At 36.3% G+C, this 72,089-nt stretch overlaps 3 protein-coding genes across 6 annotated transcripts; 2 read left to right on the forward strand and 1 right to left on the reverse strand.

The window, feature by feature from the left end:
- The first annotated feature begins 14,879 nt into the window (after window positions 1-14,879).
- LOC131146638 (UBP1-associated protein 2C) lies at window positions 14,880-23,168 on the forward strand. 3 transcript variants are annotated; one of them, XM_058096364.1, is made up of 2 exons: window positions 14,880-16,354; window positions 20,320-20,641. In XM_058096364.1, the coding sequence occupies exon 1, from the start codon at window positions 14,998-15,000 to the stop codon at window positions 16,351-16,353; it is 1,356 nt and encodes a 451-aa protein (XP_057952347.1). In that variant the 5' UTR covers window positions 14,880-14,997; the 3' UTR covers window position 16,354; window positions 20,320-20,641. The 3 variants fall into 3 exon arrangements, with proteins under 3 accessions (XP_057952347.1, XP_057952356.1, XP_057952364.1); XM_058096373.1 differs by lacking the exon at window positions 20,320-20,641 and adding an exon at window positions 22,384-23,168 and having other exon boundaries at window positions 14,886-16,354; XM_058096381.1 differs by lacking the exon at window positions 20,320-20,641 and adding an exon at window positions 22,462-23,168 and having other exon boundaries at window positions 14,886-16,354.
- A 2,012-nt stretch (window positions 23,169-25,180) lies between these two features.
- Window positions 25,181-46,697, forward strand: LOC131146654 (uncharacterized). 2 transcript variants are annotated; one of them, XM_058096391.1, is made up of 6 exons: window positions 25,181-25,382; window positions 35,090-35,304; window positions 39,384-40,386; window positions 40,470-40,586; window positions 42,946-43,094; window positions 46,165-46,697. In XM_058096391.1, the coding sequence occupies exons 2-6, from the start codon at window positions 35,203-35,205 to the stop codon at window positions 46,363-46,365; spliced, it is 1,572 nt and encodes a 523-aa protein (XP_057952374.1). In that variant the 5' UTR covers window positions 25,181-25,382; window positions 35,090-35,202; the 3' UTR covers window positions 46,366-46,697. The 2 variants fall into 2 exon arrangements, with proteins under 2 accessions (XP_057952374.1, XP_057952380.1); XM_058096397.1 differs by lacking the exon at window positions 40,470-40,586 and having other exon boundaries at window positions 25,190-25,382.
- Window positions 46,698-53,923: 7,226 nt separating this feature from the next.
- On the reverse strand, window positions 53,924-55,934 carry LOC131146668 (protein trichome birefringence-like 31). Its single transcript, XM_058096409.1, has 5 exons — window positions 55,513-55,934; window positions 55,060-55,231; window positions 54,681-54,880; window positions 54,418-54,564; window positions 53,924-54,316 (listed from the first exon to the last, which is right to left on the reverse strand). The coding sequence occupies exons 1-5, from the start codon at window positions 55,884-55,886 to the stop codon at window positions 53,944-53,946; spliced, it is 1,266 nt and encodes a 421-aa protein (XP_057952392.1). The 5' UTR covers window positions 55,887-55,934; the 3' UTR covers window positions 53,924-53,943.
- Window positions 55,935-72,089: the final 16,155 nt, after the last annotated feature.

Consider the following 72,089-nt stretch of genomic DNA (forward strand, 5'->3'; position numbering starts at 1 on the left):
CAGTTTTGTATCAGAGCTAACCAGGTTACTAGATCTTATAGACTTGGTTAGGCTTAGTTGTGAGTACATACCAGAGTATAGGATGTGGATATGGGTAGAGTTGGTTGAGGGTTGTTCGATTGTTAGATCGGGATTTGTCGATGGTATTCCGTGTTTTTCCTGGGATGACGATTCCAATAAAAGCAGGGCAGATCTTTGATGACTTTCGTGTCGGTGTGATAGGACAAACCTAGACCTGGCAGGGAGTAGTTAACACGATTAATGTAGATCATTGTGTTAACTATATGTGTTATAGGGATACTGATAGATTCCTATTGTGTTGCAGAATGGAGCCCAAGGATAATAACCTAGGAAGTGGCTCCGAGGAGACTGTGAGTGATGAGTCTCCTTGTGTGCCTCGACGTTTGACGAGGCAGGTATTACGGGAGATCGGGTGGAGTGTAAGGAGACACGAGAGCTCTCCTACTGCTGCAGGGTGCACCGTTGAGAGGTTCACACGCATGCATCCTCCGACGTTCTTTGGAGAACCTAAACCAACGACAGCAAAGGATTGGATGGAGAAGACTGAGAGGATTCTGGAAGTCCTGCATTGCACGGATAGGTAGCGAGTCCTCTATGCTACTTTCCAGCTGTCTGGGGAGGCGGGTCGATGGTGGACTGCGGTGAGTCTGCTGGAGAAGTAGAGAGATGGTTCTGAGGAGATGATGTGGAGCCGTTTCAAGGAGGTATTCTTCGATAGATACTTCCAGGCTTCCGTACATGATGCAAAGGCAGATGAGTTTTCTACGCTGACTCAGGAGAGTTTGACGGGGCAAGGGTATGCGGCTCGATACATAGAGCTATCCCGCTTTGCACCATGTATGATCTCGAGCGAGTATGAGAAGACTCGGAGGTTCGAGAAGGGTTTGAGAAAGGATATCCGCAGATTGGTGGGTATGCTTCAGATCCGCGAGTTCTCAGTGTTGGTTGATAAGGCCACGGTGATTGAGACCGGTATCTGAGAGGACGAGGTGGATCAGAAATCGAGGAAGAGGATAGTACCTTCTGGTTCTGAGATAGGATCTCGTCAGGGATCATGGAAGAAGAGGAGCAAGGGCTCGGGTTATCGTCAGAATACCGAGCGCGAGGATTCTTAGATAAGCTAGACTGGTGGTCGTTGTACCAGGTGCTTCAAACGGCACGAGGGTGTGTATTGGTCTTTTGATGGTAACTGCTATAACTGTGGTCAACCTAGTCACATGGCTCGTAATTGTCTGCACCGAGGCGAGACATGCCTACATTTAGTGGGGACCGAGGGAGCAATCAGATACCTTGGGGAACCGCTCAGATAAATACAGCTCCGGCCAGAGTATACTCTCTTACTCTAGTGAATGCTGAGCATGCAAGTAACGTGGTGACAAGTACCTTATTATTGCTTTCAAATAAAACTTCTGTTTTGTTTGATTCAGGTGCAACTCATTCCTTTGTATCTATAAATTTTGTGGGACGGTGTGGGATTGAGACCCAAGACATGAATGAGGTGTTATCTGTTACTACACCATCTGGAAGTGTATCTTTTTGTAGGAAGATGTTGGTAGACTGCCAAGTGGAAATTCAGGGAAAGCTGCTACCGGCGAATCTTGTGGTATACGACATGTCGGGGTTCGACATCATTCTGGGGATGGATTGGTTGTTCTCCAGTTATGCTATGATTGACTATCGTTGGAAGGTAGTAGTGTTTAGACCTCCGGGGGAGCTGGAGTATGAATTCGTGGGATCGTGTGTGCGTCCAGCGCCACAAATTCTGTCGGCACTACAGGGAGGCTACTCTTGGACGGATGTCAGGGGTACCTAACTTGTATAAAGGAACCGCCACGCGATAAGTTGAGACTCGAAGACATTTGGGTAGTCATCGAATTCCCAGATGTGTTTCTAGATGAATTGGCCAGTTTACCTTCGAATCGTAAGGTGGAGTTTGCGATAGAGTTGCTGCCCGGTAAGACACCGATCTCTAAAGCTCCGTACCAGATGGCTCTAGAAGAACTTCGAGAGTTGAAGGAGCAGTTACAGGAATTTCTGGACAGAGGATTCATTCGACCTAGTGTATCACCCTGGGGAGCTCCAGTATTGTTTATAAAGAAGAAAGACAAGTCGATGCGGATGTGTATTGATTACTGTGAGATTAATAAGATAACTGTGAAGAATCCCTATCCTTTACCACGTATAGATGATCTTTTTGACCAGCTACAGGGAACGCGGGTATTTTCGAAGATCGACTTGCGGTCAGGATATCATCAGGTGAGGGTTAGAGTGGAGGATGTAGTGAAGACAGCTTTCTGAACTAGATATGGCCACTATGAGTTTTTGGTCATGCCTTTTGGGTTGATGAATGCTCTGGCGGTGTTCATGGATCTGATGAATAGGATTTTTCATGAGTACCTGGATCGGTTCGTGGTGGTGTTCATTAATGACATTCTGGTATACTCGAAGAGTACGGAAAAGCACGTGGAACATTTGAGGTTGGTGTTACAAATTCTGCGTGAGAAGAAGTTGTATGCTAAACTGAAGAAATGTGAATTCTAGTTGAGTCAGATTGCGTTTTTAGGCCATGTGGTTACTGGAGATGGTATATTCGTTGATCATAGCAAGATTAAAGTTGTGGTCGACTAGGTAAGGCTGAAGAATGTGCAGGAGGTTTGGAGTTTTCTAGGACTGGCGGGTTACTATCGTCGATTCGTTGAGGGTTTCTCTAAACTTTCTGGACCTCTAACTCGATTGACCAGGAAAGGAATACAGTTTGACTGAACTAGTGATTGTGAGCAGTGCTTTCAGGAGTTAAAGCACCGATTAGTTACTGCTCCAGTGTCGACCATTCCTTCGGGGGATGGTGGGTTTGTGATTTATATCGACGTTTCTCTGAAAGGCCTAGGATGTGTGCTCATGCAGCAGGGTAAAGTAGTGGCGTATACTTCTCGAAAATTGAAATATTACGAGAAAAATTACCCTACACATGATCTGGAATTGGCTGCTGTCGTATATGCATTAAAGATCTAGCGACACTATCTGTACGAGGTACAGTGGGAGATCTTCACTGACCATAAGGGCCTGAGGTATTTCTTCACGCAAAAGGAGTTGAATATGAGGCAGAGATGGTGGCTAGAGTTGATTAAGGACTACGATTGTACAATCAGTTATCACTCGAGGAAGGCTAATATGGTAACTGATGCGTCGAGTCAGAAGTCAGGGCCTACGGCTGTATCTGAGATTGTAACTCAGTGTCACATTAGACGGGATTTGGAAAGCTAGAGTATAGAGTTGGTGGTTGGTGATCATCAGGCTTATCTTGCTGGTTTGGTGGTCCAACCGATTTTATTTGAGCGTATAAAAGCCGCGCAGGCTAGTGATGCAGAGTTGGCAGAGATTAGGGAAAAGGAACAGCAGGGACTAATTATGGAGTTTAACATCTCCGAAGGAGGTGTGTTGAGGTTTGGGACCAGACTATGTGTTACAAACGATGATGAGATCAGAAGGACGATTCTAGAGGAGACGCATCGTTCGATGTATACGATACATCATGGTAATACAAAGATGTATCGGGACTTGCGCGAGACCTTCTGGTGGTCTAGTATGAAGAGGCAGTTTGCTCAGTTCGTGGAGCAGTGTCTGATGTGTCAGCAAGTGAAAGCTGAACATCAGAGGCCGGCAGGGCTGTTATAGCTTTTGCCTATTTCGGTGTGGAAAATGGAGCATATTTCCATGGATTTTGTGACCGGATTGTTGCCAGTACTTCATGTGCAAAATGCTATATGGGTGATCGTGGATAGATTGACAAAATCTGCTCATTTCACACCGATGAAAGTTAGCTATCATTTAAGTAGGCTGGCAGAGTTGTATGTGCGTGAGATTGTGAGAATGCACGGGGTACCAGTGTTCATTGTGTCAAATCGAGATCCGAGGTTTACTTCTCGATTCTAGACGAGCTTACAGGAGGCACTGGGGACGAAGCTTACTTTTAGTACAGCTTTCCCCCCCAAACTGATGGACAATCGGAGAGGACGATACAAATATTGGAAGATATGTTGTGAGCTTATGTGTTAGACTTCGGTGGTAGCTGGACACAGTTTATGCCACTTGTAGAGTTCGCTTATAATAACAGCTTCCAATCAAGTATCGGGATGGCACCGTTCGAGGCTTTGTATGGTCGGAGGTGTCGATCTCCTTTGTATTAGGATGAGGTTGGTGAACGTCAGGTGTTAGGACCTGAACTTGTGCAGCAGGAGTCTGAGAAGGTGGGTTTGATCCGGGAGAGGATTAGATCAGCTCAGAGTTGGCAGAAGAGTTACGCAGATGTTCGTTGCTGTGAGTTAGAGTTCGAAGTGGGAGGTAAGGTATTTCTGCATATTGCTCCGATGAAAGGGGTGATGAGATTTGGGAGGAAGGGCAAGCTGAGCCCAAGGTATATCGGACCATTCGAGGTACTTTCGAGTGGGTCCAATAGCCTACAGGATTGCATTACCTCCAGTACTTTCGAGAGTCCACGATGTGTTTCACGTATCCATGTTGAGGAGGTAGGTGTTGGATCCTTCGCATATTATCAGCTACGATGAGTTGGAAATTGGGGATAGCGTATGAGGAGATACCTATTCAGGTTCTGGACCGTAAAGTTCAGAAGTTTCGTACCAAAGAGATACCGTTAGTGAAGGTATTATGGCAGAACCATGAGGTTGAGGAAGTTTCTTAGGAACTAGAAGCGAAAATACGCTGGAAGTATCCACAGTTGTTTTGAGCACTTTTACATGATTCTATTGTGGATTGGGATGGGTGGTTAGTTGTCGGGAGTGTGTGTGTATTATGAACTCCTGAGACTATTGTATATGTAACCACGGTATTCCTCCACCATAAGTAAGGGTATGTAGGTGTATGTGTATGATGGGGCAATGCTGTAGTGGTCGCCAGTTTTCTCTAGAGTTGTGTCTACGTATCCGATTGTATGAATGAGTTTGTGAATGAGAGATGGTGTAACGACCTGCTCCTTTTTCACATATATTTTTTTTTTATAAATAAATTATCATCACATCATACATTCCAACTCAGCAGGTCACAATCCACCTGGGCACGTGGGCACCAAGGATATAACAAAACATACAGCAGAAGCCTACGCAGCAGAAAGTATAAAATCATATACATCTCATCATAATGTGCATAACACATACCAGAGTCACTACAATTACTATCTCACAGTATATACATCTCAAAAATGAAATCTAGAGACAATCCCCACAAAACCTAACTGTCCCTACCAAAAACTTACCCTTCCAAAGAGGGCAAACAACTGATCTAGATCAGCGGGGCTTTTCCTGCTCTCCTATCAGGGGCTCCTGAAAAATGTATAAGATTTAGGGGTGAGACACCTCTCAGTAAGGGAAATAAACTAATACCAGTGTGTGGCAACATGAGTATTCTGTGTTTTACATATACCATACATAACATATTCAATACTGTTTATCAAATCTGAGAAAACATATGCATATCAAAACATGGCAGAACATACTACATTTTCATAAACATTTCTCATCTCATATCATAATAATAATAACATAAAAACAATCCTGGTAGGTTAGCTGGCTGTTGTCATGTATTACCCCCACTTGACAATGGTTGGCCGACCACTGCCAAGTCAAACAGTAGTCTGTAGGTCCAATGGGTCTACCCAGACTGGTCCGTACACCAGGAGCGATAACAGCACACTTCTTAAAAATAACCACATCGACCATCCAATCTCACACCACTCCATATAGCGGCGTTAACACAGATTTCATAATCAAAAGGACCATGGACACATAGCAACGGTACCGTGCAAGTGCTAGTTTAGACCAAGCCAACCAGGTTCTGATATCATATACATATACTCAAATCGTGATACATGGATATCTCATATTAATAATTATCAAATCAATCATATCATTTTTCACATATACATATTTCATGAAAATCATCGGCCCGTACGCCAAAATTACACATTTTATCATAGCTCGGCCTGTACACCGGCAAATCACATAGCACAGCCCGTACGCTGGCAAATCACATAGCTCGGCCCGTACGCCAGCAAATCACGTAGCACAGCCTACACTGGCAAATCTCATCCACATAACATGACCTGTACGCCAGCAAACATATCCATATAGCACGGCCCATACGCCGGCAAATCACACACACACACACACACACATATATATATATATATATAAATATCTCGGCCCGTACGCCGGTTTTTCATCATAGGAATCTATATCGTCCCCATTCCTAGAAAATAGTATTTCACAACATTTTTATACTCATGCCACACTAAACAAATTTTCCACGTATTCAACATATCATCATTTAAACAGTATTTTCCAAATATAAATCATATATATAAATATATTTATTTTTCCAGAAACCAGATGCTACATATATATACATGCATTTTCTCAAAACAAAACTAGCTTAGTTTATCCCCTTACCTGATTCCTGAAAAGCCCTTAAGAAAATCTTCCCCGTACCCACAAGGTTCTCAACTCAATACCCTGAAAATTAAAATTTGCAGAATTAAAGTTTAGTATTTTCGTACGTACAACATTTTTTATAACTACCACTAAGTCAAATTTGACTTAAAAGTCTTACCTCAACTTATGGATGATTCCCAACGTTCCCAATCAACACCATTGGAACTGAAAATTTCTAGTATTAAAGTTTAGTATTTTTACGCGTATATCACTTTCTTCAACTGTCAAAAATCCAAATATTGAATACAAAACCTTACCTTGGATTTGGGATGAAATTCAACTTCGTTTCCCTGACGATCCGCTCTGGCAGACTTGTAGAGAACTTCGCCAGGAGCATCGTGGTGGCTTCGTTTGTCGATCCGAAGTAAAACTAGCCCGAAATCGAAGAAAGAGAGAAAGAGAAGAGATAGAGAGCACTTCCAAAAAATCTAAGCAAGCTTCTTAAAGAAACTTGAGTTATATTTTATATATAGTAATCATTAATTAAAGTAAAGCTTCTGGAAGAAGCTTTCACACTTTCTTTATATATATATACACACACACACACACACACACACACACACACACACATATATATATATATATACATGCTTCAATATATATATATTTTCCTTATCATACTATTCATTTTACTTGTTAATTTAATTAATTTATTTTATTTTATTATTTTATTATTATTATTATTTTTTTAAATTTTATTTTTCCCGGTTACTACAGATGGCAAATTTCGAGGATGAAATTTTTGTAAGGAGGGGAGATTGTAAGAATCCAAACCGTGATAAATGGGTTAAATAAATAAAAGAGGGGCAAAATTGGGAATTTGGAAGATTTCATCGACGAAGCCATATTTCGTCGATGAAGCCTTTGTTCTTCTTACCAACAAAATTCAGAGACTCGTCGACGAGGAGAAACCAAGAAGTCTCAGAAAAACTGGAGATGCCAAATTCGTCGATGAGGCCACCGATTCGTCGACGAATTGGGCCGGGTCAAAGGGCTATAAATAGGAAATTTTATTTCTTCTTCATTAAGAAACTTCAAATATCTCTCTCTCTCTCTCTAAACCACTCCCTACTCTCTCTCTCTAGATTTTGTTGGCGATCGTTGATAGAATCGGAAATATGAAGTTACCACGAGGATCATGGAAGGATTCTCTACAACTTCTACAAATCGGAATCTTATTTCTGAGATTTTCGGGTTTTGGCATAAAATCGAGGTAAGGCTCGGTTTTCAATTATGATCTAGTAGTTTTGTAGTTAACAGTCTTGTGAGTATATTCTGTACCGTGATTTGTAGTTTTTGGAACTCGGTTCGCTATTTAGGGGCCTTGGAGTTCGGGATTTGTTATTCAGGGAAAAGGTAAGGGGAACTATGTTTATATTGGTTACTTTTGAAATCGGACTCAGTGAAACTGTTATTCACAGTCCTGTGTATGTTTTGGCTACTCATTTGGGGGGATCTAATGGGAAAAATTATGAGTTTTTTATTATTACAGTTTTGGGAAAGGGGGGCAACGGGCTGCATCCCTGGTTTTATTGAAAACCGTGAGTATACGTTGATTTATACTGTGATATTAGGATGACCATACCTTGACTTATTTAAACTGTATTTGTTTGGAACACCATAATTTAGATTACCAAATGGGTGTGGTTTGTTTGGTTATATGAGCATGCATGTGTGTGTGATATATTAAATGGCTAGTAGGAACGGGGTTCTGAATTGTCCAGGTACTGAGAGTGTCCGACTTTATATCCGAGGGCGTGTTTATCGCCTGCCATGTAGGCAAGAGTGTCCGGCTCTATATCCGAGGGCGTGAGCCTATACTGGCAGATCGGTCCGAAGGGTGTGGATCCACAAATTAGCACCGGTACGATGCCATGGGAGTCAAGGACCAGCCATGTGCCGGTGGCGCTGTGCTTCGTTGGTTGGCTGGGCCAACCCCGGATTGTCGCGGACCGGCTTCAGGCTGAAGGGTGTGATGACACCGAGATTGTTGATCATGTGTATGTATATGTGTGCATGTATGCACTGTGGAAATTAGTACTGGAATGCATTTAACTGCATGTATGTTGTATCATGATAACACTTAAATGCCACACACCGATATAACTTGTGTTCTTCCTTACTGAGAGGTGTCTCACCCCTACTGTACGTACATTTTTACAAGTCCTTCAAGTAACCGGAACTAGCATCTTAGTGTAGGGAGCGTAGTGGCCGGTGTACTGCGTTTAGCACTGGGTAAGTGTTAGGACTGTAATTTTGGTGGGTTTCCCTGCACCCGTTTGTACGTTTTGATAGAGCAGTGTGTCTGCTCTTGTATAGACTCTGGTATGGTACTGCATATGTATGTATGGTTGTTCCGCTACATGTATGATTGTATTTGGATGTGTTTAGGGTGCCTGGGAACCCTACGGGGTTGGACCCTCATCCTTTGTACTGTATTTGTGATGATTTGTATGATACAGGGACAAGTTAGGTTACATTCTCACCCCTGGGTCCCATTTTCGGGTTCGGGGCGTGACACTTTTGACGCATTTCCTCCCCTAACTCCCACAAGACTTCCTCAACTGCATGGTTTCTCCAAAGTACTTTCACTAGTGGGATTTTCTTGGTGCGTAATTCCTACTCTTTATGATCTAAGATCTGAACTGGTATTTCATCATAAGATAAGGTCTCACCAATCTCCAATGCCTTATAACTTATTATATGAGATGGATTTGGGGCGTATTTCTTCAACATTGACACATAAAAATACGTCGTGGATTCTGAATAGCGCTGAGGGTAATGCTAACCTGTAGGCAACTAGGCCAATTCCTTCCAATATCTCAAACGACCCAATATACCTAGGGTTAAACTTACCCTTCTTCTCAAATCTCATTACTCCTTTCATTGGTGTAATTTTCAAGAACACATTATCACCTATATCAAATTCTAACGCTCATCGATGGGTATGTGCATAACTTTTCTGTCGGCTCAGAGCTGTTTTAATTCTTTCCTGAATAAACTTGATTTTCTCATAAGCCCGCTATGCCATCTATGGCCCCAATATATGCTTTTCACCAATTTCATCCCAATGTAATGAAGATCAACATCTCCGACCATGCAATGCCTCATACTGGCCTTGTAGTGACCCGAAGAATAATAGTATTTTAAAAATAAGAGGGAGGAAAATGGAAACAAGAATAGAAAGAGGCAGTAGGCTTCATCAACGAATACAAGGATTCGTCGACGAATGTCTTCAGGATCTCGTCAACGAAGTCCTTTTTCATCAACGAGAAAATATTGAGCGAGGATTTTGGGCTACTCTGAATTTCGTCGATGAGGGTAAGGTTCGTCGATAAATTTCCTTAAGGACTCGTCGACGAGATGACGTGGCTCGTTGACGAATCCCGCAGTATAAATAGCCCTAAACTGATTTTTAATCACACGACGAGATGACGTGGCTCGTTGACGAATCCCGCAGTATAAATAGCCCTAAACTGATTTTTAATCGTAGAATTTCAGTCGAACACACACTCTCTCTCTCCTCTACGGCTCCTCCTCCTTCTTCCGTCGATTTCGGCCCCGTCAGTCGCTAGATCGACGATCTAAGGCCACCACGATGTTTTTGGCGAAATTCTCTTCAAGTTTGCTAGAACGGATCGTTGGCGAAACGAAGTTGGAATTCATCCCAAATTCAGGGTAAGGTCTTTTATTTAGTTTTTGGCTTCCTGGCAGTTGTAGGAAATGATGTAGGCCGAGAAATATTGATGTTTTGTTTCGGGAGTTATGGTTTTCAGGGTGTTGAGTGGAGAACCTTGTGGGTATTGGACCCGTTATAGTAGGGGATTTTTAACAGGAAACGGGTAAGGGAAATATGCTATGTTAGGTTATTTGAGAATGTTTTCAGTATAAAATTATAAATGTTTCACCAGAGTATTGTTTACAGTAGAGATTTATATAGTTTATCGAATATGATTAATATGTTTTAAAATTACTGTGTGGCTTGAGAATATGTACATAGTATAGAAACATGCTTTACAGTATTTTCAGAGATGTGTTTTACAGAATATATAGATAATGAATGTATTTTACAGCAATTACAGAAATACCATGATTATACAGTTTTACAGTACCATGACATACAGATTTACAGTTAATTACAAAGACACAGTTGATATAGATATAGTTTTCTACATCGTCATGGTTTATACAGTAATTACAGAATTATGGTAAAATAGATAGTAGTATATAGAGATGTATTATATAGTATCAGACCCTATTGGACCATACAGTTACAGAGGACGGTAGCGTAGCTACATACAGTTTATAGAGTGGAACCACCTATTCAGATAATACGTGGTATAAAGGTCGATCGCATAGAGCCCACGAGTGGACAGGCTCCCCATCAGATATGGGTTGAGGAGGGCTGATCAGACTATGGAGTATAGTGATTTATTCCTGGTTGGCCAGCCATGGTAAATCCTGCTTACGGGCCGCGCAACCCTATCATGAGGGGTTAAATCATGACACACAGTTATCTACAGGGAAGTTTACAGTTATTATTATGTTTATACAGTTTTACAGAAACAGAAAATATATACATATATTAGCAGTATTTTGAATAGAAGCCTGAGGTACGGAAATGTTAAGCAACAGGTAAAAGATGAAGATTATATTCTGGTTTTGTACTTTACAGATTCGATGATACATGACTGTATAGTGATAGATTTTCACAGTATTGTAACTCATTTGCCACACATTAGTAATAACATATTTCATTTTACTGAACTTTGGCTCATCCTAGTGTTGAATTATTTTTCAGGTGATCCAGGTAGGCGAGCAGACCAGACTCAAAGATAGAGGGGTTTTAGTACCGCCCTGTAGGAGAGAGAGTGAGTATATTTTTGTATAGCCCTCACCGGTTGAGGATATTGGGGGAACAGTTAAATATGTTTATTTTGGTAAACCTCTTAGCACTCTGGTGTTATATGTAATTATGTATGGATATGTTTATTTGATTTTCGCTTCTTGCTGCTTAGGTTAATGATTGGGTTCAATCTAGTATGGTATCAGAGCATGTTAAATACCCTCGTATAAAAAAAAAAAAAAAACCTAGTTAAATAGCAGGTCATTACAGGTTTGGTAACTGTTGTTGTAAGCAAACTTCACTCTAGCATACAGGCATGCAACATATCCTCTAATATTTTTATAGTCTTCTCTGTCTGTCCATCGATCGAGGATGAAAGGCCGTGCTAAAATTCAACTGGGATCCCAAAGTTCTCTGTAAGCTTTTCTAGAACTGAGACGTGAAATGGGGATCTCGGTCATAAACAATGGACACAAGCACTCCATGTAGTCTGACAATTTCCTATATATATAATTCTGTCAATCTACCCATGAAGTAGTTAATTCTGATGGGTAGAAAATGGGCAGTCCTTTTCAATTTATCAATGACTACCCAAATGGCGTCCTGCCCATGCAATGCTGGCGGTAACCCCGATACAAAATCCATAGAAATATTTTCCCACTTCCATTCAAGGATGTGAAGTGGTTGCAAGGGTCTCGTTGGTCTCTGATGCTGAGCCTTCACCTGCTGACATGTTAAACACTACTTTACGTATTCAGTAATTTCTCTTTTCATATACACTTTCCATTTTTCATTTATTGTGTATTTATTATAAAACAGATATTTAGGAATAATTTGGGATCTTTGACTTATGTATAAATATACCCTTGTATTATTGAATAATGAATATAGAAAAATCCCCTTATTCAATTTTAACAATCATGAAGAACGATGTTTCTTAAATAAAGTAATTGTAAATTTTTCGAACAATCAATTTGACGATCTACGAAAGATGGATTTATTTGGTCTTTGATTTAATTAATAAGATGGGCCAATTTGAGGACTTTAAGAGTATTTTCTCAAATGAGGTGGCAACGTATATTCCAGAAGATTAATTTGATTACGTGCGAAAATGAATTATTTGATCTTCAATCTTATTTGATAAGATCTGTCGATTCAAAGGCTCTAAGAGCATGTTCTTGAACAAAGAAGTGGTGGATCTTCTAGGCGATCAATTTGACAATCTATATAGAAGATATAATTGTCTTAATCTTCAATTTCTCTTAAAGAGATCTACTACTTTGAGCGCTTGAGAAGCATGTTCCTGAGCATGGTGGTGATGACTATCAATGAAGATGGATATGTGTTTGATCTTCATATATGTGAGTTTAATCATGAAGAACATATGTTTGAATGAAGAGTAGACCATCAAAGAACGATTGTAAACTTGTTGTTCTTCGATCATGTGTCGGTCTTTATTATATAGGCAACTTTGACTTTGAGAAAGTTGTCAAATAGTGGAGGATTAGATTTTCTCCGATGTGTGATTCGTTGTTGAGAGTCCCTTTTTATTACGAGTGAAAAAGCCTATTTATAGAAGAGATTAGGGTTATATAAGCGTATGAACTAACTAATCTTATTTAATTGGCTTAGACCCATATTTTAATATGCTGACAAGAGCTAATTTCTATTAATAAAACCAATATGTATTTGTATTAATTAAGCTCATTGAAATGATTATGTCAAAATTTAATTTAGCAATTTAATTTAAATGTTAACATTGATATTTTTTAATGCCTACAATTTATATCAAAGAAAGTTAACAATTAATCCTTTTAATGTGGAATGTATTAATGGGAGAATCCAAGGCCCAATAGAACTTCTAAAATAGACCACTAAATATATTTTTTTATTTGGTGGGCTTGCTGAAAGCTTTTCTCTTTTAGTGGCAAAACAAATTGTAGAGTGGGTATTAGCTTAAAGGTGATAAGTTCAAAAATTAATTTTAAAAATGAATTGTTAAACTAAATTTGAAAACCTTTATTTTTGGTTTCTTGTATAAAAAAAAGGACCAATTTTCTTTGATTTGACTTTTTGTATTGGTTAAAACTAAACTTGAACTGAGCGAATCCTTATCCTATGTTTGGAGAGAACTTGAATTTGAATTTGTATTGATTTAAGATCTGAAATTCATACTTACCAACACGATATTAATTTTTTTTTCCACAATAAAGTTTTAAGATGTTTTGTACCCAAAGATAATAAAATTTAAAAAGGACTAAAAACATAACTTTTATTTGCCAAAAAATAGTGAAAATTGGTTGTCTAAGATGTATTTTTTTTTATTGTTATGAATTGTTATATATATATATATTCTTTGGGATTTTTTGTTGCATAAATAACTTTTTCTATAACCCAAAATTCCACATCTCTCTCTAGATTAATAAAAGATCAACTTTTGTATGTAATCAAACTCAAAACCTCCTATTAGCACGAGTCTTACGGTCCACTTATGTCCACTTGAGCCAAAACTCTTAGGGGTTTGAAGAAGCTATTAAGAGAAAATGGACAATCCATCCGTCATTGGATAAAAAAAAGAAGAAATTAAATAGCGAATGGATGTTAGATCTTTGTGAATAAGTTTTATAACTTTTTTGAACTACAATTTTTGTCGTCATATTCTCATTGCACAAAAAATAGAATCAGTTTCGAAGTTTCAATTTTACTTATTTTAGAGATTAAATCACAAGTTAGAATCAGTGAATGTCATAGAAATCATCATTTTATTTTAATAAAATTAAAATATTTGATGTATATTTTTGTTCCAAAATTTGTGTGGGGTTAAATATTTTTAGGAAGTATTTTCGGGCCCTAAAAAAGAATTGACCAATATAAGTTTCTAATTGACCAAAAAAAGAATATAGAAAAATAAATATAAATGAACGTATTATTTTTCTAAAAAATAATTATTAGGGAGCAACTCTTTTTAAGTTAGAAAAATATTAAATCGTTTTATTAGTTAATTAGATAAAATAGTCAAATATCTAATTATTCAATTAAAAAATTGTCTATATTTAATAATTTAGCAAAGAGAAGTTATTTTTATATTAAAAGGGAATTAATTTTAAAAATAATATTAATTATTTTCAATTAGGTAGTATTTGGAAGCATAGATTATAAAGCGAATTAAGATTTGTGTGAATTTGAAAAAGTTCAATACAATCTTATATTGTCTTTTGTTAAGATACTCGAAATTTATGCTTCCCAAATAAAATATTATTTTATTTTTATATTAAAAATAATAATATGCAGTATATATCTTTTCTTGTACTCAAAAAATATACGAGAGGACTGCTGTTGCTGCCCCTCTTCGTCCAAGCCCACCAAAACTCGCCTGTCACTTCAGCCCGGCCCATCCCATCCCATCCCAGACCGGCCCAGGCCGGCCCCGCCTCGCCAAGCCCAGCCCAGCAATCCTGACGTGGCCCAAATTGCAACCCTATTTATATTCCTCACCCTCCGCTTCACCTCGTCCCATCATTTCCTCTTTGCTGCGGGTTTATCCCTTTCTCCGTATTGAGTTAGGGTTAGTGTTAGGGTTTTCCGCAGATATTTTTCTAGGGTTTTCTCTATTGTTATCAGCTATCTATGGACCCTGCCAAGAAGCGAAAGATCGACGAGAACGGTGTTGCAGCAACGGATGTAGACGCCGGATCCAGTCTCACCCTAGAAGATGCTCGCAAGATTATCGAGCCCTTCACTCACGAGCAGCTCATCGAGATCGTCCAAAACGCCGCCGTCCGACACCTAGACGTACTCGACGCCGTCCGATCCATCGCCGATCGGGATCCCACCCAGCGCAAGCTTTTCATTCGCGGCCTCGGATGGGACACCACCACCGAGAACCTCCGCAATCTCTTCTCCACCTACGGCGACCTCGAAGAAGCCGTCGTGATCCTTGACAAAGTCACCGGGAAAAGTAAAGGGTATGGGTTTGTTACGTTCAAGCACGTCGATGGCGCCTTGCTCGCGTTGAAGGAGCCAAGTAAGAAAATTGATGGGCGAATGACCGTGACCCAGCTTGCGGTATTGGGAAATTCCGGGTCTAATGCGAATCCGACTGCGATTGATGTTTCTATGCGCAAGATTTATGTAGCCAACGTGCCAACTGATATGCCAGCGGATAGGCTTTTGGCGCACTTCTCCTCTTATGGGGAGATAGAAGAAGGTCCCTTGGGTTTTGACAAACAGACAGGCAAGTCAAGAGGGTTCGCCTTGTTCGTGTACAAGACAGCTGAGGCAGCGAGGGCTTCACTGGTTGATCCAGCCAAGACAATTGATGGGCACCAGCTTATGTGCAAATTGGCTATTGAAGGAAAGAAGGGAAAGCCAGGGATGCCTGGGGGAGTTCAAGGCCCTGCTGGAGGAGAGGCGCACGGGGATGGGCTTGGATTGCCTCCAACGTCGATGCCAGGGTCGCTTGGTTCCCAGTATGGGGGACCTGGAGGTCCAGGTGGGATTTCTTCATATGGTGGGTTTTCTGGTGGGCCGCCCCCACTTGGTCATCATCATGGGTTGAATTCTTCATTGCCCTCTTCTCTTGGCGGCCCAGGGCTGTCATCAGTTGGGGGTCAAGTGCCTGCGTCTTATGGCAGTGGGATGGGTGGTCCATATGGTGCCTCCCAATATGGCGGTCCAACTGCAACAGGATATGGCGGATTAGGTGGTGCTGGCAGTGGGCTGGGTGGTGGATTGGGTGGCGCAGGTGGTGGATTGGGTGGTGCAGGTGGTGGGTTAGGTGGTGCTGGGGGTGGTTCTTCTATGTATGGTAGGTTGCCACCCAATACTGCTGGAATGCCATCTTCTGGAGGATATCCTGAAAGTGGGCACTATAGCTTATCATCGTCTGGCTATCCTAGCCAGCACCACCAGGCGACAGGGACATCACCAGTACCTAGGGTCGCTCCAGGGGGCATGTACCAGGGAATGCCTCCTTACTACTGAGGTATTGATTCTTAATCTCTCCCTTAAATTTTTAATTTATTTCCAATACAGTTCGATTATTTTTCCCTGAAATGATTTCCGGATGTAATTTTTTGTGCATCTTTATGTCTGTTGGCCGTTTGATGCATTGTTACTTGGTTAGTGTTTATTGGTGGTGCGTTTCTCTTTACTTGTTTGAGTTGTTTGCTGCTCATATTGTGGAAGTTTATTGTCACTTTCAATCTGCAATTGAGTTCGTCTCTCTTTCATTGACCGGATGTTTTGAAATCTGTATGATTTTTATAATTCATTTGTTTCATCTGGTTTCCTTTTTGTGGAGCTTCTGCTATTTGTTTTTCTTTCTTTTTTGATTATTTTTATGATATATTTACTGATACTAAATAACAAGCATGGAGTTAATGACATCTTTTTAAGAATTGCATAATTTGTTTCTTGAATTTTAACTTCCCCTTCCAATTTGGTGTCAATTTTTGTTGTATCATGTGTGTAGGTCTTTTACATATCTGATTCCCTTGTTAATGATATGCTAGATGCTTCCTTTTATAATGACAATCTATTTTTGGAGTATGTTTAAATTATTGCGTGCATTTTAAGCCTGATTAAATTCAAAAGAGCTTATTTTTTGACAATCTATTTTTGGGGTATGTTTAAATTAATGCTTGCATTGTAAGTTTGATTAGATTCTTGAATGAACTTGATTTTTCAGCATCCTCAGCTTGTTTGCGTACCTAGCTTGCTAGAGCTTTATCACTAGGTCTAAATTTGAACAGTATGGATCTCTGGTCTCTCTTTTTTTGAGAGAAGATTTTCTACCTCACTTGACTATGAAGAGCTTCGAGTCTATCACGAGAGAGTGTGGTGGTAACCCCCATAAAGACAAAGAAGTGCTTGGTTTCATTGGAAAAACCAACACAAATATCATATTGACTTTCTGTTGCCCTACTTGGGCTAAATTCTTTGTAGGCTTGCATTTAGTTTTGGATTGAGTCAATTGGACAGATTGGATAAATAATCTATCCTTAGAGTAGATATATTATTGATTTCCAAAATTATTTGTTTTCAAAAAAGTATTTTTTAGTTGATTTTTCATCCACCATTTATTTATTTATTTATTATTTTGTTATGTGGAGGGGGGATCAAAGGTGGTCAAGGGCTTATAGAGTGAGAATAAAGTAGATCAATGTTCAGTTGCTCGATCAAGGCTTGCTTTGAGGCAAGCCATGCCAAAAATGCCTTGAGGCTCAATCCAAAACGTCAAATCCCAAAAAGGCCAATGTATTACATGTTAAGGCTTAAGCATTAGTACAGAAGGAATGCCTTTTGCATCTTTTTAGTTGAGGCTTGCACAGTTAGGGTGTGTGATTCTCAAATTACATTTGGCTAGAAAATTTTTATTTCACATATGCATAAAAAGAATGTCATAATATGAGTTGATTTCTTGAACTCTTGAACCTCAACCTTTTCAAAAATAATTTAAACTTTGTAATGTTAGTCATCCCTTGTCATGATTTATGTGATGAAATCAAGTTAGCTATTTTTGAACGTCCAACATTTAGTTTGCAAATTATATTTGATATTTTTTTGCATTATATTTTTTTTACTTTCTTTATCTTTTCTTTATTTGTAAAATATATGTAATTCATTTACATATTTTTATCTAAAAATAAATTCTCAAAAAACTTACATCCCAATGCCTTGAGGCTTATGCTTTCACCTCTTAAGATTTAGAATGCCTCACCTTACACCTTCACCTTTTAAAACATTGAAATAAATAAAGGGTTGGTGCATAGACTCGATGGATAAATATTGTAGTGCTGTGATTTCATTAGTGAATAAGATTATCAGATGAATTGTAATTACAATTGAAATGAGAAGGAGATGCTTTACTGCTGAAAAATGAATCTTTTATTTTTTCTCATGTTTTTAAAAGCAAAACTGGTTATTTGCTATTTGATGTCATTGAAGCAGGGCTGGATGAGTTCCTCTTTCTCTTTTTTAAAAAATCAATGTTTTATGCCTTATTGCATAGGCAGGAACACAATTACATGTATTCGTATTATTTGTATAATTGCCTCAATGTTGGAGTTTTCCTTTTGCATATTATTTTTCGATTTGTATTTCTTGTCCATTACAAAATAGTGTAATCTTCCCAACTTGCAATACGTGTGTGGCCTGTGTTATACCTGTCTAAGCCTTGAACAAATGTTTGACAATCATGGTACCCTTTTTTTTAGGAAATACCCATTTGTTTCACATTAATACAAACATTGTACAGATTTTTGAACGGTGTCTATCTGATACAATTTCAATTTTATCCTTTTGTCTTCCTTTGTGGCAATTTGTTTGTGTTTGCAACTGTCATAGAATATGATTTTGCAGTGATCAAGTTTTGTATTGGTGTGGTAGCTACAATGCCAGTGGTGGTGCATGAATTGAGGGGCCGTTGTTGACTTGAATATTCTTGGTTGTTTTTTGAAACATTCTTTTTGTGAACTTTTGTTCCAGAACCGTATTCTGTTGTGGTATTAGCATTGCCTCATTTATTGTGTGGCCTTTCAGATTAGTACCCAGTCTGTTGTCAGTTGGTGATTTTTTGCTGTGAAGAGGTGGTTCTTAATTGTAACTATAGAATCTGATTTAATTTTTAATACTATTCTGGAGTGTAATGTAGTGGGTGTTAAGTCTACAGTCTTATGTGCTTTGGGAGACGTGGTAAAAAAGATCATTTGGGTAATCTCTTTTTTAGCTGATGTATGTTGCTTGAGTGAGATAAATCATCAGTGTTGGATTTGAAGTCTTTGTTGTGCTATGTTGATTTTTGTTGTGCTGGGCCTGAATCTTGCTGAGCTTGCACAGATAAACCTGCCTTCTGGAATGAAGTTGTGTGGTTGATTTCTATGATTGAAGGCTTTAGAAAGGAATTATGGCTCTTGCCTAACGGTGTGTACTTGCAGTTTTTTCTAGTGATGATGTTTGAATGGAGTCATTTTGTTTAGTTTTGAAGAGTGGTGCAATATGTTGTTCCTAGCACTTGCCTAAAAGTGTTTGTCTGCAGTTTTTCTAGTGATGTTGTTCGAGTGGAGTCATTTGGATTTGTTTTGAAAATGGCGCAATATGTTGTTCCTTGTCCTCTTGCACTTCTGGCAGAATTGATGGATGAGTATGGGATTTTGAGAATTAAGTTGGTATGGTGAGTTGAGGGTTTGGAAAATTCATTACTAAAAAGAAAAATGGCTTCTTCTGTTTGACTGGACTCACTTTCCTCGGATTTGAACGTGTTTGATCCCCACACAAGACACAGTAATGTGAAAGAAAGTGCAGAAAAGAAAAAAAAAATGCCCTCTTTTTCTCCAATATACCTCTTAGTAGAAAGCCATGACTGCAGTGCTGAACTTGGTTGATCCTTATTAATAAATAAATTCTCTGTTCATGGTATTGGATGAGTTGTATGTCCATTCTCCTTCGCTCTTAAGACTTAGATTCCATTGATTTATTTTGATGACCACAAACTAGGATCATGTTTTCTGTTCCAGCATCCATGTCATGCATTCTAATGTTGCTGAGGAACTAGGGTTTGATATTCATATTCCAACGAGTGATAATATTCTTCGTGTTTTTATGTGGTCACATTCATACTGACATCGGATTTTAGTGCTTTTTGTTTGGTCCTGTGGTCGTTTCTTTTATCTTTGTTTCCTTTGGATTTTCCCCGTAAAGTATTCATCTCAACTTAACACAAATTAGAAATTATAGTTACCCACATTGCATCATTGCTGTTAATTATTTTGGCAAGAAAGTCACATTGTTGCGTTGTCTTCTCTTTATGATACAGCAAGATTGTTTTTTGCTTCATGGATTTATCATGAATTTGCTTTAAATTAGTCTATATTTTGTTTTGCCAAATTATGTTTTGCCACGTTTGATGTTCGAATGATGGATTGTGTTGCACATGGGTGTTTGAATCAGGTGTATGACAGCTTGTTGGGCGCAGATGCTTGTTGTGCTTGTGGTGATTGCGTGAATGCAGACAATATAAACTCTGGTTTGATGAATATAGTAGCTGTGCTTTTACGGCCACTCTGCACTTCATCTGCACCTTTTTAAGATGTTCCTGTCTTGAGTGCTTATGGTTAAAAGTGACTGAGTTAGCCTAGTTTTGTACTTCTTATCAGGATCCCATGTTCAATTTGGTCTTTTTTTATTATTATCAAATATAATTCCATCCATACAAGTACTGATTTTAATTTTCCGTGTTGTGCTAATATATGTTAATTGTCTTGCTTGACCATTCTTATGTATGTAGTTTCTCTTGTGTGGTGGTTTTGTATTTTTGCCTTTATTTGCAATGAGTTCATGTTCTTGAGTGCCTTCATAAAATTTGCAAATGTAGAGCATATGATTTTGTTATGTGGATATAAATCCACATGTCATAAAGTTGTTGATTTACACCCTCAAATACTTCTACCGATGTTTGGCCCTGCTTGTCAAGTGAGGCAGATATATATTCAGAGGCTGCGAGCTGTCCAGGCCATATAATGCTCCAAACTAGGTTTATGTGCACATTTGTCACTCTAATAATGGATATTTTAAATGGAAACAAAATATTAATAACATGGGAGTATTAATTATGAACAATGCATAATATTTTTCTGGTACATTTTTTTTTATTTCTTAATTATAAGATATGTTTTCCATACAATGGTGGTCTTTAATGTCTAATGTCTAGACGATGTGTGAAACATCAAAGTTTCTTCTCAAATAAGATGTGTATATGTGACCAATACCTTCTCACATATTCCTCAGTTGAATCTAATGCTTATAGTTTTCAGGTGTTAAAAGACTTGTTCCAATCTTGTCCTTTTATAGTTTTTTCCTTTTAAATTCCTCAACCATGGGAGTAGGATTTGTAAGGGAATTTTATCCTTATTAGTAATAAATATCATATACAATGTCTGGAATGAGGTCTCAGTTTCACAAAAGTTACCAAATGTGAGAAATTATCAAATTTGAGAATATTTATCATCAATTTGACTAAAAGAAATATGAATATATATCATCAAAGGTGCTACAATTTAAATTTCTTTAACTTGATGACTTATCCAAATAGTGCAATATAACGAGCATCCATCAGAATGGAATGAAGAAAGATTGATTGGTTCTCTTAATTTATTCTGGTGGAAGATTGGTCCCTCTGTGAATGCTGCAAATGTCATGAAATCAACCATTCTTGCACCATGACGTGAACTCAACTATTCTTGCAACATTTGTTGTTCGATCCCTCCCTCCCTCACTTTCTCGCTCTCTCTCTCTCTCTCTCTCTCTCTCTCTCTCTCTCTCTCTCTCATGCTTCTGTGTGTATTTGCATGTATCACATGAAGTCAACTATTATTGCGACATTTGTAGTGTGATTCATCTCTCTATCTCTGGTATGCTATATATGCATGTCGTGTGGGATGGGTATGTTTGAGTACTTCTGCTTGTGCATTTGCATGTATGTGGATGTGAAGATCTGTTTTCTGGTGGAGGCGAGCTTGCTTTTCAACTGCTTTGGCCATTAGTATATTTATAGTAAGCATTGTTTTATATATATATATATATATATTGTATGTATATTATGCTTGTGTTTGGGATAGACTTGTACCATTTACTTGGTTGAAGAAGTACTGTTATAGTTTATTTGGCCCTTAACATGCTGGTGAAGGGAATTTTTTTTGGCTTGCTTGGCGTGTTGCACTTGCTCCATAACCTCACTTCTGATAATCTAACTCCTAATGCGAGCCAAGCTGGACTGCATGTGTCATAAATCTGCACGTGATGTGGTGTATTCCTTCCAGGTGTGGTTTGATGTTTTTCTTACTGCTAAACATTTTGTTTGGTGTTTGCCTTCTATGGTTGGTTGCAAAACTATTTCCCATATTCCCTTTGCCATGCCTTCTGGGGCATTTTCACACTTCTGTTTTCTCCTTCATGTGAATGTGTTGAGTTTGGTATGTTATGATGCGTGTGCTATTTTGATTTTGGTGGGTCTAGTGCATTGTGCAGTCTCGTGGTATATTGAAACCAGGTTTTGCCCTTGTTCGGTTGATGACTTGTGATATCAAAGGACAGGGAGCCAAAATCACGGTGATTAAATTCAGATGAGTCAGAGGTTACTCTTTACGTGACCATCTTTGGCCTCGGAGCGAGCGAGCATGCATGTGTCTGATGGAAATTGTAAATACAGCAATAGATGTGGCTGGAGGAGGACCTGTTTGGAAATTTGATGAATGGTAGGGATGATCTTTAGAGAAATGGAATGAGAGTGGATATGGCAGCGTGCAGGCCTGCACTGTTCGTGGCATGATATTTTCATTTTGCCCCATTGTTGGGAAGGTTCCCAATGAAGAATCCAAGGGCAGTGTTTGTTGCATTTAATGGGAATAATGTATGCATGTCATGTGCTCACAAGTTGAGCGGTTGAAGCTGCATGGGGCTCACCTCTTTCATCCACCTGCCGTAATCAATGACTCGCTGAGAACAGCATTGCTTGGACAATTGCTGCTGTTCCGGTAAAGCCATTCTTCTGATGGGACCAACTTACTGCAGATTTCTTAGTTTCCTCCAGCCCTTTTTAAGGATTGCAGATTGCTTAGTTTCCTGAAGCCCTTTTTAGCAATTGTACTTGCGAAACCAGGAGAATCGCATTTTACCAATCCCTGCTATCTGCCTGACCATAAAAATGAGCCAAGACAACGCCTTCCTCTGCATATGTTTTGCTGCAACAACAATAACCTTTTAGAAATTAAAATCAGAATTGGCTATTGGATGCCCTGCAAATACTGTTTACATGGTTATTTGTTTTTGATAGGAAAATAAGGGGGGTGTGGACTTCGGATGGGGAAAGGAAAGAAATAGAAAATTTAGGTGGAAATATATTTTATTTTTTATCTTCTATCTAAAATTTAAAAAATGAGTCTAAAAATCTACAAAGGCTCAGGTCTAGGGGGCGTAGCTTGCAGCAGGAACATTAAGCGTATAATCTTGAATCTTGAGTGAATCAGTGAGGACTGAACACTTGAGAAGTCTATTATATCACATACCCAAATTATGGCCATTTTATTTCTTATGGTTAATCGATCACTAGTGATTTTGGCTTCAGGCAAACTGAGGACGGGTTAAATCATTGATCATTACATAGATTAACCAAACTGAATTTTATGAATTTATGAGCCAAATTATAAAAAATCTACAAAGGCTCAGGACTGAACACTTGAGAAGTCTATTGTATCACATACCCAAATTATGGCCATTTTATTTCTTGTGGTTAATCGATTACTAGTGATTTTGGCTTCATTTGGGCATCATTGATCATTACATAGAATTCAATGAAGATGTTTTATGCAAGTGTAATTTTTTAATATTCTTTCAAAAATCAAAAGCACTAGTCTTCACACAGCTGTAAGATCATATATGGGGGTTGATGTTTGTCCCAAGTGAATTGAATAATATGAAGACAGATTTTTGTGCGTTGGTTTTGCATTTTTATATTTTTATTTTCATCTTAAAAATTAAACATTGAAAGTTAGATTGGATGTTTTTGCAATATTTTTTATAGTTTGAGATCTATTTAGGTGCAAGGTGGAGTAAGAGGGCCCCATTATTTTTTCCCCCATCACTGTAATTTTCTTTGATAAAAAAGATATAAATTTTTATAACAAATTTATGATTTGCTGTTCATAGTCAAAATAGTCATAAAAAATTTATGTTCATTAAAAAGTTTCGACCATCAAATTATAAACACACGTACCTGAGAGATTTGAGTTATAAAATAATTTGAGGGCATTCTTACTTGAATATTTGACTTTAATTGCTACCGGTGTATAATACACAACAACTTGTTTTTATAATGTGTTTTTCTTTGGGTTGTGTGAAAGTAGAAAATGGTAGTGAGCAAAACATTGTTAATCAAAATATTGAGGTTGTCGGGTGGTCTTTGGAGCTGGATCATGCAAGGAATTTGTTCAAAGGATCTCTTTTTTAAAAATAATAAAAAAAAAAAAAAATAGAAAACTGTAAAAAATAACTACATGAGCAATAAAGAAATTGTTAATTGCTTCATTTTTGGAGTTGAATGTGTATAATAGAATAAAGTTTAATACGGTTTTGTATTTGTGTTTTATTCAAATTTAAGATTTAAATTGAATATCTATTCTTAAGAAAACAATAGCTGTAATTGAAGAATTTGATAAGTTATATAAAAAAATAATAATATAATTATTTTCATTTATATTTTGAGTCATTAATATGAAATGGATAGAGTAACTATTTGCACATTTGTCCATAAAAATATTTATTTCTATGCTATTCTACGAAATTGTACAAACTCATCTCTATATAATTTTATATATTATTATTATTAGATATTGTATTCAGTGAGTTTTAAAGTCCACAAATCATAGTACTAAAATTTACGTATTCATATCATTACAATGATAGAAGATTCACATGACTTGGATTTGATAAAAATTTAAATAGTAAATTAATATCTTATAATGATAAACTCTAAATGGTAAGATGTTACTTTGAATTAGCCCGAGGTAAATGAAATAGACTTCCTATCAACTAAATAAAATTACCATAAAGAAAGCATAAGAATAAAATATTTTGGAGCCCTAATTGGGAATTTTGTTGAAAGGGCAAGAGATAAGGATAATGATTTTTTTGAAGATAAAGAAACGGAATGCTATGAAATCTCCGCCTTAATCCCCTCTGCCCAATAGTAAAATAATTAAATAAAATAATATATTTTAAAAGTAAAATAAAGATAAAGTTACCACAAAAAAAAAATAAAAACAATAAAAAAATCATCCTAGAATGGGTAAAACCCTATTCCTCCTCCCCACGCGGCAGAAGGGTTTATAAACCCCTCTCACCCTCCACTCCTTCCCTGCTTCCCACACCTACACCTTTCATTATGGAATCACTCCACTTACCAAAGCTGAGTTCTCCGCCCGCCGGCCTGCAACGCGTTTCGCCGATCAATTGCGTCGGTAGGTTTCCCGGTAGCTCGCTCCAGCTTCGCTGTTGTCGTCACTATTTTCTTTTCTTTTGCTGCTGCCTATATCTGCTTTTGCTTGGAAAGTTGGGGTTCGCTTTTCACTCGAGTTGTTGGGTTTATAATTCGAATTTTGCGAATTGTTACAATCTATGGAGGGCTTGTATATTTTTGGGTTATATATGGGTAAAAGTTTTCGTTTTTCAGTATTCAGACAGGCTTTACTTCTAAGAAAAAGTGTTGCGGCCCAGACGGGCGATAGAACAACTGTGATTATAATTGAGAGCGCATAAATAATTAGAATCGTAGCAGTGAAGTGGTATACTTCGATTGAAATCTCGAAGCTTCTTTCCTGTTAATTTGTCAGGAATTGGATCAGTCCATATGGGGGGACGCAGTTTATTGCAACTTTTTCACGTGGTGCATGGTTTTTTTGGGTGCTCATTTTGTGAAAAAATGGGTGGGTGCGAAAATTTTCGCTTTGATGGGTGGGATGGCATTCTGGCAGTTCCATAGTTGACAATTTAGATTGTAGCAGTATAAGAGCTTCAACATACTGTATATTCAAAAAAAGAAAGAGTGACATACTGCATATTCAAAACTTAAGCAGTAATATTATTCTCAGAAGATATTCTCTAGGATGGTGAAAATGATATTTGATTGTTTGGTTTTGGTGTTTATGTGCCATTGTTGTTGTATTCTTGAAAGTTGAAGCATAATAATACAACTGATTGACATGCAAGGGTAAATGTACGTTTTTTTATAACATAGATATGATAATTTTAATGAACTATGCTTTCTGTTCCTTTCATAATTTATAATATTTTTTTAGTATTTTATTTTATTTTCTTACACTTAATCTTTTTGTACATGTAATTTGATGATAAATCAACAAGGCTGGCCAACGTCAACGAATATTAAGAAATTTGTGATTGAGATATTTAAAACAATGATGCCTTATTGAACTACTTGAAGCATGAACAAACCACAAAAAGTTTTACCCACACAGTGGGTGCAAATTGCATCTGTTTTTTGTTGAACTGGGTATAAATTAGTTTCTTGTTAAAAGTTAAAAACTTTATGGAATTCAGGTACAATGTTCCTTGCTATTGAGCAAGTAGAAAGAGCGGGTGATGAATTTGGGAACTTTTACAAACCATAGTCTGTTTTCATTTATGGGATAGATGGTGCTGTATTATTGCATTTGCTTGCCTCACAACTATATGGACACTTGCATATGCTAAATGCATCTTGCTGGTGCATGGTTTTCAGTGTTACATGTGTGGGTCTGACACAGCATGGCTCAGCACTCTTATGGCGTTGTCCTGGTCCTTATGGTTTTGACTTTTGTCTTAAAAACATACTTTGACTAGTCTGTTCTGTGGCCCAAGATATAAACGTATATCTATAAAATTTTCCTTTCCCAATTGTTGTGGAATTCGAGCAAGAATCCTGTTCTTTGGTTCTAGAAGCATGCCACAACATCCGATATATAAGTGGAGTTAGATTTGGCAATTGGCAGATCACCTTACCACTTCTCCTTGTTGTTGCCTTCATTGATAGCGGGTGCTATATTTTCCATGCTTCCACACTTCCATCTCACTTTGCAAGGCTTGTCCCTTAGCCCAACTCACCTGAAAAAGGTATAGAATCTCTAGATAACATTCTTTTGTGACATGGCCTTGCACCCTTGAGCTATTGTACACTTTGGCCCTTGAGCCAGTGGTTTTGTTCCCAAAAGGCGCCTCATTAGACTGGTTCCATGGTCCTACATACATGCCCAGATATTCTTTGGCCCTAGAAGCCTGCCACAACGCTTTGTGCAAATGAAATCCTCTTTGGCAGAATATTTGGCTTTTCTTACCTCTCCTGTTTTGATGCCTTCATCTAAAGTGGGTGTTACAATGTGGCTATAAAATATACTAGAATACTGAAAGACTCTTCTCAGCATCTTTCCTCATACACTATCAGGCGTCCTCACTTATTTTTCTTGCACACGCACACATGCAGTGTTTGTGTGTCTTTAAGTGCACATGCTCAATTGTGGATGTCCAATAGATATTTATTTGGGGTTTTCATACTTTGACACTTTGATTTGTTCCTTAATTACTTAAACTTCAACAAAGATGCTATGAAATAATTTGGAAATTAATGTTTGATCAAATTTATGATTATAGTTGTAAAATTTAACCAAGGATGGAATACCTGCCTATCGATAATTTTAAGCGATCATGTTCTACTTGAAGAATTAGAAATTAGTTTAGGAATTTTATTTAATCTGGGAGTTATTATGGATATTTTAGTTACTTTGTTGTTATTTTGTAAATTTTGGTCATCTACTTATAGGGTTTCTTATTGCCTTCAAATATAGGCCTATGGATGTCTGGTATGTTCAATTAGTTAATTGATTATGCATTAACAGTTACTCTGACACTTCCTTGTTTTCCCTCTCAATTCTCCTCAGTATCTTTCTTTTCTCTTTCCCCTCCTGTCCCACATAACAAAGGTTGGTATATAATTTGTTTTTTAAGTTTAGAGTGGAGCTCCTGCCATGATCACAGTCCTAACAAGTGCATCAGATTGGAATTTATTTTGGAATTTGTTTCTGTTGTTACAAATTGAACTGTTTGCAGTCTTTTTTATGCTATATTTTTTATATGCTTTAAGGGTTTTGCTTGGAGTTTATAACAAGGTAAAACTCTTAGTAAGAGTATGATATTGGTACATGATTTTTAAATTTGTGTCTGCTGTTAGATACTGAATTACATGCATTTTTAATACATTATATACTGCAAAAGGTTTAACATGCCATAAATGGATAACTTTATTATATCAAGTACCACATGCAAACATACCAAAGCCCCTGTGCATGCGTACACTGGTATTTAAGGTATGTGGGATTCTACATGTTTATGTTGAATTTGGGGAATTTGATCACAAGCCTTCCAACTTCTAGATTAAGGGACTGGGATTAGTTGGTTTCGAATGGCTCTTCAGGCAATATTCTAGTAATTTGCGATACTAGGCTTGCAAGTAAGTAGACTAGCTTATTGGATCACATTCTGTGTCAGTCCTTTTGGATGCAAAGTGGAGAGTATGATGCTAGCTTAGCTTTGTATATGGGCCTAATTGTTGAGGTTTAGAAGTTTCTTCTGGGAGGAACTTTTTGTCTTTGCTCTCTTAAGTGGTGAAAAAGGATTTCAATGTAATCTTCTATTGAGAAGTTTGGAATTCTATAATTATGTTGAATCTGAGGCATTTTGATTGTTTTATTAAGAGTGTGCGATTTGCATGATATTCCTCTTTTCAATGCACAATTTCCTGGACTTGGTTTGTTAGTTGTTTCTTGTATTGATAGGATTTTGTTCATTACATAATAGAGGACCCATGCTTGACACACAAGGAGTTTCCTGGACTTCTGTTGTGGTATCGGGATCAATTTCTTTTAATCTTTCATTCTAATTCGATTTGGTGGGCCCTACTCCTTTTAGGCGTGAAAATGTGGATGGCTCCTTTCACTTTTCTTTGTTTGGTTAGGGTTGAGAGTATGCAGCCGATTGGGAAGGGTATTGTTCTATGAGGTTGGCGCCCTTGAATAGGCTGGAGGGGGGAGGGTTCTCCTCCAGAGGACTTAGCTTGCAGAAGAGTTTGAATGTTGAATGAGTTTAAGGAGCTTCTTGTGAGGAAGGGGGCTAGTTGGAGACAAAAGACAAGGATGGAGTGGGTTAAGGAGGGGGATTATAAAAATAGGGTCATCTGTAGTCTGTAGAGTAGGAAGTAATTTTATTAAAGAGTTGGAAAATGAAGTGGGCATGGTGATTCAAAATCCAGAGTCAATTGCTGAGGAGATTATGATGTGAGCGTGGTGACTAAAAATCAGGAGTCAATTGCAGCAGAGATTATAGAATTTTACGAAGTTCTTTGTTTGGAGGGGGATAATGTTAGTGCTATTATTGGGGGGCTGGATTGGTGCCTAATTCCTGAGGATATAGCTTCTTGGTCAGGGATGCCTTTTGAGGAGGAAGAAGGGAAAATGTTTTGTTTAAGATGGAGAAAGGTAAGATCCTTGGGCTTGGTGGTTTCATGATCACTTTCTTAGAGAATAGTTTGGAGATTTTAAAATATGACCGCTTGAAAGTGTTGAATGAATTTTTGGAGACTAGAGCCAGTGTGATGGGTAAGAGTATTAAATTATTAAAATTGCTTTTAGAATCCTCGTGCCTAAGAATGATTAGTCCATCAGAGTGGGTTATTTGAGGTCCATTGGTGATTAATGTTTGTAAAGTTTTAACCAAGCCCAGTGGACACAATCTCTCAAACTTAGAGAGCTTTTACTTGGGTTGTTTGATTTTAAATGCTTCCTTGGTGGTTAATGAGATTGGAAAAAATTCTGGTATTCTTGGACTACCAACTCAACATGCCCAGTGGTGGTCTTGTTCCACTCACACGCTGGCACATGGATCTTGGGTCACACATTTTAAACCTTGCGCCTCAGGTTTTCTGTACTTTCTTTCCACAGCTGGTCAAACATGTGGTACCCAAAATCCATGTTTCAATGTGTGAGTGGAACATGACCACGACTAGGCAGGATGAATTGGTAGTCTTGGACTGCCCCAAAATTTTCTCATGAGATTTCCAATGATGCTAAAAGAAGAGGGACCAAAGGTACTTATTTGAATTAGATTTTGAGAAGGTGTTGTGTCTTGTGTTTGTTGGGGTTTTCCCAATGTTTTAAAAGGTGAAGGCGTAAGGTGAGGTGTTTTAACCCTTAAGAGGTGACTAGGTGAGGCATAACCCTTAAGGCGTTGGAGCGTAAGCCTTTTGAGAATTTGTTTTTAAGATAAAAATATGTTAATAAATTATATGTATTATAAAAATTGAGAAAGCCACAAATATAATGTAAAAAAGAAAAATTAGATACACTTTGCAAACTACTTGTTGGCCATTCAAAAATTGCTAACTTGAGTACATGACTTAAATCATGACGAGTTCACTATACTATTATAAAATTCAAACTGTTTTCATGATCTAAGATACAACTCTTAGTTATTTTGGAAAGATTGAGGTTCAAGAGTTTTAGAAATCAACTCATATTATGACATTGCTTTTATATAAACATGTAGTTAAAATTTTCTAACCAATCCTAACTTGACAATCACACACTCAAAATGTATAAGCTTCAATTAAAAAGGCACAAAAGGCATGCCTTTTGTAAAAATGGCATAGCCTCAACAAGTAATGTGTTAGCCTTTTTGGAATTTGGTATTTTAGATTGAGCGTCAAGGTGTTTTAGGCATGCCTTGCCTTGAGGTGACCTTTGATTGAGCCTTTTAAAACACTGGGTTTTCCTGATAAGGTTTTAAAGAGGAAGGGCATTGGAATGAGATAGAGTTAATGGGTTAGAGGGTGTCTTTCTTTTGTAGCCATCTCTATTATTGGAACAGGAAGTATAGTCTTAGTTTAAAGCCTCCAGAGGTTGGTAGAGGAGTAGATATAGTCATATGGGCTTAGTGAAGTGGGATTACGGTGGGTATGAGAATTTATCTATTTTGCATTTACACTTTACAGGTGTACTATCCTTTTCTTGTATAATGTAGGTAGTTTTCATGTATTCACTGCCTTACAGATTTGTTAGAAAGTGTTGAGCTTGAAGATAAATTTGTCTAAGAGTGGGGGAATGGGTACTAAAACAAATTTTGTATGATGATATGGGTAGTTTTCCTTAATGCTGACACTACCTTGCATATTTTTTTTAAAAAGTGTTAGGATTGAAGATAAATTTGTCTACGAGTGGGGTCATAGGTATTAACGCAGAGTTGGGTGCTCTGTTTCATCATGCTCAGGTGGCAGAGTGCTAAGTTTTGAGCTGGCCTCTTACTTACCTATATGTCCTGTTTAAACCTGCAACTTTTTTCTTGGGTCTTGTGTATGAAAAGGAGTCTTGGAGATTGCATGGTTGGTCCAGGTCTTCTTCCTTCATAGTAGGGGTTTGAATTATGCTTATTCAGGCTTGTAAATTTTTGTCATATTATTCCCTACTTAGAATTCCTGTGATTGGCTTCTTAGTTAGAAAGGCTAACGAGAATTTTTGTGGTTGGGAGTGGGGATACAAGCAGAGCTCATATTGTGAGTGGATGTAACTTGAGATCTGCAAAAGGGAAGCAGGGAACCAGGTAAGCTGGTGTCCAAAAACCATGGTTTTAAATATTGGTAGCGGGTAGCGTAACATGATAGCAATGGGTGTAGTGAGAAGCAGGAGTAGCAGTTGTTACATAATAACGGGAAGCGGGTCTAACGGCTGTGAATTTTTTTATAATCTTATGTTTATTGCTATATTTGCATGTTTTTAGCTCTTCACTCTTATTAAAAAGAGTTTGTGTGTTTTGGATCCTTTAGTTCAGCTTACCAACATGGCTTAATAAGGGTAACACATTTTACATTTGTTCTAAACCACCGTTGACTGAAAAGTTAAATATACACTTTTTCATTAATTATATGTTTGATAGGTTAATTAACAAAACAAAATTTATTATACGCTCTATTAATCTTTTAGGCATATAAGACATACAAATAATACAATAAATTAAATAAGTTTTATTACTTTATTTGTCAAAGTATAAAAATCTACTAAATTTAGACTAACAAGTTATAAAAAACTATTATAAAATTTATAATTTAATTAATAAAGTACTAACAACTTGAACAAGAAAAAAAAAAGAAAAAAAAAAAGAAAGAGGGTTGAAGTTGAAAAATATGGAACAAAAAAATCAAATTACCAATATTATTAAAATAAATATTTTTTTTTTACCGAAATAATGTTCATATAAAATTGTTAATTAATGCATCTCTTGTGAACATTGAAAGGAAATAGTTTTTGTATCATTAAATCATTATCATCCTCATTATAATCTTTCCCCTCTCCTCATAGATTATTAAGAATAATTTATGGAAGCGGGAAAAAAAAGAAGAGAAAAAGTAAAAAAAGAAGAGAAAAAGTTAAAAAACAAAAAGTACTTTTCTCCTTGTAACAGTCTTGTAGCGGTTATGTAATGGTTGTAGTGGCTATTACGTAATGGGAGCGGTCCTTAATGGCCACTACTGCAGTGATTTTCCTATCCCACCAATTGTGCAGTTTGTAGCAGTATCAGAGACCCAAAAAACCATTATCACGGCCAATATTTAATACCATGCCTAAAACAAATTCGTGGGTGGGGAAATGGTTATGACAGTTTCTTCTAGAATCGGATTCCTCTGGGTGTAAATTATTTCATAATAAGTATGTGTCTCATAGAATGGTGAGATACTGAAGTGGGAAGAAACATTTCTTATGTTAGCCTTTGTTAGTTTATGTTGCAGGTCTCCCTCCTCTGTTCCCTCCTTGTACAATATATTGGAAGATGGTTGGATTGAGGATGCTCCTTTGGTTCAAGTTCTATGCCCCCTTTTTTTTTAATCATCTAACTTTAATAATGCACTGATCTCTGGGGAGTTTGGTATCATGGAGTTTTCATTATGATGAGGAATCTGAGTAAGAGGGAGATGGATGATCTAATCCTTTTGTTGAATATGTTGTGTTCTTTTCAAATTTTGCTTTTCTGTTTGGTTGGCTGATGCCTTGTCATTTTGTATCTTATTTTTTATTTTATTACCATATATATATATGTGTGTGTGTGTGTGTGTGTGTGTGTGTGTGTTATCAAAGGGAAAATGTTTGTAGGATATGTTGGATTTATGTTTATTTTAAATTTTTTGGCTTTCTGATTTTCTAATGAAGTCTTATCCAGTTATGGTTTTCTTCACTAATCTTCAACTTGTGTTATATCTTGATTTTGATCGTAGGAGTAGTAGTAGTAATATTTTACATATTGTACTGTATAATGCTATTTCTAGTTGATGCTCGTCTTGTCTCTTATGTCTTTTTCTATCTGTCAATGGTTAAGCGTTGTATATGCTTTGTATTTGTCTGTGCAAGTCTTGTATATATGTATGTGTGTATACTTTTTTTTTTTTAAATTCTTTGATAGAAAACATAGCTTTAACAAGCCAAGGAGAAGACTGTTCATGTATTTGATCCTAAATAGTTGGGCTGGAGTCTGTTATTGTTGTTGGTAGTTTTATGCCAATTAATGTGCAACGCTACACTTTGTTTTCAATTTTCCACAAAAAAGAAAAAAGAAAAAAGAAAAAAAGAATCTCTCTCTAGATTGGGCTGTATGCTGCAATGTTTTAAAAGGCGTAGGAGTAAGGCGAGGCGTTTTAACCCTCAAAAGGCGAGGCGTAAGCCTTTTGAGAATTTGTTTTTTAAGATAAAAATTTCTTAGATAAATTATATATATATTTAAAATAAAGTAAAAATTAAGAAAATCACAAATATAATGTAAAAAAGAAAACCTAGATGTACTTCGCAAAATGCTTGTTGGCCATTCAAAAATTTCTAACTTCAATACATGTCATAAATTATGACAAGAGATAGCTATACCATTACAAAGTTCAAACCATTTTCATGACTTAAGATACAAGTCCATTTATTTTGGAAAGGTTGAGGTTCAAGAGTTTTAGAAATAAACTCATATTATGACATTTCTTTTGTACAAACATGTAGTTAAACTTTTCTAACCAATTCTAACTTGAGAATCACACACCCAAAATGCGTAAGCCTCAACTAAAAAGGTGCAAAAGGCATGCTTTTTGCAAAAATGCATAAACCTCAGCATGTAATGCGTTACCCTTTTTGGAATTTGGTATTGTAGATTGAGCCTCGAGGCATTTTAAGCATGCCTTGCCTTGAGGCGAGCCTCGATTGAGCCTTTTAAAACACTGGTATGCTATTTAATGTGCAATATATCACTTCCCACAATTGCGGCAAAAGAAAAAGCACCCTTAGTATGTAAACTTCATCAAGCATTCAAGCTTTCTCAGACTGCAGTAAATCAGCAGTAGAGAGAATTCAGCTGTTCTCTCTCTCTCAAATTGCCACTTCTAAACTGTTATTGATAATACACATTTTGTCTTTCCGCAGAATCCGCACTGACAAGGGAAGCATACTAATAAGTCACTTCAGAGGATTCCATTGATTCTTGCATTATAACTTGTCAGCTTCTGCTTTCAATAGTTTGGCATCTCTTTAGTGCCTTTTAGCAAGTGCTTTTTGACTCTTCTCAATAAAGACACTTGCTGCTTTGTATGATTACTATGGTTGCCCTTTCTGTTACCATCAAAGTAGACTTTGGTTGCCTATTAGAAGTAAAAAAAAATCCAAAATTGTTGGAAGACCAAACAACATATCCAAGAAGTGTAGTGAAATGAGAATCTTAAGATGGATGATCAGTGCGGCTTTAGAAGGTAAAGGAAAAATTGAACACATGCAGAGTAAGCCATGAGTAGCACTAGCAGAAGATAAAGGAGGGTGCATGAAAGTGTTGTACACAAAGGATGAATTGGGCTTAATATCGTAAGAAAGACAGTACTTCAATTTTGAGAGGACATTGCCCTACATCAAATGGTAGAAAATTTATCATTAGGCAACCCCAACAAGTGGGACATTGAGCTTGTTATTGTTGTATCACGCATTGCAGTTTTTTTTTTTTTTTGGTCAAAATTTATTTATTTTGTTAGTTTTAGCTTTTAAAGCCGCTATGCACTCTCTCTTAGTTATTTATTATATGGAAGCAGATGGGTGTTCTGATAATTAAAATCTTGCAGGTCTTGGCAAAGCTTTCATGTGAAGGGTGCAGGCTGATAGAATTATCACAATCAGGGATTGTGCTGTTTTTTGCACTGGAAGTGCATGAAACAGGATCGCAGAAAGGTACCATATGTCGACAATGGATTTGAAACTTAAGAGTATAAACTGGGTTGGGAACATATACCAGAAGTTTGAGGCTATGTGCAATGAGGTAGATGATATCGTGGGCCAGGTAAGATTATTTTTCTGTCTTTTCAATTTTTTCTTAGTGCTCAGTTTTTTTTTTTTTGGTTACCATTTGTGGAAGACCCTAGAAAAAAATATTTAAAATATATCAGGGCCTTATTCACTTGTGGAGAACAGTTTTATTTTTCATTTCCAATTCTCCAAATAATTACAAAATGCCACCATATTTCCCAATTTTCCAAATTTGTATAGGGAAGTCGAAAAACATCTTTTGGTTGTTTCTAGATTTTCTATATAAACGTTGATAACTGAAAAAAACAAGGTGACTTTTTGTACTTATTTGAAAATCTGAAAATAGAAAATAAACAGTTTTCCACAACTAAACAAGACCCAAATTTTCTGTATGTTTGGTTTGGTGAAATTTTTAGGGCCTTTTGAGTTGTGGAAATCAGTTTTCCTTTTCCATATTTAGGTTTCCAAATAATTGCAAAAACTGACACCTTGTTTTGCAGTTTTCCACAATTTATATGGAGGGCTTAGAAAACAATAAAAACATGTTCTCCAACTTTCTCATATAAATGTTGGAGAATTGGAAAATAAGATGGCAATTTTGTAATTATGTGGAAAAATAAAAATTATTTTTCACAACTGAAGAGCCCCTAAGTTTGTAGAAAACTTCTCTTTCAATATGGAGAAATTAATGATGAACAAAATCATGAATTTTTATTGGATGTTTTTTTCTGCCTTGTATGTTAATAGCACCTTAAACAACCAAAATCCCTGTGGTCATTTTTGGAGTCGGCAGTCGAGATGCCTTTGGAAATTCAATAAGACTTAAGAATGTTAAAAGGTAAATATGCAAAATTTAATTACATAACTTAAGAATGTTAAAGGTAAATATGTGAAACGTAATTACAGAATAATTTGTTTTTTCAAGTCAATGTTACTTTAATTTAATTACGAAATCTAACCCAATCTAATTCCCAATAGCAATTGGGAACCTGCCTTGCCCCTGTTTGAACAAGGTTTGGTTTTTGACGACATTTCAAAATCCAAGTCATTATTCGATCACCCATTATCGCCTTATGTTTTTTATTTTATGTGTCTTTCAGGAAAAAAATGTTCTAATTTTACCTTAGCAAATATAATCTTCCTTTTCTTAAAGATAAGTTGGATTTTTTGCCTAACTCCAAATTATTATTTATATATTTACTTTCATGAAAGAGGGATTATCTAAAATTCCTAGTGCTATTTTCCGAAGATCTCCCCTCAAACTTATCAACAACGACAGCTGAGCCTTTAATCCCATTGGGTGTGTTTGATTTTATGAAATTTTTTTTTTCCCCATTTCGTATGACCCAGGGCAGTATTCTTAGAAAGCTTGAGCAAAGTCAAATCCTTACGTCGACGCACAAAATTTTAAATTTTAACTACAGAGGCTTCCAAAGTAATAAAATTTCAATGTCGACGTCATTTTTTATTGTAATTTTAAAAAATGATGGAAGTTAGTAGTAAAGCATGGAATGTTTTTTCAAGTAAAGCATGGATTTTTTTATGGAACCTCTGAAACTGTTAATAAACATAATAATGAAAGATTTAGAATTAAAATATTGTAAATAAAATACATCAATGACAAATATGTGGTGTGTAAGGTGCACTTGTGAAATACAATAATCATATTAAACTTTTTCAATTAATAAAACAAGCATAAAACAAATGTTTGCATATTCATCCATAGGTCAACCAACCAATTGGATATTTAGTTATTGGAATAATTGTTGGAGAGTCAAATGATGTATATGCTAACGTGATAAATTATATGATGTTCTATATCTATCTTTATTCTTAGATGGATATTTATAGTTCCATTTTTAAGTGGTATTGATAATTACAGTGACATTACATTTTATTGTTTCATTTGTGGTGAAAAAAATAAAATAAAAATGGAACTAGTAGTGAAAGAAAAAATTCTTGTGTAAAAACTAGCACAAATGGTAGTGATTTAACTATATGAGAAAGCTCTAATGACCCCAATGGAACTTAAAAACACAGGCATTTATGGGTTCAATGTAAAAAATGTTATGGAATAAATTATAAGAAAAATTTTAAGTCAAAAATGAATATTTGTAAATGATGTGGATATCATTTGAAATGAAATGAGTAGTTCGGATAGAATCAAACTTTCAATTGGTCTAGGACTCTAGGAACTTGGGATCCTATGAATGAGACATGTTATCTATGGATCCAATTGAATTTCATTTGGAGTAGGAACTTTATAAAGATTGTATTGATTCTTATCAAAGAACAATGGTACTAATGGAGGGTGTTCAAACGGGCATAGGTCAACTAAACAGTAGCTAGTAGGGCAAAAGGCACTGATCTCCCATGAAGTTTTAAAAATTCCAAGCACCTTCTTCCACAAACCTCCATTGAGGTTTGCCAAAAAGACACAAACCTTCCCTCATATTTTATAAAGGCAAGTCTTTTGAGGGGTATAAGCATACCAAAAATCGAATGTGAGGAGGTCTGTGGCATTTTTGAAACCTCGGGATAAATCCCTATCTTTTTGCCAATCCTCAGGAGAGGTGAGCATCTTTGGCCCTAAAAAGTATTTCTGTAGCAATTGGAGTTATGAATTTTCAGAATAGAAGTATTAAATAAGTTAAAAATTTTGCATCAAAGGTCAAATAAAATGTTATAGTTAATATCTAAGTTCAATTTCATCCACATCCTTTTTGTACTATTTTTTATTTTCATTAAAATAGAAGATTTATGAAGAGAGAAATTTAAATTTCGGGTTTTGAATCTTAAATTTCAATTTCAAGTAAATTTTGTTCTTCAAATTTTGTTATTTTTCTGAAAATTTGAGAATTCAATGAATTTTGGATGATTCATAGAAATTTCGATGTTATTAGTTGAGGCATCCCCTTCAATGTTCTTGCCAATACAATGTGCTGTGTCAGCATGGTCTTAAATTTCCACGAAGTTTGGGCTTGGAACCAACAGTGTATGGAAAGGATTAAAAAGCTAAGTGCAACATAGGTTGTCAGGAAAATATTGGAATTTAACTATTTTTTCTTTGAAAAACCTCATCTAGAAAATTTTCCTATTTACCTACACATTTTTAAGAAGTAAATTGTGGGATATGTTTCTTTGTAAGTGCTCCAATCATGGGAAGACTTACTATTTTGCAATTATTTTCATGGGAGATGTTTCTCTGTCTGCTTGACTGTCTCTCTTTGTTTCTATTTCTTCTTCAAGCAGAATTTCTTGTGGTAAGACTTCTGTTCTGGCAGATTCGTTCAAATAGGAACTTAGGGCCCGTTTAGTTGTGGAAAACAATTTTCATTTTACATTTTAGTTTTCCAAAAAATTACAAAAAAAATTACTAATTTTTCATTTTTACAACATTTGTATGAAATAAATGAACCGCAATAAACAGTTTTGACACTATTTGCTCGTGGAAATAGTTTTTTTTTCTTTTTAATTTTTCAAATAATTACAAAAATGCCACCTTATTTTTCAATTTCCCAAATTTATATAGAAAAGTTGGAAGACATCTTTTCATTATTTTTCTAGATTTCTAACTCTAAAAAATGCCACCTTATTTTCCAATTTTCTAAATTTATATGAAAAAGTTGAAAGACATTTTTTTTATATTATTTTTCTAGATTTCTAATTCTTACTTTGCGTATGAGAGCATGCAATTCAGATCTTGAACTTTAATTTGTGTGGATTATGTATAGAGTTTCTTCTTAATATTACCTTATATAAATTTTGGAAAATTGGAAAACAAGTTATCCATTTTGTGATTGTTTTGAGATCTATAAATGAAATATGAAAAATGGTTTTGCACATTTAAACAAACTCTATATTTTCTACCTTTTTAGTACAAATCTTAAAAAATTAAAAAATTAACTAAAAGTTTTATAATTCTTTGGAAAACTAAAAATTAGAAAATGGAAAACATTTCCACAATAAAACAGGCCCTTAAATTCTTTGGTGATTCCAACATGACATATTGTTATCCTGGCTGTGTATGTATTTGCCGCATTTCAAAATGTCTTTCCTTTTAAAATGAAAATTGACTATTCCTCCTGTAAATATAGTTGCTTTCTTGTGCAGGATACAGTGAGATACGTTGAAAACCAGGTGCAGACAGTCGGTGAAAGTGTGAAGAAATTTTGTTCTAATGTGGTGCAAAATGATTGGCTTGAGGCCAGGTTGAGTGTGGTACAAGATATACTTCCTCCTTTTGTGGATTCTGCAAAACATGAAGCTCAAGCAGCTGCTCTGAAACAAAATGCCACCCATGAGAAGTCAATGATAAACATTGAGGGAAATCCTGTAAATAATGAGTTAAGGCAATCATTTGTGGAGCCATATGTAACCAGTCGTGTGAGTAGGCAGCTAAATAATGCATCATCTTTGAGTGGACTTCATTGCGTAAATGAACTTATACCTGCACCATCTATGGATCCTATTAGAAGGGCGGACTCTGATTTATCTTCAAGACAAAGTGACACTGTTTTGATGTATAAAAACCCAGATGCTAGTGTTGAAGAATGTGCCCTAGGAAAGAAGCAATCTTCAACTGAGATGATGGAGGCACTCTCTCCCAGCAAGAAAAATTCTTGTGAATCAATATTCTTCAGAGAGTCTGTTACTGAAAAGCATGAAAATTCATCTGGTATTTTGGGCGATGTTTCATCAGCAACTTCTTTTGATGGTACAGAGTTCAAATCCCACCAAGAAGTGGGGTTCTGTTGTGACAAGTTGGTAAATGAAACTGAATCCGTTTCTGATGTTTCAAGCAGTATTCGACCTTCAGAACTCTTGCCCTCAGCAGCATCTTACAAGAATAAAATCTCAGAAATGGGACTCACGTCCTCTTTCACTTCCAATTCCTTATCGACTGGATCTGGCTGCCTGTCTGAAACTTCACACAAGGAATTCCTGCAAAAGGTGGAGAATAGTGTTGATAACCCTGCTAATTCATCTGGGTGCTATTCTGGTACGCCCATCCCAGCCTTATCTTGTCATTCAGTCTGGAATGCATCTAGCGGGAACCAAGTAGTGGAGACAGAGGCTGCTTTATCCAGCAGTGTTGTGTCATTTGGATCCAATGGTAAGCATTTTCACCTTATCATAGGTTGATAATTTTCCTTTTTCCACTCCGAATCTCTTCTCTACTATTCTCAATTTTGGCAGTGTTGGACACCTACGGTACTAGTGAGGCAGAGTCTCTGTCTGGATCATGTGGAAATAGGCATGAACAGCAATGTGACTCTATTCAAATGGGGGGTTTCACTGCCTCTTTAGAATTTGGTATGTTCCAAAAAAAAAAAAAAAAAAAAATAGTAATGTGGCCCTTCTCTTTATTATTATTGACAAGATGTTTTTTGGTTCATCGATGAATTGTTCTGACTTTTTATTTACTAACAGTAGCAATAATTATAGAAACAAGTAGATTATAATAAATTTAGTAATTTATAACAATCTATTTTGTTACAAATAATTATGTAAAAAATTATTTATATAGTTGACCAAAATAATTCCTATAAATGTTTAGTTGTTGATCAAAATTCATAAATAATAATGGTAATGCTGATAAAACTACTGGCAACACCAGTGGTTGGTTTATTACTGCAGCCTTGCTGAACTGTATACAATCCACTTCATCTTTTTACTTTCATTTCTTCCAAGCTTTTTAATTAGTCAGTTCTATGGTACTTCCTTACCATTTCTTTGTTGTTGGTTCCTTTATAATTTCATGGGTATACAAGCGTACTATATTTTACTACAGTTTTTCCTGTATTTGTTGGCAAAATTGTCTTCAGGCTGATCAGTATGCTGTCAGAATCTCTGATTATGTTAGAAAGTGCTCACTCTTTTTTTTAGCAAGTTTGCGACAAAATGCTGGTCAATTCTTGCCTATAAAACATTTTTGTGATTGTGAAAAAAAGTCCGTTAAGATTTGAGGTCCTTAAGGCCCAAAACAATGTTTACCTTATTTTTGTTTCTGGAAATTTGCTTGAAAAAGAAGTATGAATTTTGGCAAAATTTGTTTTAGGGATCATTCATTTTGTTGAAAAATAAATTTGAAAAGTAAGGATTTCTTTTGTAGTATTTTTTTGAAACTAATGATAGACCAGAACATCTAGTTAATGGAGGCCAAGTGACAGGAATCCTAGCCAAGGGCTACCACCTATAATTACTACATACCAAGTTGTAGGAATCACCATTATTTATGAACCATCATCTCTAAGGAGGGCTAAGTGGTAGGTATCCTAGGAATGGATCATCACCTCTAATCCTCACAACCTTAAATGGTTGAAATTCTTACTAGTTCAGGGAGTTGCCATATTATTGAATTTGATTAAATTTTTTTTAAAAAAAATAAAGTTTTGACTCTGGTACTCGGAAACCAAGTCTAGGCTTCAGGAATTAGTTTACCGCAGGAGAAGGTCAATCTACTTTTAAAAAGCCTATTGAACAGTGGACACCCCATTATTTTTTTCTTATGCCAAGTTTGTATTTTTAATCTAAAAAATTCCAAATGAGCTAGACATTTTATTGAACTAAATATCAATTCATTTACATACATTCATTCATATTTAAACATATAGTTCATGCAAATTAAAAAAAAAAACATTTATTAAATTGTGAAAATCCATTCTTTGTAATAGAGTTCTTGGAGAGCTTCACTTTCACTTTTTTAGGCTTTTTGCTTTCCTCTCTCTGGGGTTCTAAACAAATCAAAGGTGGCAGTGTTGCGACCTAGGGCCTTATTCATAAATAAACATGTGCTCTAGGGTTAGGGTTTTGCCTTGATGCTCAAGAAGACTATCCAAGGTCCCGAGTAAAGATTATCGATGTCCAAAAAATAGGGCATTTTATTTGTAAAGTAAAGAAAATACCAAAAAAAGGGCTTAAAAGGTAAATCCTTGTGGTATTGCAGAAAAGCACCAGGCATGGCCCAGGCAATGCATAACACAGCTAAAAAGCACATGATTCTCTGCTCTCCATGTTTTGCAATTTGACCTATTTTTGCACAAGTTTCAATTTGGAGAGCTTTTTTTCCTTTTTTGCCCAAATGCTTCTTAGATTGTTTAATTTTAGTCTTCAAATTACTCTTATATGATTAAGTTAATTCCAAAATAGTGTTTTCTTACTGAAGTCCATGATCAAAAGAAGAGAATAAAATGACAGCATCTGGCACCTTGCACCAAAGTGCATTGATGGTGGGTGCCTCAGCCGAGGCTATCTCAACCACAAATCCTCTTGCCTAAGTTTACCGTATGCCTATCCTCATGCTTGATGCTAATTGTTAATCGCTAAACCTGACTACCTGAGGTTGTCTCATGTGAATCCTAGCACATTACGTTTGCATTTAACAGCTATTTCCCTAGCAGGTGTATCAAAGGGCATTGAATTTTGAGAATTATTATTATTATTATTATTTTTTATTATTATTCTGAAATGGATATATGCACTATATAGTGTTTTCTGATTCTGTCCGCTCATTTTATAGGTCATTATTGTGCATATTCTTCATTTATTCAATTTATTTTGGTATTATTTTTTGGGCGCAATATTGTTTGGAGTTGCTTGAACTTGGGTTAGCCTTTGCTTATAGCTGTAATTTATTTTAGGTCTGTTGACTGATGTTAGGAAGCTTCTGCAGGGCATTCAGATGACTTTGATGATATTACTGATCCTGGTATGGTAGACACTGATTTGTGTGATAAGGTGAAGCTTGAAGATAGTTGTGTCATTGTCGATGGTAGTTTGCCTAATGCCTCATTTAGAGCTCGAAAACCAAGATCATACAAGGTTCTCCCTCTCTCTCTCTCTCTCTCTCCAACTGCAAGCAAAAATCAAGGGGAAAATGGTGAAGTTTAGGCCACTTTTTTTTTATATTTATGGAATGGTAGCCATCATGTTATTACTGTTGTTGCTGCTGCTGCATTTATATCTGCTGAAATTATAACTCTACTGAGAAGTGAGAACAATCTTTTGTTTCTAGAAGGTGAATGAAATTGACCTTAATCAATTGGGTTGCACATTTACGTTCCAACAGTCCATCTACAGTGGTGCCATGAATGAAAGAGGGAGTCATTGGCATAACTTTTGTTATTTGAATTTCAGTTTTCCTTGTGACTCTCAGTTGGTTTACCTGCATTTGTAGTGATGGTAGCATTTTTTGTTATGGTTTCAGTTGTGAGTCTAGCTTTTCTTCAAATATAATGTGATGCTAAACTTTTATGTAGTTATGCCCTTCATTATTTTCACCAACTTTGATCATGTTGCCATTCTCTGTAAAAGAATCATTCATGACCATGAATTTTTGTTTGTTCATTATTTTAAATTTTACAATAACCCTATTTAATATCTATTTTTTTTCTGAGATGTACAAAATTCTAATGCTATCTTGGGCTTACCAAGGGTTTCAAAAGCACTTTTCTGGACACTCATAAGTTGCATTGATGTCTAATCCTGTAAGAATTTTACTCTGATTGTGGTTTTGTGAAGATGGTACTTAGTTTGCCTAGGTTAGGGGAGATAGCTAGTTGATTTTAAGTTGAGCAATTGTGAGGTCATGGTTCTTTGCCTGACCCAAAACCACCTTGGGCTTTGATTTTGGACAATATTGCGTTTGAAACTGACATGATTTCTATGTGGTCAAATTCAAAACCGACCTCTTGTCTAAATTGCATAAAATTATTATAGTTCATAATATAGGTTATGGTTAAATATATCATCAAATAAACAACAACAAACAGCCAAGTCTTAAGTCCCACTTAGGTGGAGCCAGCTACTTGAATCTTTTTTCACCAATTTACACAATCATTGTCAATGTACTCCAACAAATTCAGGGATACTAAATCCTTACTGTCTCATTGCAAGTTATTTTAGGTTTACCCCTACCCCTTGTACTGCCCTTCACATAACTAGCTCATCCCCCTCACTAGCGCATTATTTGACCTATATTGCAGATGCCCAAACCATCTAAGTTGTTCCTACCTTGTCTTATCTACCATAGGAGCTACGCCTAACTTACCATGAATGTTGAAACAAATTTTAAATTTTGAAAAATTGATTAGTGTGTTTTTCTAATTGTTTAATATGAAGCTGAATCATGGTTTCAAATTTGGATAGCTTAAGGTCTATTTGATATTGTTGTTGTTTTTTGTTTCTATTTCTCCACGATGAAGAAATAGATTATAAAATGCGTTTGCTTATGTTGTCAGTATTCTATTTCTATTGCCAGTTCTCAGCTGTTTGCCAAAAAACTGGCAACTACATTTTATGGTTTTCAGTTGTTTTTGCAACCTATTTCCAAAAAGTTTAATATCTAGAATAGTTTTTTTTTTTTTTTAAATTTTTATACACTTTTAAATTAAAATCAAAGTTAAATAGTCATGAATTTAAATTTAATTAAAAAATATATACATAAATTTCAAAAAATAATAATAGAGCCAATTACAAAATACTTTCACTAATTTTCAATTGTCATATCCAAAATTTTTTATTGTAAAGTAAAATTTGAAAGTAAAATAGTTTGTAATAAATTTTGGTTTTATTATAGTAATTTTTTGAATATGTATTATTTGTAATTTTATTATTTTAATCATATTTTTATAATATTATTTGATTTAAAAATGAAAATGAGCATTTTTAATTAATTTTTAAATTTGTATTAGTTTTATAAATGTTAACCAAATAGGTTGCTAGTTTCTGTTTTTGAGTTTTTGTTTTTGGTTTTTTGTTTTTGTTTTTGGTTTCCATTTCTATAATTTTGATAGCGATACCAAATGGCTCCTTAGGATGTCTGAGCAGGGACACCAATTGCTAAAAAAATTTTGAACTTGCTTTACTCTTTAGTCAAACAATATCAATTTGTTGGATGTATTAATCATTGCCATCCCTAGGCTAGATTATGTAGGACAAGAAGTGGGTATTTGAATATCATTTTAACCCAATTTTGGAGTCCTATGTCCGAGAATAGGGTCAATGAATCAATGGTTTATTGGATGTGAAACCTGAATGTGCTTAGTTAGTTGTTTGTACGTGTATTGTTTGCTTGTATTAGGATTGTGTATTGGGGTTTTTTGTAGTATTTGTGTATTCCAAGGGTATGCTTTTATTGCAATGTAGTTTTTTTTTACAGGAAATAAATTCATTAGATAGAAGAAGGATGTACAATCAGGAGAGAGACACCTCCTGAACAAAAATCTGGGAAACCCCAAGGAGAACAAAAATAGAAAACCAAAAAATGTAAAACACAGCCCAAGAAATAATGCAATGTAGTTTTAGGGGTATGTGTGTAATTTCATATGTTTAGAGGCTTTTTTATAAATAGTGTAAAGGCCATGTTGTAAGTAGTAATTGTTGAATTTGAATCGGAATTGAACATGAATTTTTCCCTGGTATCTCCTCCCTTCCCCTTCCTCTCTTCTATTTTCTTTTAATCTCTCCCATGGCTGCAGAACCTTGATGCTGCCAGTGCATTACTAAGCTTACGGTGTAAGAAACTATTGACATGTGCCGTGCATGTGGAAACTCAATGGAGGATGGGCGCCATCTAAAAAGGGGAGAGAAACCACTTAATAGCAGAAACTTTTAACCTAACCTCAACATTGTAAATCTTTTGGGACAAATCTCAAACTAGGTGGAAAGTGATCCAAAAAGGAAAAGTGCCTGAAATTAAAGTGGGCTGGGTGTTTTATCATAAGAAAGGTGGGCTACATCTAACAACATAGATATATTAATATTCATAGCATGCCCCTATAGCAATTGTTTTTTTTTTTGGTTTTTCAAGAAACAGGTTATACAATATACATGCCCCATCATGCAATGAGTTTAAGAGCTGAGGTTAAGTGAATCCATTCTCTTTTGTTAGATAAAAATCCGGGAGGCTTTTACTTCAAGGAAGAAGTTGGCAAAGGAGTATGAGCAGCTAGCCATTTTATATGGAGACACTGATGTGCAATGCAGCCAACCCGATGTGCAAAACCTCTGGCCATCTGTTTCCATAACGCCCTTGGACTCGAAGAAACGGCCATTGCATGATTTATGTGACTCTGAGTGGGAGCTGCTGTAATTAATTCCCTCGGTCTCTGTGAATAACTGATACTGCTGCTGCTGGGTGTTAATAGTTATGGTTGAAGTCTTCTCTTTCAGCATGAAGATGCACAATAAAGCATCCAAAAATGGTGCATGAGGAACCATAGTTGTTTCCCGGGATGGAAATTATTCTTATTGATAAATTGTCAGAATTTTTAGCCTTTTGGTTACTGAATGACATGTTCATATTATGCTCCTAAGACATGTAGTTATATTATCCCAGCATTCTCATTCTTAAAATTATATCCTTCCATTTGAATACCCAAATATTTGCGCATATATGCCTAAAAACAAATTAGAGAACATAAAGAGGCTGTTGCAGTGTTGTTTTTGTGGGTGAAATCGTGTCTCTGGGTGAAGTAATATTAGACTGTGGAGGCATGTAAGATGCCACTGTCTGCACTCTGCAGGTATCGTATTCAAGCCACCTTGTCTTTTCCATTACCCTCAGCTGATTGTCCCAAAATTATTAGCATACGGAAAAATGAATTTGATTTTATATTGAACCCTTGATGTTGATAAGATAATGAGGTTATCAAGTACTCATGGAGAGGTTCCACAAATGATTAATATGATTGCTGTGGCAGCAAAGAGCTTGAGGCTTCTGAAGTCATCACTTGTATGTTTGCTTAGCGATGACTGTGATACTGCCCCACCTCCCCTTTCATTTTTGAAGAACATGAAATCTATCGTTTGTTGTTACATGCCTACAGAATCTCATTACATGTATCGGGAAGTCCTGGAAAATGCCAGTAATTACTGCCATCATGACTTAAAGGATTGGATTTCTGTTCTTCCATCAATTTTTAGTTATATGACATATATTGGTGAATGTAACTCCAAAACTAAATTTAAGCCTAGGTGACAACTCCCAGCTAGGGCTCCAGATCCTCAACTTGAATATGCATACTGAATTTTCATGAGCATTCATGAATTTGTTCGAAATGTGTAATGCATATTTGGAAAAGGAAATCATTTGCAGAAATGTTTACAGGATTCATTGGCGTTGCTCAACCTCATTTGGAGGGGCTTTCTTGGTCACCAAGGTGTTCATGCCACATGCTGATACCACAAATCATTAATGGTAAGTTTCGCCTTTGGGCGAAAAGACCAACAACAAAAAATTAGAACATCATAAATCATGGATTGTTCATTATGGCCATGTGTTGAATCAACCAAGGGTAAGATTGAATGTAATGGGGATGGAAGGTCCTCTGCCCTTTGAATTGGAGAGGTTCAAGCATCTCCCTATTAAAACACCATTGAATGTAAAGGAGGTAGAAGGTCCTCTGCCCTTTGAATTGAAGAGGTTCAAACCTCTCCCTATTAAAACACCATCTACTATCGAGATTAAGAGCTTCAATGTCTCCGTGATCAAACTCATTTCTATGTTGCCTTTTCTTGACCTTATCTATATAGGTACTTATATAGATGGGAGATATTCGGGAGCTTTAAATGCCATATTATTAATATTTCAATAATATTTTCTCTATAATTGTACTCCATAATTAGCTGTTTCCTTCTTTGCTGTTTAAATATAGTATGTAATTATGTTTCGAGTCAATACATGATTTAAAAACTCTAATGAGTCCATTGTACGTTTAAATCATTATTATTGCTTCAAGTATTTCTATATTTAGCCAAACATATTTGCCGACTTATTAAACACCAGACTCAGAAGTTTTCAGATTTGTAATGGTATTTCAAAAAAATTATAGTATGTTACTGAGAAATATGCCCCTGGCAATGTTTGTAATAAAATAACTGGATTATAATTTAAGAAAAAAAAAAAAAACCTTTAATTTGGTGCCCATGTAGTGAAATTTTTATATTATCTGAGTCGTCCCTCCCTTATCGTATTTACTACAGAAGCTACGATAAATTTTGAAAAATGAATCTTACCACTAATACATCATCAAATGAATGTTAAATTTTGAAAAATTGGTCAGTGTGTTCTAACTGTTCAATATGAAGCTGGTCATGGCTTCAAATTTGGACAGCTTTTATAGAATGCCTGAGCAAGGACATCAATCGCTAAAATTTTGTTTGAACTTGCTTTAGTCTTTAGCCGGACAACATCAACTTGTTGGATGTATTAATCATTGCCATCCCTAGGCTAGGCTTACAGTGTAAGAAATGACTGATGCTGTAGCTTCCGGGTGTTTGTAACTATGGTTGAAGTGTTCTCTTTCGACGCATGAAGATGCACAATGAAGCACCATAGTTGTTCCACGGGATGGAAACTATTCTTGTCTGATAAATTGTCAAATTTTAGTTTTTTGGTTAATTAATGATTCATGCTATGCTCTAAGACATGTAGTTATATCATTCCAGCATTCTCATTCTTATAGTTATAACCTTCCATTTGATTAATACTAAAAATTATTTACACTCACATGCTCACAAACAAATTGAAGGGCACGAAGAGGCCAGTGTCTGCAGGTATCATGTTGGAATTCACCTTGTCTTTTCCATTGCCCTCAGCTGATTGTCCCACAATTAGCACAGGGGCAAACTGATTCGATTTTTTTTTTTTTTTTTCCATCTTCTGTTTTTTAAAGATGCCTTTGATATAATAGGTACAACGTGAGCCTACTGGCTCACAGGGTCCACGCCTAAGAATGAAATAATTACCGAAATAGCACGAACCAAACGCAAAAACAGGCGTTAAGCCTGCCCAACAAGCATCCACATTGGCTAGAACTAAGCAGATGAACCATGGGACTAATGGTCAGGTTCGAATTTAATTATTATCATTATTTTTGAAACAATGTTTCCGGACCTTTTGAATACTCTACTAATCAATCGGATTAATGGATCCGCTCCTCTATCCTTCTTCACTTAGATATCAAAATATTATCTCAAATAAAAAGTCGTAACTCTCAAGACTCAAGTTCTAGTCATTTAATCAGAAGAGTTTTAAGTTTACTATTTGAGCTAGCCTTGAGGTCAGGTTCGAATTTGATTTTAGATAAGACTTGTTGATGTTGATGAGCTGTGGCAGCCTTAGCCTTACTACTGCTTTAACTTAAATCCAATTAGGGAGGGGAATGAATTCAAATTTATGAATTGATTTTCATGCCTTTCATTTCAGTTTTCTTTTTGTCTCTTTTCTATCCCATTCTATTCTACAAACCAAACAGCAGACATGACCCAAAGGCAAGAGATATTGACCTTCTCTAATTCTTTGTTCAGAAAAAAATACACAAATCTACCTAGAGTTTTCAAAAATTTTGTTGACCTTTCATAAGGTTCTAGGGGGAAAAAAAAAAAAAAAAATACTCTTTTTATATTTGGAAGAAACACAAATCAAGGTGTATAAGTGTTCTAAAATTTGAATGTGAAGGAAAGTTCTTAGGATTTTTGGAACTTAGAAGAGATCTTTTTTTTTGGTTAAATCTTAGGGAAGTCTATGAAAATTTTAAAATTTTAGCAAAAATTCATGTATTTTTACTAAACTTTAAGAGAGGCTTATAGGATCGTTGAAATTTTAACTAAAGTTTGCATCCTTTTACAAAACTTTAAGAGCTTAGGCAATCATGGGCGGCATGGGCGGCATGTGTCATACTAATGAAAGATGGGAATGTGGGGAAAGGAGAGGTTTTTCTTTTCTTTAAACTGTCGCCACATACATTGTGTCTAACATTAGGACTTACAACACATTTGATACATAGGAACAAAATAGAATAAGATAGAGGATAGTTGAATTTATCACTTGATTTTCTTATGCTCTACATTTAAATTTCATTCCATTCCATTTCTAGAGCATTCCATTGAGCAAATCATACATGACATTGATGTAATGTTTGATAGATCTAAAATGAATGGACTGAGAGTGAAGGAAATGAAAATTTATATGATAAAAAGGACAAAATCCGCATGAGATGTTATCAAAGTTAGAATTCCAAAATTTGATTGGGCTAAGTGGGTTCGGAACAAATGGTTATCGAAGAAAATTTCTATCTGTATGTGGAAGACTGCTTTTGAGTGCCTAAGTGTTGATGAAAAGGTGAAAAGGGTGGGGGTTTCACTTGTTTCAAAGTGTAATTGTTGTGAGATGAGGCAATTAGAAGATTTGGAGCATGTACTAAATAAGGGAGACCTTGCTTCTAAGGTTTGGAGGATGGTTTCGGTGGAGGTAGGTGTTCCTTTCCTTAGGCAACAAAGTTGGAAAGAAAGAGTCCAAATGTGATTTAATAGGGCTTCCATGTTTTCTCAACTGGGTTCATTGATGGGTTTGATTCCTTGTTTAGTAGTTTGGAGGCTGCGGAGAAGGAGATGTGTGGCTAGAATGGGAGGAAAATTAGAGAGTAGTACTGATGTGTGGCTCTCCATTAAGTATTGGGTGAGAGTTTTGAGTAGGAATATGACAAAAATGGTTCAGTTAAAGGATGCAGATGTTCGGATATTGCAGAATCTAGAAGTGCAAATTGTGAATAAAAGAATTAAAACTATGCAAAGTGTGAGACGACTAAAACCGAGGCAAGGGAGGTTGAAACTAAATTTGGATGGGTGCAGCTTGGGGAACCCAGGGCCGGCGGGTGGTGGTGGCATCTTTAGAGACCATACAAGTTCTTTTGTGATTGATTTTTCAAAATATTTTGGTCCTTATTCAAATAATGAAGCTGAATTGAGAGCTGTGTTGGAGGGAATAAAAATTTGCAAACATTTGGGACATACCTGTATCGATATTGAATGTGATTCGAATATTATAGTTAATTGGATAAGAGCCAGAAAGTGCTCCTTGTGGTATTTGTGGGATTTTTGGGAGCAACTTATTGGTCTATTGGAGGGAGTAGATTTTTCGATAAATCATTGGTATAGAAAGAGAACAAAGTGACAGATGCCTTGGGTCGACAAGGTGCTTGGGGAGGAATAGTTTGTTTACAAATAGTAGTCAACTTCCTAAAGTTAGCAATGGTTTGTATAAATTGGAGAAGATGAGTACGGCTTATATGAGGTATGTTTAGCTGATTTCCTTTTGGTTTTAGCTTATGCTTTATGTTATTTATCTTTTGTTTTGTTTTATTGCGTGAGGTTTGTTTTGTAGGTCTTGTTTTGTTTTGTTTTGTATCCCGGTTTTTGGCTGGATGTTGGTGTTGTTTTTTGGGAGATTTTTAACGTATTGTCTTTTGTTATCTCCCATTGATTGTCTTGTAACCACGGTATTCCTCCGCCAAAAGTGAGGGATTATTAATAAATAAATGGAGGTGCCGCCCTTTTTTTTTTTTTTTAAAAAAAAGGGACAAACATGCAAAAATATAAAGATCAATTAATTTCATTCCATTTTTATGTATGAAAAGACTCATTAAAATAATTAAAAAAGAAAGGCTATTTTTTTGTTTTTCTTCTTTTGCTAGACTGAAAAGAAGCAATATCAATAATTCAAGAAAGGAATAAACAACTAGCAATGTGGTTATTGATGACTAAATATTTGACCATTTCATTTGTCTATGTTTCCTCCATCAATTTGTCATAAGCAGAGACCTTTTCTTGTAAGCAGAAATTCTTACGCTTGAAATCCTTTAGCAATAACGGGCCATCCACCATTGAGATCAAGAATTTCATTACCTGAATCAAACTCATTTCTAAGGGTGCCTACTTTTTTGTCAAGCACACAATGTGTCGTTCACCCTTACCATTTTGCACTCATAGAATGGGATTGAATATAAGCTAATAGAGAACTTATGTAGACCGGAGGCACTTGGAAACTTAGAAATTCATATTTATTTTTAATACTGCAATGAGTTTTTTTCTTTTATGGCCTTCCATTATTAGTTATTTCCCTTTTTGGCATCAGATTTTCTATTTTGAGCCCTAACAGTATGCAGACTTTAATGTGCCTTCTATATATTCTCAGCTTAGAGAACGTTTTTGTGAAAATTTCTAAAAGAGTTGGCCACAGATTTTAAAATTATTAAATTGCCTAAGATTTTTCTATCCAAAGCAAATATGTTTGCCAAGTAAACACATGAATCAGATATTTTCAAATTAATCAATCAGCTTTTCAGGAAGTTTCTTAAAAATCTTTCCATTCTATCTAACTCATTTTGATTTTCTGGAATGTTGCAAGTACACACATTACAAAAGTAGCAACTTGCAATTCAAGAAAAGAAAGGGGTTTTGAATTACATACCCAAAAAAGGGTTTTGAAGTCTTTTTCCGGCATTGCTGTTAAAGGGATGGGGAAGGAGAAAACAAAGAGACTAAGCCTCATTTAGAACTCAAAACATATTAGAAAAAGGGAAGAAAAATATTAAGGAATCTAGAATTTTATGTTTGATTGTCAAGAAAAACTCGAAATAAAATAAAATATATTTGTCAAATCCATGAACAACATTTTTATTTTACATATCATTAATATTTAATTTTTTCTAATTTTTAATCATATTAAAACAGGTTTTCATTTTTAATAGCATTTAATATAAAAAAATATAATAAAAAATAAATTTCTTTTTTATTTTCTTTTTCTTACCTTTCCCTAAATAAAATCTCTAATTCAATTGGACAAGAATCTCACCCGTTTTTTAAGCCTATACAAAATTGCAGGATAATGAATCCACCTAAAAATACTTGCAAAGAAAGGTTCTTAACACCAGATTTCATTATCCTATAAAGAATCCATACTTTCTGAATGATTCCATTGTTTTCTCTTCTTAAAAGAAGAACTTTTACATTAAGATTCTCTCTAAAAAATATAATCAATACATTTAAATAATTAAATATTGCTTCAAACTTTTCTATAAAAAAAAAAAAAAAGCAAACACATTTTTCCAATTAATTAAACACCCGATTTTAATGGTGTTTTAGAAAGTTTGCACTAGCAGTAGGGGTATATTTGAGTTGACTCAGGTTGACATAGTAAAATAGTCTAACTCGATTTGATATGAAAATATTAAGTTTGAAATTCGACTCAAACTCAATATATTTCTTAATTGTTAAACCTGAGCTCAACTTGACTACAAGTTCATAAAACTCAAACTCAACTTGATTAAACTCGACTCGGTTATAAATTAATATTAAATAAATATAAATATATAATGAACATATAATATTAAATATATATTAAGTGACATATTATATAAAAATAATAAAATTAAAAAGCTCGATGAGGCTCGAAACTCTACTTTAGTACTATTATTGAGCTCAAACTCAACTCGCTAAAATGATCAAGTAGCTCAAATTCAAGTAGAATCTAATTAAGTTGCGTTGGGAAACAAGTTGAGTCCGAATAGCCCGCGAGTAAGCATTGACTCACTTACACCCCTACTTAGTGGTTGTTGTTCAAGTTCTGCTTTACTGTAGAGTGGACACTGAAGCAATAGTCCAACTTACATATGGTGCTGAAAATGCATCTTGCGGTTCTTGCCCTTGGCAAAACCTTTGTGGCATGATTTGCAATTATGACTACTGTTGCTTTACACAATTGTTTTGAAACTTTTTCTTTTTTCATATAATCAAATTTGGGCTTGATTGTCCTATTCTTCAAAAATGAGATTAAAAAAAAGAAAAAAGAACATTGCTGGTGCTGAGCCAACATAGCCAGTGTGCCTCTTCATGATTGCTCTACCATTGATAAAGAATTCTTATAGTTCTGTAACAAATATGCATACAGGATCTCATTCCATGTATCAGGAACTCCTGGCAAACACCAGTGAATACAATCTGCAAAAGTTTTAGGATTGGATTTCTGTTCTTTTGTCAATAGCTTGCCCTTGCGCTCCGTGTAAACCGAGGTATGAGCATCTTTTCGAAACTCCGACAATTGGGTAATGTTCAGTAATGTTACATCTATTTTTAGTCCTTGCAAGACATCTCTAACTATTTCCATGATGTCAAGATTGGAACCAGTCCCCCAATATGGACCTTGGATTGGACTTGACTCATTGAAGCAGTTTTCATTGCTACCGGTCTTCCACTCCCAGCTCCTGCAATGAAGATGCAAACCCAAAATGCAGTGGAAGATAAATTTCTCTGAATTCCTTTGCTTTCTTTGGGTTATTATAAGAACAGTTTGAGGAAAACTTACCATAGATGCGTTGGAGACATGCCCATGAAGAAAACCTTTTGTGTCTGGGGATTGATGTTGGACTCCATCCAGTTAGCCCATGTCTGTAGTGCTAATCTGTATGCTGTGGTGACATTGTATTCCTGGACATTGTAGGGAGATCCGAATCTGAAATACAAAATCATAAATTATGATTATTTACATAAAATCTATTATGGTTTCGCAAACTATAAATTGAAAACAAGGCGATATTAGCACAAACAAGAACAAAGGTATGTGCTTACGTAGCATTGATTACAGGCTTGTACATCCACCACACGTAGCTCTCGAATACGAGTAAATCTACTCCTTTCCATTGTTTGCCATGCTTAGCTATGGCATCGAGGTTGACCAGTCGTTTTAGTACAGTGTGATTTGTTGCATGATCTGAATTGGACTCAACAATGAAGGGAGCCCAGTAGTACACAATTGTAACATTGAAATCCTGGAATTAAATCCATAACAGATGAATTGATTTAGTAATGCAAGCACATTCTGATTTAATTCATCACCCAAAGCAGTGGCCTTCATGTATAATTATTTTTTTTTTTTCCGCAGATAGATAGAAACCAGTAGGACTAGACTTCATTCAGCATACAGCACTTTAAATCCATGTTGATTTACCTCTACTTTAAAAATCTTCATTGGAGGAATTCTGTGAAGGGATTTCTTTCCATCAGGGATTATGGATTGCACCAAACAGACCATTGATTCAAACTGGCCTCTTTGTATCGAGTCTCCAATAAACATGAGTGTTCTGTCCCTCAAAATCTCCAATAGCTTCAATGGATCAAACCTGATAAGACGTGATGTTTTAAAAGTCTCTATAAGATCTGCAGATTACTTAATTCAAAGATAACTCTAAACATGTGAAGTGTTCCACTTTGTTTTTCATAGCATTTAAACCCAAAAGTCTATCTCTTGAAGTTAGACCTTATATTCTTGTTCTATTCTATTTATACACCAGAAAGGATTTAAATTAAATTTCCATACTCTTGCAAGCAAATGCATTTTGAATTCAATATTCAGTGATTGACACTTCCATAAAATGCCTTTCATTATCCAAAATCGAGTTACCTCGGTAAATTGCATCCATGGGGCTGCCACCTCCAGTTCTGGTAGAGAGAATCAGGCCTCCCATTCCTCAGGCAAGTCACCTGCTTAACCAGGAAGGGGCAACTATCTTCTGTGTAGAGAGGATAAGACACATTGTCCCACACCCACTTCCCTTCAAAAACATTGCATCCTTCCTCAATGCCTTCATCCTCTGATACATTAATCGGCACCCTGTGCCTTCTGCCTTCTGGAAATTGGTATTGCCTGAAAACATGGCTCTGGTTCTTCTTCAAGTTATCAAAGATGAATCGTGCAGTCCCCAAGATAAGAAAAGAGGCAAGCACGACCGGGAAGAGGGATTGGATCCGGCGATCGAGCGATGCTTGCTTCTTCATTTAGGCCAAGTAGGTGAAGATGAAGTTGGATGTTTTTAGTCAATGAGCATTTGTGACAGTTTCTTAGTTCTTGTTATTTGCAGGATGTCTTGAGGTTCAAGTGTTTGAGAAGTACTCATGCAACCACCGGTAGGTGAGTTCAAATTAGGTATAATGCTCCACTGATGTAACCAAGGTCTGATCTGGTTTCCATGGTTTTCAATGTTAATGTCCTCAAGCTCTTTACAGTAAATTAAGTCTTATGCAATTATGCCATTTTGATTGAATCCCCTCACCTTTTCGAGGGTTTTATTGTTTTGCTTTCTGGTTATCCAAATCTACACATACCAAGCTGATTCCAAGTGCCATTGGCAATTCCAGAGGGCAGCACATTCTATGTTTTGTCTCACTAAATATGACAATCAAAATTTTCCAATAAAATAATCATTCGTTCAATATGATCATATTTTATTTCGATTCTTAGATTATGTTGTCACCGGACAGGTAACCAATTCGATAAAGCCATTAGATGAATTGGGTTGATGAGTCAAACCATCCTATATAATAACCTATTAGGTAAAAAATAATTTATAGTAACAACTAATACGACAATTCAGTGTTTGTTTCTCTAAAATATTCGCAAAACATGTTATTGTATTTATTGTAATTATTAATACTATTATATCACATCACCGTTTGATCAATATTAGTGACGGTTTTAAATTAGTCACCATATCTGCGACGACAAATACTTATTAGTGACAAATTATATAAACCGTCACTAATAGTGAGTATTAGTGACGGAAAAAAACCGTCACTAATAGCCTACGACCGTCATTATAAATTATACATATTTTTGGCTCACATTCGTTACTAAAGACCAAGTATTAGTGACGGTTTTAATAACCGTCACTAATCACTAATGTTATGCTTTTAGTGACAATTATTAAAACCATCACTAATAATATCCTATTAGTAGCGGTTATAAAACTGTTACTAATATTTGGCCTTTAGTGATGAATTTGAGCCCAGAAAATGTTGACTCTATAGTGACGGTTTTGGTCTTTTAGTGATGGTTTAGAAACCGTCACTTATTCATCCTGCTATTATTAGTAACGATTTTTCAAACCGTCACTAATACTTTGAAATAATTAATTTTTTTTTTAAATTCCTGTAAAAACCTGTAATTACATTTTAGCATACATAAAATTAAACAAGAATTACTAAAACATTCATAAATTATTCAAAATTCAAATACAAATTATTCAAAATTCAAATACATATATACAAATACAAATTGAATTTTAAAAATTAAAAATAATTATGTTCAGATAACAATGAATATTGGAAAATTCAAAATTAAAGTCGCGCGCATCCGACTCGACTGTAGTGCCTGTCATCGTCGTAGTTTTTTGACAGCCACAAACCCTACAAAATAATAATTATACAAGAAATTGGTATACAATGTTTGAACATATATGTATATACTATAATTAAAAATGATTTGATAGCAAAATGATCGGACATTCGGACATAGTGTAAAAAAAGAATACAATTGTAAATAACTAAGTTTGATTAGTCGAAATTCACCCCACTCGGTTCGGACCTCGTATGACCAAATTGTAAATTAGGTGCTTAAAATGAACTAAGTTTACTAAATTTGTTTGTATTCTAACTTTGCTTCTAAGTGGGGAAAAAGCTCTCAGGGAGGAGTTTTTAGGCACCTTCAGCTTTGGCATGTCCAAGTCAATGTGATGGACGTGTCAGGATTGACCACATTTAGTTTGTACCTCGTACGCCCGAATTGGACACCTGGGTGCAAAACCGTGAACTAAAGTTACTATGTTTGTATTCTAACTTTGCTTCTAAATGGGAAAAAAGCTCTCGGGGAGGAGTTTTTGGGCACCGTCAGGTCTGGTACATCCAGGTCAATGTGACGAACATGTCGGGACTGACCACACTCGGTTTGGACCTCATATGCTTGACTTGGACACCTAAGTGCTTAAAATGAACTAAGTTTAATTACTAAGTTTGTTTGTATTCTAACTTTACTTCTAAGTGGGGAAAAAGCTCTTAGGGAGTTGTTTTTAGGTACCGTGAGCTCCGACATGTCTAGGTCAATGTGATGGATGTGTCGAGACTGACTACACTTTATTTGGACCTCGTATGCCCGACTTGGACGCCTGAGTGCTTAAAATAAACTAATTATTAAGTTTGTTTGTATTCTAACTTTGCTTCTTAGTGGGGAAAAAGCTTTCGGGGAGGAGTTTTTAGATACTGTCAACTCCGGCATGTCCAGGTCAATGTGATGGACGTGCAGAGACTAATTGCGTTCAATTTGGACCTCATATGCCCAAATTAGACACCTGGGGTGCAAAATCGTGAACTAAGGTTGCTATGTTTGTATTCCAACTTTGTTTCTAAGTGGGGAAAAAGCTCCCAAAGAGGAGTTTTTAGGCACCGTCAAATTCAACACATCCAAGTCAATGTGATAGACGTGTCAGGATTACCACTGTAGAAATCTGGTGAATTATATTAATTAAATAATAAAGGAAGGAGAGGAAGGAAATTGTAAAAGGGTCACAGCAGGTCCTCGCGTTCGTCGATGAAGTGGCTTATTGGGATCATCAACGGGGACCCGTGTCTCGTCGATGAGAAGATACCGAGAGGCTATTTTTAGCTCTGAATTTCATCAACGAGGAATAAGTATTCGTCAACTCCTTTCATGGCCTCGTCGACGAAGTGACGTGGCTCGTCGACGAGTGTAGGCTTATAAATAGCTCAAACTTGGTTTTTAGTGCAGAATTTTCACGTGAATGTCTCTCTCTCTCTCTCTCTCTCTCTCTCTCTCTCTCTCTCTCTCTCTCTCTCTCTCTCTCTCTCTCTCCTGTTCATCCCCTCTCCCTTCTCTCTAAGATTTTGGATCAAATTCTTGCTGGTTCAACGATCTAAGGCCGCCACGACACTCCTGGGAAAGTTCTCTTCTAGTCTGCTGGAGTGGATCGTTTGTGAGGTTAACTTGGACTTCATCCCAAATTCAAGGTAAGACTTTTTATTCAATATTTGACTTTTCTATAGTTGTAAAAAATGTAGCACTCGAAGAAATACTGAAATTTTGTTCAAGGAGATGTTATTTTCAGGGTGTTGAACGAGGAACCCTGCGGGTGCAAGACTAGACACTGTAGGGGCTTTTCAGTAGTCTGGTAAGGGAGTAAACTAAAGCAGTAATTTTTCATTAAAATTATTATTATTTAATAGCAGATTTATGTTCAGAAAACATGTATTATATAAGCATATTTGTGAAAATATATATTTGGGAAAATACTGCTGTTACACAGGAATATGTATTTTTAGTATGAAATGTCAGGAAATATGATTTCAGAACAGAATTCATGATTTTATTCAATTTGTGTGGCATGAATATCATTTTACGCATATTGTATTATGTTAAGTCAATTTTTACAGTAAATACGTGTTTACAATTATTTTTAGGAATAACATGATAATACAGGAAATTATGATTTCAGAATATATGATTAGCACTACATTTATTCAGATCAGTATGTATGATATGTTCGGTACAAGACCGTGATTGATAGACGGAGCAAGGCCACAGTTATGCATGTTTTTCGGTGCAAGACCGCAGTTATGAATGTAATCGGCGCAATGCCGTAATTATTTATGTTATTATAGAATTCATAAAATGCGATCAATCTATTTACGTTAAACACTATATTATCATGTACTATATATTATCAGAATTCGGATGATAGTTCAGATCAGTTATCAGGAGCACGGTACCGTAGCTATACAGTTCAGTTCAGTTTAGGCTTGTGCTAATTGCCCCTGCTAGTAAAGGGGGTGGGATATGGATAGTTGATGTGGTTTTCAGTGCAGAGTTGTAGATGTCCACTTGGAAGTCCAGACCAGGGTGTGGCGGGCCCATCGTACTTACATACATTTTTAACTCGGCAGTGGTCGGCCAACCATTCTTGGGTCCTGCCTTCGGGCTGCATAACTTGTCATGGGGGGTAATACATGACATTAGCAAGCTATTCATCTTGGGTAAATTTCAAAATTACTAGTTATATAAGATGATTATATGAATAGTGAAATACAGTATGATTTCGTATATTTATGAAATGGTATATTTGTTTAGCTATGATATTATCAATGTTTTCAAACATGTGACATGTACTATATATTTATTGTAGCATGCACATATTCATGTTGCCACACAACTATATTTAGTTTATTTATCTTACTGAGAGGTGTCTCACCCCAACTTAAACCATTTTAGAGAACCTAGAAAGACAGGCGGACCGAGCCCGCCGTTGAGACAATTTTTACTACCCTGCTAGGAGGGTAAGTTTTGAGGTAGGATCAACTGGTTTCTGGTATTAGATCCTAGTTTCATCTTTTGGTGATTTTTAGGATTGTATATTTAAATAATATATGGTGGAATGTAGGTACTCTAGTATATTGTGTTATATGGTTGAGTGGTTGAAATTTATGTTTACTGCTGCTTAAGTTTCCGCTGTGTATGAGAGATGTGTCCCCGTCACCCACGAGTTCGGGTTGAGTTTAGTATGTTTTAAGTTAATGATGTTTAACGTGATTAATTAAGTGGTAAGTTAAGTAGGTCATTATAGTTTGATATCAGACCCTAGGATGCTAGGTTTTGTATACTCTAGAATGCAGCAGTAATAATACCAGAGTATAGGATAAGGGAATTTGATGTTTGGTTTGTAGTCTAGATGCAGGACTTCCGTGATGGTTTGTGTGTCTTTCCTAAGGTGACAATTTCAGGAAAGCCATGGTAAACTATTTTCGGGTTGGGTATCTAGGTTACAGGATTGAACCTTGAATTAAGATCGGGGATGATGAATCAGTTAAGGATATAATATATACTAGTTAGATGATATGTTATGGCATTAGGGTCCTAAGCTAAGTTTATTTTATTTTTAGGATGGACCCTAGAGGTAGTAGCGCTCATGCTAGTGGTAATGAAGGTTCTCGGCCCTCAAGTGCCGCTGGAGGCGATTCAAATGCAATACTGCGCAGCGTGGCTTAGCAAGTCATGGCTGAAATTGCTAGGAACTCCAGAAAGCAGGGTGGTATGTCTGCAGGCCACAACAGTTCGATTGAGAAGCTTATTAATATGAATCCTCTGGTTTTCTCAGGAGGAACTGATCCTGCAGTCGCTGAAAATTGGGTGTAGGAGATTGAAAAAGTGTTTGCAGTCCTGCAGTGTACTGAGGAGCAGAAGGTGCTATTTGCTATATATAAACTGACTGGAGAGGCCGAAAGATAGTGGACGATAGAGAAACTTCTGGAGCAGCAGATGACAGTGCCTATAGAGATGACATGGGAACGATTTAAGGAGATATTTTTTGATAGATATTTTTTAGCCTCGTCCAGGGAAGCCAAAATAGAAGAGTTCCTGAATCTGAAGCAGGGACAGCAGACAGTGCAGCAGTACGCGGCGAGGTTCATTGAGCTATCTCGCTTCACCCCGTACATTATTCCAGATGAGACAAAGAAGTTAAGACAATTTGAGGGAGGTCTGAGGAGAGAATTATATAAGCAAGTGTTGATACTGAAATTGTAAGATTTTTCTGAGCTGGTAGACAGGGCAACTATGGCAGAAGCTAGAGAGCGGTTGGAGGCTGAGGAGTAGAGACAGAAGAGGAGATCCACGCCTTCTAGTTCCTAGAAGGGGTTCGATCGTTGTTCGTGGAAGATAGGTGGCTACTATAGGGACCGGAGGCAGAAGTTGGGGAACCGTGGGTTTCAAGGTATGCAGCCTTTTCCAGGGTTGCCCGACTTGTGGGAAGAGACATCGGGGCGAGTGTCGTGTCGGGCGAGGTATTTGCTACCAATGTGGGGAGATAGTGCATATGATGAGAGACTGTTAGGCTCAGATTGGTGCTGCTCCTGCTGCTAGACCTATTCGAGGAAGCTATCAGGCGCCACGTGGAGGCCAGCAAAGGAATATTGCTCCAGCCAAATTTTTTGCTTTGACGCAGGGTGATGCTAAGACTGCTGGAAACATAGTAACAAGTATGGTTAGCATGTTTTCCTTTAAAGTTATGGTATTATTTGATTCAAGAGCCACATACTCGTTCGTGTCTATAGAGTGCACTAGATTATGTGGGGGCAGAAACACAGTTATTAAACACCAAACTTTTAGTAACTACACTGATCGAGTCAGTAGTGAGGTGTTGTAGGGTGCTCCGAGACTATCCAGTTGATATCCATAGGAAGGTTTTATTTGCTGATTTGATAGTACTGGACATGCACGGGTTTGATGTCATATTCAACATGGATTGGCTAGCAGCTAACTTTGCTAGTATTGATTGCCATTTGAGAAAAGTGATATTCAGACCTCTAGGAAAACCATAATTTAGGTCTATAAGGTCATGAGTGTAATCCCTACCTCAATTAGTTTCAACTATTCAGGTGAGGAGACTGCTCCTGAGTGGTTGTCAGGGGTTCGTGGCCTTTGTGAAGGAAATATCAGGGAATGAATTGAAGCTCACTAGTATGCCAATGGTAAAGGAGTTTACAAATATTTTTCCAGATGAGTTACCAAGCTTACCACCTGATCGTGAGGTAGATTTTCCTATTGATATGCTTCCAGGTATAGCACTGATCTCTAAAGCACCTTACTGAATGATGCCAGTAGAGTTAACAAAATTAAAGAATTAGCTCCAAGATTTACTTGATAAGGGTTTTATACGGCCCAATGTATCCCCATGGGGAGCTCTAGTGCTATTTGTGAAGACGAAAGACGGGTCCATGAGGATGTGTATAGATTATAGGGAAATTAATAAGGTGACAATCAAGAATAAGTATCCCCTATCCCGTATAGATGATTTATTTGACCAGCTCCAGGATACACAAGTATATTCTAAGATTGATCTTAGGTTAGGTTATCATCAAGTGAAGGTAAGGGCAAAAGATGTATCGAAGACGACCTTCAAGACCAGGTATGGGCATTATGAGTTTCTTGTTATGCCTTTTGGTCTAACGAATGCTTCTGCAATATTCATGGATTTGATGAATATAATTTTTCACCAATATTTAGACTGGTTTGTTATTATTTTTATTGATGATGTACTGGTCTATTCGAGGAGCTATGAGGAGCATGAGACACATTTAAGGGAGGTCTTACAGACGCTCAGGGAAAAGAAGTTTTATGCTAAGTTCAGCAAATGTGAATTCTGGTTTGAGAAGGTTGTGTTTTTTGGACATGTCATCTCAAGGGACGAAATTTCTATGGATCCTAGTAAGATTGATGCAGTAGTGAATTTGGTTAGACCGAGGAACGTTCAGGAGATCAGGAGTTTCTTGGGGTTGACTGGTTATTACCGTTGTTTTGTTAGGGGATTTTCAGCATTATTAGGGCCTCTAACGCGATTGACTCGAAAGAATGTGAGGTTTAAATGGGATGACAACTATGAGCAGAGCTTTCAGGAATTGAAGCAAAGGTTTGTCACGACACTAGTGTTGATCATCCCGTCAGGGGGTGAGGATTATGTTATCTACAGTGATGCATCCTTGAAGGGACTAGGCTGTGTATTGATGCAACATGGTAGGGTGGTAACATATGCTTCCAGAAAGTTGAAAGGATATGAAAAGAACTATCCTACCCATGATCTTGAATTGATTGCTGTAGTGCATGCATTGAAGATTTGGAAACATTATTTATATGGCGAGCGATGCGAAATCTTCTCCGACCATAAGAGTTTAAAGTACTTTTTTGCTCAGAAGGAACTAAACATGAGGCAAAGAAGGTGGTTGGAGCTTATTAAAGATTTTGATTGTACTATCAGTTACCACCTAGGGAAAACAAACGTGGTAGTTGATGCGTTGAGTAGGAAATCTGTGGGGCCAATGCTGGCAGCTATGGAGATTCAGTATTCGATTATGATGGATCTGGAGAGACTCGGTATAGAGTCGATCGAGAATGATCCTCGGGTATGTATCGCCAATTTAGTGGTGCAGCCTACTCTGTAGGAAATGATTAAAGCTGCTCAGAAAGAGGATCCAGAATTAGAAAAGGTAATGGTTAGAGTACAGAGTGGTCAGGGAGAGGAGTTTTGTATTACAAATGACGGGGCTTTGCAGTTTCGTTCTAGATTATGTGTTCCTGTTGATTCTGATATCAAGAAGACCATTCTAGAAGAGGCTCACAGATCTTTATACACAGTTCATCTCGGTAGCATGAAAATGTATAGGGATTTGTGAGAGTCTTATTGGTAGAGTGGTATGAAGAAGGAGATTGTTGAGTATGTAGCTCAGTGTTTGATGTGTCAACAAGTAAAAGCTGAGCAACAGAGGCCGATAGGTCAATTGCAACCACTTTTTATCCCCGAGTGGAAATGGGATCACATATCTATGGATTTTGTTTTAGGGCTGCCATCGGCATTGCATGGCCAGAATGCAATCTGGGTGATTGTAGATCGTTTGACCAAGATTGCCCATTTCCTTCCCATCAAGATCAACTACTCCATGGACAGACTGACTGAGATTTATATTCAGGAGATAGTTCGTTCTCACGGAGTACTAGTGTCTATAGTGCTAGATCGAAACCCGTGTTTCACGTCATGATTTTGGAGGAGCTTATAGGAGGCTCTAGGGTCTCAGTTATCTTTCATCATGACATTCCATCGTCAATCAAATGGGCAGACTGATAGGATGATTCAGATATTAGAAGATATGCTTCGAGCATGCGTGCTAGATTTTGGGGGTAGTTGGGTTTAGTTTATGCCGCTGGTGGAATTTACATACAATAATAGTTATCAGGCTAGCATTGACATGACATCGTTTGAGGCGCTTTACGGTAGAAGATGTCGTTCTCCTTTATATTGGGATGATATGAGTGAACGGAGAGTTGTGGGACCAGAGTTAGTACAGTAAGCGTATGATAAGGTTCAGCTCATTAGAGATAGAATTATTGCAGCTCAGAGCCGACCAAAGGGTTACACTGATAATCGCTACAGGAAATTGGAATTTGATATTGGTGATCATGTGTTTTTGAAAATAGCTTTGTTAAAAAGGATTATGAGATTTGGAAGGAAAGGTAAACTTAGCCCTAGGTTCATTGGCCCATTTGAGATTCTAGAGAAAGTGGGGCCGGTTGCCTACAAGTTAGCTTTACCACTTGTGTTGTCCAAGATACATGACGTATTCCATGTCTCCATGTTAAGGAAATACATCCCAAACCCTTCTCACGTAATCAGTTATAGTGAATTAGAGTTTAGTGATTCACTAGCTTATGAGGAGGTACTAGTGCAGATTCTGGACAGGAAAGAGCAAGAATTACGTAATAAGAAGATTCCTCTAGTAAAAGTCATGTGGAGAAATCATGCAATAGAAGAAACTTCTTGGGAGTTTAAGGAATAGATAAGGCAGAAATATCCATATTTATTTAGTGAAATTCAATTGTAACCAAGGAAAGTGTAAGTAATTATGTAATGTTTCTTTTGTAGGTTAGTTAATGTATGTATCAGTTTAGTTAGTAAGTAGTATTTTAGTTTTAGGAGAATTTTGTTTTATATATATGTAATCTCCCATAACTATGAATCTAACCACGGTATTCCTCCGCCATAAGTGAGGGTAAGTAATAAAATCAATAGACTGTTTTCTTTAGGGGGATGATGAATCATATGGATAGTAAATTTCAAGGAAGAAATTTTTATAAGGAGGGGAGAATATAGAAACCTGGTGAATTATATTAATTAAATAATAAAGGGAGGAGAGGAAGGAAATTGTAAAAGGGTCACAACAGGTCCTCGTCGACGAACGCTTTTTCAGCTCTGAATTTTGTTGACGAGGAATAAGCATTCGTCGACGAACTCCCTTCGTGGCCTCGTCGATGAAGTGACGTGGCTCGTCGAAGAGTGCAGGTGTATAAATAGCTCAAACTTGGTTTTCAGCGCAGAATTTTCACGTGAATTTCGCTCTCTCTCTTCTGTTTGTCCCCTCTCCCTTCTCTCAAAAATTTTGGGCCGGATTCTTACCGGTTCAACGATCCGAGGCTGCCACGATACTCCTAGGAAAGTTCTCTTCAAGTCTGCTGGAGTGGATCGTTGGTGGGGTTAACTTGAACTTCATCCCAAATTTAAGGTAAGACTTTTTATTCAATATTTGGCTTTCCTATAGTTGTAAAAAATGTAGTACTCGAAGAAATACTAAATTTTTGTTCAGGGAAATGTTGTTTTCAGGGCGTTGAACGGGGAACCCTGTAGGTGCAAAACTAGACACTGTAGGGGCTTTTCAGTAGTCAGGTAAGGGAGTAAACTAAAGTAGTAATTTTTTATGAAAATTATTATTATTTAATAGCAGGTTTATGTTCAGAAAGCATGTATTATATAAGCATATTTGTGAAAATATATATTTGGGAAAATACTACTGTTACACAGGAATATGTATTTTTAGTATGAAATGTTAGGAAATGTGATTTCAGAACAAAGTTCATGATTTTATTCAATTTGTGTGGCATGAATATTATTTTACGCATATTGTATTATGTTAAGTCAATTTTTACAATAAAAGCATGTTTACAGTTATTTTCAAGAATAATATGATAATACAGGAAATTATAATTTTAGAATATATGATAAATAGTACATTTATTCATATCAGTATGTATGATATGTTTGGCACAAGGCCATGATTGATAGCCGGTGTAAGGCCGCAATTATGAATGTAATCGGCGCAAAGCCGTAATTATTTATATTATTACAGAATTCAAAAAATGTGATCAATCTATTTATGTTAAACAGTATATTATCATGTACTATATGTTATCAGATGCCGAATGATAGTTCAGATCAGTTATCAGGAGCACGGTACCGTAGTTATATAGTTCAGTTCAGTTCAGACTTGTGCTAATTGCCCCTGCTAGTAAAGGGGGTGAGATATGGATAGTCGATGTGGTTTTCAGTGTAGAGTTGTAGACATCCGCCTGATAGTCCGGACCAAGGTGTGGCGGACCTATTGTACTTACAGACATTTTTGACTCGGCAATGGTCAGCCAGCCATTGTTAGGTCCCGCCTTTGGGCTGCACAACTCGTCATGGGGGGGGGGGGGTAATACATGACCTCAGTGAGCTATTCATCCTGGGTAAATTTCAGAATTACTAGTTATATCAAATGATTATATGAATAGTGAAATACAGTATGATTTAGTATATTTATGAAATGGTATATTTGTTTAGCTATGATATTATCAATGTTTTCAAACATGTGACATATACTGTATAGTTATTGTAGCACGCAAATATTCATGTTGCCACACAACTATATTTAATTTATTTATCTTACTGAAAGGTGTCTCACCCCAAATTAAACCATTTTAGAGAACCTAGAAAGACAGGCGGACCGAGCCTGCTGTTGAGACAATTTTTACTACCCCGCTAGGAGGGTAAGTTTTGAGGTAGGATCAACTAGTTTATGGTATTAGATCCTAGTTTCATCTTTTGGTGATTTTTAGGATTGTATATTTAAACAGTATATGGTGGAATGTAGGTACTTTGGTATATTGTGTTATATGGTTGAGTGGTTGAAATTTATGTTTACTACTGCTTAGGTTTCTGCTGTGTATGAGAGATGTCTCCCCGTCACCCATGGGTTCGGGTTGACTTTATTATGTTTTAAGTTAATGATGTTTAATGTGATTAATTATGTGGTAAGTTAAGCAGTTCGTTACAACCACACTCAATTTAGACCTCGTATGCCCGACTTGGACACCTGAGTGCTTAAAATGAACAAAGTTTACTAAGTTTGTTTGTTTTCTAACTTTGCTTCTAAGTGGGGAAAAAGCTCTTGGGGAAGAGTTTTTGGGTACCGTCAGATCCGGAACATCTAGTTCATTGTATTTTATCTTTAACTCATCCAGATTCTTATTTTTTGTGTCAAGTTTTGTGTATTGGACAATATCAGCAACTCTTTTTATCTGTCCACGACCACGAAGATAGCCTCTTTTCTTACTAGCCTTGCTGAATTGTAATCATTTTCATGAGGAACCCACTCATATATGCGTAGAAATTTGAACAAAGCATGCTATTTCTTTTTCATGCATCCCATTCCATTTTTACTATATGTGATGAACAACTTCAAAAGATCTCTCAAACTCTATTGCATTTAAAAAACTAGTCCAATCATTACAGAACTTCACCACACCTACCCTAGTTTGTACACGGTCATTTCAAAAGGTATGAACTTGAAAATTTTTAAATTTAGAGAATCTTTTCAACTAATATTCACTATCAATGACAACTTTTCCATTTTTTTTCGTCCACTATGTTAAGAACAATCTCAATCCATGGCCAAACATATAGATATCTTTCCTTCAGATTTGATATAGGTTGCTTCTATTAGGAAAAGTGAGAAAATATTTTCAAGACCTGATTATTCAAGAAGCTAAAAATGAGTAACGCTTCTGTGAAACCTTTACACATTAATACTATAAAGTCTGTCTTAAGAAATTGGAAAAATCTTCCACAGATTATGAAAGTGGGACTTCCTTGGGGGAAAAGCTATATAATATGATGTGTAAGGGATCTAGTCCCATTAAACCCAGGATATGCTCTGCTCATTGTATTTTTCTTCAACTCATCCATATTCTCATTTGTGGTGTCAAGTTTTGCATACTGGACAATATCAGCAACTCTTTTTATCTATCCACTGCTACGAAGATAGCCTTTTAGCTTACTAGCCATGCTGAATTGTAATCATCTTCACGAGGAACCCACCCATATATGCGTAGACATTTGAACAAAGCGCTCTATTTCTTTTTCGTGCATCCCATTCCTTTTTACTATATGTGATGAACAACTTCAAAAGATCTCTCAAACTCTATTGCATTTAAAAAACCAGTCCAATCATAGCAGAACTTCACCACACCTACTATAACGACCTCAAAAATTAGATCATTTTTTTTGAAACACATATGTACTACTTTGATACCCTGCTATGTAATCTCAGGCCTCAAAGGGCACTGGGGTATTCCTGAATACTATAAACATACCTATACAGCAGAAAACATAAATCATACAGCCACATGCATACATACAATACCAGAATTCAGTATTTCCAGACCATAGTTATATTTTACATCTCTTTCCAATACCATTTACCCCACAATACAACACTCTGTACAAAATTACCCTATAAACAAGGCAACCAAGTAATCACTCTATCTGCGAGCCTGGTCTGCTTGCCTAACTGGCTCACTTGAAAAATGTTAAAGTAATGGGGTGAGAAGACACTCAGTAAGTGGAAATATGCTATTACTAGTGTGTGGCGACTAAGTGGCATACTATTTTAATAACATCTGAAACTGTATAAATAGTAAATCCGTACAAGTTACATCATGTATTTAAGCATAGCTTAAAATATAACCGCGTCATCTGATTTTCTACTTTTCATATTGGTAATAATATATTATAATTATCAAATGTTGTAAAAATGTATACATATATATAACTGTGCTTTTTCCCTAAAACTTTGTATGTTGTGATTTGACCCCTCATGATAGGGTTATGCGGCATGTAGGCGGGACTTAACGCTGGTTGGCCCTCTAGGTAAGTCACTATACTCTACACTACCTCAACCCGGCCAAACTGCATCCACTACTAAGTGCGGAACTGGACTGCTACCTCGTCAAACTGGCCCCCTTAACCCAGTGAACTGGGGAGCTGCATCCACTCTGAGCACGGTTTGATGGTACCCACACACTATCTGAGATATGTGGTTGCACTCTATCTGTATTAGCAACAGTACCGTGCTTTGTAATCTGTATCTATATGTAATATTTCACAGGGATCTGATACCATATATATATATATATATATATATATATATATATATATATATATATACACAATACTATAATCTTTCTACTATTTTCATCATGTTTCCAAAATAATTGTAACACTATAATTTTGTCCTGTAAATACTGTAATATTTGAATATCATAATTGTAGCATCTTGATGCTATATCCGCATATCTGACTGTATAATCTGTCTATATAATCTATCTGTATAATATGAGTGTTATGGTATTAGGAAACATGACATTCTATAAATACTGTATATACTAATTTGAATAAACTGTGTTATACTGATCTGAATAAAAACTGTAATATACTGATATGAATAAATATCTGTGTATATCAGTCTATGTCTATATATACTATATAACATGATATGCTGGAAGAGCTATATAAGTTCTATTTCATATAAATATCTACTTAGGCCACACAAACATTAAAACTCTTATTCTGTAAAAACTGGATAATGAACTGGTATATATAAAAAAAATTTCTCATAACTTTGTTAAAACTCCTAGCATAACATATTTCCCTTACCTCGTTTTAGAAAAGTCTCTTTCTATATCTAGTCTCACACTCGCAGGGTTCTCCACTCAATACCCTGAAAACCACATCTCCCAGAACAAAATATCGTTATTTTTTTCGTATACTATATTTCTTATAATTGTGGGAAAGACAAATACTGAATAAAATTTCTTACCCTGAAATTAGGATGGAATTCAAACCACTTCCACCAACGATCCACTCTTGTAGATTTGCAGAGAACTTTCCAACGAGCGTCGTGGTGGCCTTAGATCGTCGATCCGGTAAGTAATGGAGCCGGGATCAAAGAGAGAAGGGGAGAGGGACGTTTTAGAGAGAGAGAGAGAGAGAGAGAGAGTGTGTGCTTCTTGCACCAAATTCTGAGGATAAATCCAGGTTTTAGCTATTTATAACCCTAGATTCGTCGACAAGACACGTCATCTTGTTGACGAGTCACTGAAAAAAGTTCGTCGACGAACCCGTATTCCCTCGTCAATGAATTTCAGACTGCAAAACCCCTGCTTTTGGTATTTTCTCGTCGACGAGACATGTTCTCGTCGACGAGGCCCTCATATATTCTCGTCGATGAATCCTTTATGTTCGTCAGTGAGATCCTATTTAGTTCTTTGGGTTATTACACCTACCTTGGTCCGTACATGGTCATTCCAAAAGGTATGAACTTGAAAAGGTTTATATTTAGAGAATCTTTTCAACCAATATTCACTATCAATGACAACTCTTCCATTTTTTTTTTCATCCACTATGTTAAGAACAATTTCAATCCATGGTCAGACATATAGATATCTTTCCTTCAGATTTGAAAGAGGTTGCTTCAATTAGGAAAAGTGAGAAAAGATCTTCAGGGCTTGATTTGTTCAAGAAGTTAAAAATGAGTAAAGCTTATGTGAAGCCTTTGCACATTAATACTACAAAGCCTGTCTCAAAGAAACTGGAAAAATCTTCCGCAGATGATGAAAGTGGGACTTCTTTAGGGGAAAAGCTATATAATATGATGTGTAAAGGCTCTGGTCCCATTAAACCTAGGATCAACCTGCTCTTCTCGTTGTATTTTATCTTCAACTCATCCAGATTCTCATTTGTGGTGTCAAGTTGCTTACTGGACAATATCAGCAATTGTTTTTGTAACGCCCCAAAGATAATTATTACAGGAGGATGTAATAATTTAAAGAAATAATAAATAAATAAATAAATAAATATTATTATTAATTAAATAATATAATATAATAATACATTAATATATATATAACATTCCTTCCTGATTCTTCAGGAAGGAATTGAAACTGAGAAAGGAGGCAGAACGCCCCCCTTCAGCGATCTCTCTCTCTCTCTCTAATAAATAAATAAATAAATAAATATTATTATTAATTAAATAATATAATATAATAATACATTAATATATATATAACATTCCTTCCTGATTCTTCAGGAAGGAATTGAAACTGAGAAAGGAGGCAGAACGCCCCCCTTCAGCGATCTCTCTCTCTCTCTCTCTCTCTCTCTCTCTCTCTCTCTCTCTCCTCGTTCTCTCTCCCACTCTCCTCAATTTTTTCGGCCAAATGGGCGCCGATCAAAAATCAGAAAATACCATTAGGCTCCATTCTCCGTCACCGAAATTTCTACTAGAGTGGATTTGTCGTAGGAGCGATGTAGGCATATCTCCTGGGGTAAAGTAAATTTCTACTAGAGTGGATTTCTCACTCTTACCTTAATTTTTCTTAAATCTTAAACCAAATTGACGATTGGACACCACCACGAGAATTTAGGGATGATTCTCTACAAGTCTAGCAGAGCAAATTTCTCGTGGGGTCGTCATAGGCATAGCCCCAAAACTAGGATA

This window comes from Malania oleifera, chromosome 1 (genome assembly GCF_029873635.1).
Source record: "Malania oleifera isolate guangnan ecotype guangnan chromosome 1, ASM2987363v1, whole genome shotgun sequence".
NCBI classification, from domain to species: domain Eukaryota; kingdom Viridiplantae; phylum Streptophyta; class Magnoliopsida; order Santalales; family Ximeniaceae; genus Malania; species Malania oleifera.

Coding starts and splice junctions, on each gene's coding strand:
- LOC131146638 (XM_058096364.1), top strand. CDS start 14,998: ATGGACCCTGCCAAGAAGCGAAAGATCGACGAGAACGGTGTTGCAGCA.
- LOC131146654 (XM_058096391.1), top strand. CDS start 35,203: ATGTCGACAATGGATTTGAAACTTAAGAGTATAAACTGGGTTGGGAAC. Junction 35,305..39,383: donor TAGATGATATCGTGGGCCAG/GTAAGATTATTT, acceptor TTTCTTGTGCAG/GATACAGTGAGATACGTTGA. Junction 43,095..46,164: donor GAAAACCAAGATCATACAAG/GTTCTCCCTCTC, acceptor CTCTTTTGTTAG/ATAAAAATCCGGGAGGCTTT.
- LOC131146668 (XM_058096409.1), bottom strand. CDS start 55,886: ATGAAGAAGCAAGCATCGCTCGATCGCCGGATCCAATCCCTCTTCCCG. Junction 55,232..55,512: donor CATGGATGCAATTTACCGAG/GTAACTCGATTT, acceptor ACGTCTTATCAG/GTTTGATCCATTGAAGCTAT. Junction 54,881..55,059: donor TGAAGATTTTTAAAGTAGAG/GTAAATCAACAT, acceptor ATTTAATTCCAG/GATTTCAATGTTACAATTGT.